Raw genomic sequence first — 72,089 nt, 5'->3', positions numbered from 1 at the left:
GACCCAACTGCTTCAGATTTCTCTGGAGATGATGTGGGAAACCTGAGAAAACAGGTTGCCAGATGTGATGATTCAGACTTTTGAAAATGGAGGAATAAGGAAGGCCTATAAAGACAGTGGAAATAGCTGGATACTGTTAAGTGCACTGATACCCTGCAGCAGGGTAATGAGAAATGGATGACCGTTAATAAGTAGAGTATATGTGAGAGCCAGAGGGCCTCCAGGAGCTTCCAAAGAGGCCCTCAGTTCCTGCAGTGGAGGAGTGGATGCAGTAGAGCAACAAAGAAGCCGTAAGAGTTGCAGAACTCCAGGGAGATTACTCAATATTTAACATATGGCAGGTCGGCTTTGCTGCAGTCAGGGCCACATGACTTCATATGGTTGGAAAATCCTTGGGACCCTGAAACATGGGGTAGGAAGATCTGGTTAGACTCGCCTGAAGGTGGTGGCTCTGGAGACATCCCCACCGAGCTCTCAGTATGCAAAGGGGGCCATTCTTTCCAAACAAGGGCTCGCACACCCTGTGCTGGAAGATGCTAGAGGCTGCTCCCCTCACCAGACACGCAGTGCCCCCTCACCCAGGAGCTGTGTCCAGCCTCTTTCCTGGTTACCAAACTGCTATCCAGGATTAAATTCCAGCATTACCTGGCTAGGGAAGTGCTAGGCCTACCAAAAAGCTGCAAGAATTAACTGGCAGGTACTGACAGGAGCCATGGGAACACTGGATTTGGTTTTCAGGGTGCTGTATCAAGAATCAGAAAAGCAAGAATTCAGACTTAGAACTCAGCATATAGGATTTAGAGGGCTTCCCAAGTGGCTCAGTGGTAAAAGAATCCGGCTGCAATGCAGGAGACACAGGAGATGCAGGTTCAATCCCTGGGTGGGGAAGATCCCCTGGAGAAGGGAACGGCAACCCACTCCAGTATTCTTGCCTGGAGAAGCCCACTGTCAGAGGAGCCTGGCGGGCCACAGTCTATAGGGCTGCAGACTCAGACACGACTGTAGCAACTGAGCACACGCACACACATACATACAGAATTTAACCCCCAGGCAAGAACTGCAGGGGCTGAGCAGCTTCCACTGAGGTGGCTCACAGAGGACTGGAGAAAGTGCTGGCCACCACTAAGCAAAGTAGAAACACCTGAGCTGTCCTGGCAAAGGACCAAGAAGGAATGAAGAGGCCAAGGGGAGTAGGTATCCTGGAGAGGAGATTACATGAGGTAAGAAACCTCACCCGGAGAAGGCAATGGCACCCAATTCCAGTACTCTTGCCTGGAGAATCCCATGGATGGAGGAGCCTGGTGGGCTGCAGTCCATGGGGTCGCTAAGAGTCAAACACGACTGAGCGACTTCTCTTTCACTTTTCATTTTCATGCATTGGAGAAGGAAATGGCAACCCACTCCAGTTTTCTTGCCTGGAGAATCCCAGGGACAGGGCAGCCTGGTGGGCTGCCGTCTATGGGGTCGCACAGAGTCGGACATGACTGAAGCGACTTTGCAGCAGCAGCAGCAGCAAGAAACCTCACCAGAGGGTAGTATTCCATAGCAGGGTCCAGAGGATATCCCACTCACCGAGGCAGACACTGGTGAGAGGGGCACCAGTGTCATTAGGTTCAGAGGTGGCCTCCTCTGCAGGCCAGGGATGGCAGTAAGAGATCATCACAGAGCTGGGGCCCCACAGTAATAAAAACATAGGAAGTGCCAAAGATTTGATGCTTTTGAACTGTGGTGGTGGAGAAGACTCTTGAGAGTCCCCTGGACTGCAAGATCAAACCAGTCAATCCTAAAGGAAATCAATTCTGAATAGTATTGGAAAGACTGATGCTGAAGCTGAGGCTCCAATACTGTGGCCACCTGATGCAAAGAGCTGACTCATTAGAAAAGCTCCTTGATGGTGGGAAAGATCGACAGCAGGAGAAGGGGGCAACAGAGGATGAGATGGTTGGATGGCATCACTGACTCGATGGACATGAGTTTGAGCAAGCTCCAGTGGTGATGGACAGGGAAGCTTGGTGTGCTTCAGTCCACGGGGTTGCAAAGAGTCAGACATGACTGAGTAACTGAACTGAACTGAACTGAGCGGTGCTTATCCACCAGAAGCCAGGAAGACACAAATACTAAAGCGAACCTCAAGGTCAGAAGGGCAGCCTACAGGCTTCACCCACATGGACTCATGGAAATGGTGCAAATGGACCATGGTGTCCTTAGAAGCAATTCAGAGAGCCACCAAGGGTTATCACTCAAGGTCTACAAGCTGAAAAAGGCAAAAGTGGAGAAACAGGGGGCCGAGGGAGGTTCTCCCCAATCAAAAGTCCAAATTACTTGCTCAATTTCCAGACATCAGCCCATCTTCAGATCTAGAAGAGGTAGCTGGGCCTCTAGAAGGAAGGACAATGCCATGTAATGCTTCTCCCAGCACTAACTAATGAAGGGACCTAAAGCCATTCATTTGGGTGTATGTACACTGGGGCAAGAATAGCCAGACATTTGAATACTGGATGCAAAATATATATGGCATATGCAGATATATATATATACATACATATATGTATACCCTGTTTCTCTGAAAAAGCCCTAATTGATACATAAATCAAATACATATTCCATGGAGATGCAGTAGGTCAGCACTGCTATTAAACACCTGAATGATGCAGACAGTGGTAGGCTCTCTGGTAACTCTGCACCTCTGGCCATATGGGGATGACCAGCTGAAGGAGGAAACAGCTTGAGCCTGGTTTACAGATGGGCCAGCACTCAATATCTAAGTACAAAACGAAAATGGGTGGTATCTATATAACTGCAGATACGTTCATGGGGGAAAAGGAACATTTTTCCAGTGGATGGAACAACAAGCAGGGCACTTGACTTGGTGTGGAAAAAGTGGCCCAAAGTGAGACCGTTTATTGAATACATAAGACTCCTGGAAGTGGCCAATGGCCTGACCATCCAATTGGAAGCCTAGAAGGAAAAGGGCTGGAAGATCAGAGACAAGGCAATCTGATGCAAAGGCCATGGACTGACACATGGGAGCATGCAAAGTGTGAAGATTTCTGCATCATATGTTAACCACTACCAGAAAACATCTGTTATGGAAGAGGCACTGAACCACCAGGCAGACACGACTCAGCCAGGTGCAGGGGCCTTCGTTAGTTACTACACAACTGGTATGATGGACACGAGCAGAGTGGTCACAGTGGCTGACGGAGGTCCAGCAGCAAGGATGCCTATTTACCAAGGCTCATCCACTGGGACTCCTCTGACAGGTGACTCTTGATCAAGGGCTCACCACTGGTCTTGCTGAAATAGTCTTAGAGCTCCACTGCAGTCTTAAGACTTTTCCTATGTAACTTCCTTCTGTCCCTCCCTTTCTTCTCCAGAAGTTAGACACACGTCATAGTCTGACAGCTTTCCCAATCTCCACCAGCTCCCTCCCCACTCTCCTTTATGGACATCCCAACCACCAATCTAGGTGCACATCTCATCTAGGACCCATACAAACACACCAGTTGATTTAACTTAGCACATTCACTATTAAAGCTCTAGTCCTCTGTTTTACAGTGTCAGAAATCCTATTTTAATAATTCAGCAGAGGTATTAAAGTTTTGTGGACTGTTCCTATCAAATTCATAAAGGATTGATTAAATAAATAAGTAGAATAAAATAAATAAATAAAAAGAAAACTCAAAATGAGAAAGAACTACCCATCAGAACACACAGATATGCAATGGAGCTGACAAAGTGTTCCCACCTCACCAAGAGCAGCTACTCGAAAAGCAGACTAAGCACAGAAGCAGGTTGGTATACCTGGCTAGCCAAAAGGTAGAAACAACCCACACGTCTATCCATTCAGGAGTGGCAAACAAAACATGGAATATCCATCCATACAATCGGACATTATCGATAAAAACGAATGAGGTGTCTGGAGAAGGGAATGGCTACCCACTCCAATATTCTTGCCTGGAGAATTCCATGGACAGAGGAGCCTGGAAGGCTAAAGTCCATGGGATCACAGAGTTGGACATGACTAACATTTTCACTGATACAATATGGATGCACCTCAAAAATATTATACTAAGTGAAAGGCACCAAACACAAAAGGCCACATGTACAATTCCACTACATGAAATGTCCAGAATAGGTAAATCTACAGGAACTGAAAGCAGATTGGTAGTTGCCAGGGACAAGGAGGACGAGGGGATGGGGAGGAGCTGCTTAATGGGTATACAGGGTTTCATTTTGGTGTGATGAAAATATTTTGGAACTAGATAGGGTTGGTGGTTTTATAACACTGTCAATGTACCAAACTGCACTGAATGTTCCCTTTAAAATGGTTAATTTCAAGATAAATATTGTATACTAACACGTATATACAGAATCTAGAAAGATGGTACTGATGAATTTGCAAGGCAGACATGGAAAAACATAGAAAACAGACTTATGGACACAGCGAGAGGGGAGGAGAGGGTGAGATGTATGGAGAGTAATATGGAAACTTTCAATAACATATGTAAAATAGATAACCATTGGGAATTTACTGTTATGTCTCAGGGAACTCAGAGGGGCTCTGTATCAACCTAGAGGGGTGGGATGGGGAGGGAGATGGGAGGCTCAAGAGGGAGGGGACATATGTACACCTATGGCTGATTCATGCTGTTTGACAGAAAACAGAATTCTGTAAAGCAATTACCCTTAAATTAAAAAATAAATATTTTTTAAATGGTTAATTTCATGTGAATTTCTTCTCAATAAAATAAATAAGTTATAAGGAAAAAATGTAGACATATCAACCAAAACAAAAACAGCAGAATTGAAAAAAAAAGATGTCTACAGTTTCAAAAAACAGGAGGCAGGTAGGCAAAAATAAGGAAGGAGCAGGCTGATGTTAAGAATCCTTATCACATTCATAGCAACCTGTCTGAACCTAGTTAAGCCACACTTCTCTGCTCAGTGGTTATAGCTGCCAACTGGAAAGGTTCTTAGCATGTTGCACAAAGACTAGAATTCTAGAACTGTCTGATATTTCCCCTTCCTGGCCATTTCATCATATATTGGGGTCATGAATTCAATGGCCATATTTATGAACCCAGATTTAGGTACATGCTCTGGGAAGTATCAAAAGTATCAAGTATATTCCCAAGGACAATGGATTCTGCTCAAAAATCCAGGACATTTAGCTGTTAAAAACTACAGCTCTCTTGATGATGATTATACTCAAGGGATCAAAAGAATTCATTCTCAGACTTTACATGTAAATACAGTAAAAGAATAACTGAATTTCATTGTATTTGAAAAATACAGTTCATTTTTAATTCTACCGTGCTGAATAGCTGAACAGGCTGCAGCATCAGTGATGCCTGCGCTCCCTGGGATTAGAGGATTCCCAGTCTCGGGAGTGCTGGGACCTTCTGTGCCGGTGGGATTTATCTCGGCTCCTACTTCTACTCCTGTGACTACGCCCCTCAGAGTGCCCGTCATGCCGTCTGGAATGTATGTCTGAGCTTCGACCCATCTCTCTCCCTGTGCCCGTCTTCTCTCTCTTCCCTCCTGCTTGATGACTTGTGTTCATGCTTGGACTTCTCCTTTCTTGGCTCCCTCTCTCAGTCCTCCGTTCCACCACGGCAGGTCGTCCTGACCTCAGGGGAACTGGGGTGGGACTTCCGCACCTCCCTGGACTCTGACTTCTGACCCTTCTCTGCCTTCTCTGAGTGCTTGCCACTGTGTATTTTAGAGCCAGTGTCATCCTTTTTCTTTATCATCTTGCTTCTGGGCAGTGAAGAGGAGGCTGGCTGCTTTGCCTGTACCTCCCAGCCAGTCTTCTTTTTTTCTTTTTTTCCTTCTTGTCTGGAGGAAAAGAGGGGCACAATCAGTAAGAAAAAGAAGATGGAAAAGATGGAGGATATACAAAAGGAAAGCATGCTTAGCAGCAGCATGAAACACTCACAGTCTCTACTTCTAGAAAAGTGCCTCCAAGAATCCAAGCTGGATGTCTGTCACCCTTAATATGTCAGGTTGCTGTATAAGGCAACTCCAGCTCTTAATTCTCTCTCTAAAGACCCTACCTCCAAACAGTCACATTGTTAGGTACCAGAGGGTTAGGACTTCAATATATGCATTTTGGTGGCCAGAATTTAGCCCACAGCATTAGTCTTCTGCTGATACTTCTTCTTTCCCAGTTAAAGTATGGTTGCCCACACCTGCCCCCTTCACACTTGAGAACTGACTATCAACTCTCAGTGAAGGCTAAGAAGAGCAAACATTAAGTCTACCCAGAATCTTCTCATAGGCCTTAACCATTTACCTTTTTTGTGTTTTTTGGTGGGTTTGTCATCTTCAGAGCCCTCAGATGAACTTGGTGGAGGAGTATGAGTCCCACAGCCCCTCCCCTGCAGCTCTCTGGTCACCTCATCCATCTCTTCTGAGTCCTCAGGAAATCGATAGTTAGATACATGATCCACTCAGATAGTTCTTCCTTTGATCTAAGACAGACAGGCAATGCTTTAGCAGATAGCTATTTGCTACCAAACACAGCCTTCTATCTATTTGAACCCAGCTGCAGAAATCCATGGTTTGAACCGTTCCCATTACCCTCTTGCTAATTCTGTTTCTCAGAAAATCTCCAAAGCAGACCTGCTCCATTGATGTGTCACAGCACACATCCCTACACATTCGCTCAGCCCTGGGGGCCATCAGGTAGAGCCTGGGGCAGCTGGAGACCCTGGGAGCCTCATCAGTTTATCCCAGAGTTCTATATAAATAGCTCCATGTTATAAGTGTGCCATGAAGTGAAAAGAGCCTGGGAAGTACTGCCCCAAAGCATAAGCAGCATGGAAAACTCCAAGAGTTTAGATGCACAAACATGAATTACCTTCCATCTGTAACATTAATTTACAGTGAAACACACTGTGAAAAAGCCTGGAAGCTAAAGGGAATTCCTAAAATTCAGCTCAATGCTACAGCTGCTTTCTCAACACAACTGGATGAGGCCAAAGCAGAACAATAGCTGGGAGGGGGTAAGGAATCTAGAAAGGACTACTTTCTTTTCTCTTAAGCCCTCACTCTGCCGGGAGCCAGCACGGGAGATCCCACCCATGACAAAGGTCATGAGGAAGAGGCCTGACAGGCAAAGGCAAGTCAGGACTCGAGGGACCCCCTGGACCTGCTCGAGCATCTATCCCAAAACCAGAATTTGCCTGTCCTGCTATTTTTCACCAACTCCACTGTTACCAACGGGGGGCTGTCCCCGACCACCTTTCTCTGAAGAAAATTAACTTAGAGCTCTAGTTAGTAAGTCTCCTAGGTGTAATTGGAGTGTTTCAATTCAAACTCCTCTGATAGCTTTCTAACTTGCCTGACAGCTTTATCCAGACTTTTACAACTACGCATGTGATTGTTTACAGCCTCCCAACTGCAAGAGGCACGGGAAACTTAAAGCATTCTAGGCATGTAGAGCCTTTCGAGGAGTTAAAAATTATTAGAATAGTATTGGTGAAGGATTTCATTGTTGAACCAATACTTGCTGCCAAGTTTTCATATCCTTTATTTGTTGTGTACCCAGGAGTGCATTAATTAATATAGTTGGTATATAGAAAAAACAAGTAGCAACATTAGATCTTTGAGTTAAGTACTTTCTTTGTTTTAACCCACTGCACCTTTGTTCTACAGGAATGTCACTTTATTTAGTACTTTGAGGGTGATGCAGATTAAAGAAAAAACACTTCAAGGGAAAATGAGTTTTCTGGTTGATTAACATTTATCAAGGAAAAGAGCCATAAAATGTTAACAGGCCTCCTGGCCGGAAGATAATGTAAATCACCTGAGACCTTTTGTATACGAAAAGGTATGCAGAAAGAAAGCCTGGTATCGATAAGGGTCAGGACTGCTGCCCCTGAATGACTCTGCATCTTCCATTATGTACAACTTAGGGTATATAAGCTCCTTTTAAAAATAAAGTTATGGGTCTTGCACAAGCTTGGCCTCCCCATGTCGTTCTTCCTTTCTCTTTCAGGCTAATTCCCTGGAGCACAGGGGCCCTCTGAGTTCACTTCTCTGCCCGGGCTTCTAAGACCCACGTGAGAGGGTGCCCAAGGCGGGGCACCTTCCACTATTCAAGAGGGCACCTGTGGCCTACATGAACAGTGCAAGTCCCTTGTCTGGGGCTTTATTGGCTTTCTGCATAAACCAAGGAATATCAGCCTCTTTCTCTCCTCTATTTTCTTAACTGCAACATTTTTTTTATCTCTCTCTATATCTATATATCTCTCTCACCACGCTGTCACCCTGAGGATACCCTGGATCCAACCGGGGCTGGACCCCGGTATCACTCCTTGCTCCACCCCCACCATACTGGAACCACTGGCTCATGCTGATACTATCACTGCGAATCACAACTCTCCAGGTGAACAACAAAAAATTAAACCTTCACTTAAAACAAAAACATTTGGGCAGATACAGACTTATTCTATAGGCAATGCCATCAGAACTGTGAAATGCCTGGCTTTTACTGTTCCATTCAAGAGCAAGTTTTTACTCTTACCCCTAAGCCTGAGTACTTTCACCTATCCCATTCCACCATAAAAGGTGGAATAAAGTCACCTTTTATGGTGACTTCCTTTCACTGCTGGTGCAATCAGTGACAAATTCTCCAAGTCAAGAGTCGCACCTCCAGCCTGTGACAATGCTCATTCAATGGCAATGCTTTTCCTAAATGAGCACAGGGAGCATGTGGGGCACAGATAGCCCTGACTTGCCCCATCCCCTTTTCATGTCTCACTCTCATGTCATCACTCACCCTGTCTCACTTACAAGGGTGGAGGAGACAGAATAGAGGATAGAAACCTTCAGAATGAGTTACTTTCATAGACTTTGTCATCAGATTTTAACTAGAGAATTTTCAGGGCCCAGTACTGCTAAGTCAATGGAGACATATGAGACAGACATATGAGACATACATGGCTAGGTCCTCAGCCACAAAACCATGATAGAACCCCAAATTCCCTGATACAGGACCACATGAAACAGCAGTGTTTGCTAGTCTCCTTGCTCTTCAATACAGAATAAATGAGAGTGGAGTGTGAGGAAGAAAAGGTGAAAAACAGATGCCTGGTTGGGTGTAAGATGAAGGGAAGTGGGGGGTCATGGTACCTATGCTCCTGAGGACATAGCTTGCTAAGAGATGGGGAAAAGAAATGCATGTTGACAGGGTCATGAGCCAATGAATTATTTCCTGGGGTCATTTCCCAGTCAGTATGTCCCCACGGCTCTGCAACCCAGCTGACCAGTACTGCTCTTGAGCCTGTAGTCATCAGCTGGGAAATGAAACTGAAACCCTACACAATGGAAAAATTCTGCTCAGTAAGCATACTCACCTTGATCCCATTAAAACTGTCAACAGCCAGAACTGTGCTCCTCTGGTCTTCATAGCAGAGGAAACAGAATCCTTTGAATTTCCCAGTCTTCTTGTCCTGTACCAGATTAATGTTAACAATCTCCCCATATCTATTTAATTTATAAAAGAGTAAGATACTATTGATTTAAAATGTAAAAATTTTCAGATTGGATGATAAAACAAAATTCAAATAATATAATCTGTACAGGAGACACACTGAGAACAAGATGACAAAGAAAGGTTAAAAATTAAAAGTCAGAAAAAGATATATCAAGAACACCTAATTTAAAAAATGGGTGGTAGTATTAAGATCAAAGATGAATTCAAGGCCAACCAAAAAAAAATTTAAATGTGAATAAGAGGGCTCTTTTACACAGAAAAAGGTCCTAATACATAAGTCATGAAATTTTATACATAAATTAACACATCCAAAATTTTGATTAAAAATACAAAGAGCAACTAAGAGTGAAAGTTATTAGAGATTTTAACACGCCACTTTGAGTTCACAACACATAAAATTGAGAAAAATAAGTCAGAGGAATTAATAAAAAATTATATAACTACAAATAAACATATACTTAATAATATAACAATTACATTGTTAAAATTAATAACATCAGACTAGTAGATATACCGGAGAAGGCAATGGCACCCCATTCCAGTACTCTTGCCTGGAAAATCCCATGGACGGAGGAGCCTGGTAGGCTGTAGTCCATGGGGTCGCGAAGAGTCGGACACGACTGAGCGACTTTCCTTTCACTTTTCACTTTCATGCATTGGAGAAGGAAATGGCAACCCACTCCAGTGTTCTTGCCTGGAGAATCCCAAGGACGGGGGAGCCTAGTGGGCTTCTGTCTATGGGGTCGCACAGAGTCGGACAAGACTGAAGCGACTTAGCAGCAGCAGCAGCAGTAGATATACAGATATATTCGATTGTACAAAAAAGAGTTTCTTCTCAAGAATCCATGAAACACATATCAAAACTGACGGTAGACTAGATCTCAAAGTAAACCTCAATCATCTCCAAAAACAGCACAGACCATATTCTCTAATCATAATGTGAAACAGCTGGGAACAATAATTTCAAAACAAAAAATGCCCTAACTAGAACTTGAAACCTATTCTCCAGGCTAACTACTGGATGAAAGAGAAAGTGAAATAAAATAAAGAAATTATGGTACACTATTTAGAAAACAAAAATGGGAATATATACCAAAACTTAGTGTTTGTGTGTGTTAATTGCTCAGTCTTGTCTGACTCTTTGCAACCCCATGCACTATAGTCCGCCAGGCTCCTCTGTCCATGGAATTCTCAATGCAAGAATACTGGAGTGGGTTGCCATTTCCTTCTCCAGGGGATCTTCCTGAACCAGGGATTGAACCCAGGTCTTCTGCATTGCAGGCAGATCCTTTATCGTCTGAGCTACTAGGGAAGCCCACCAAAACTTACAGGATGTGGCTAAAACCACACTCAGGAAAATCTGTGACATTAAAGAATTTTATTGTTAAAAAAGGGAAAAAAAAAAAAAAAAAAGAAAAGGGGAATTCCCTGGCAGTCACAGTGGTCAGGACTTGGTGCTTTCACTGCCAGAGTCCAGGTTCAAACCCTGGTCAGGGAACTAAGATTACACAAGCCACGGGGGAGTAGGGGAGAGTAAATCTAAGGAAGGTAGGTGGAAGTTAATAAAGACATAATTTAATGAAAAAGAAAATAGAAAAAATTCTACCTTACTCATTACATAAAAATTAATTCCAGAAAAGTTAAAGCTTCATAAATTTAAAACTACAGTCATAAAAATACAATAGTAACTGATGGACATGTTATAATATGATCATACATATACCTCAGCCCAAAATCTAGCATCTTACTTAAAAGAAAACACTAGAAATGATTCAACTATGGTATTCAATTTAATATTGTTGGCATTCAATTTAATATTGTTGGTATTGGCCCATGCAATTAGACAGGAGAAAACAGATAAAAAAAGAGTAAATATATGTGTATGTATAACTGACTCATTTTGCTGCACAGCAGAAACTAATACAACACTGTAAATCAACTATACTCTAATTTTTAAAATTAATTAAAAAATGAAAAAGTAAAGCTATCTCTGTATGAAGATTATATATGATGATATATATAGAAAACCCAAGAGAAGCAATGATAAACAATGATAAAAACAAACAATATAACATATCTGTAGGATAACAGGATATAAAGACAACAAAAATAAACTACCCTCTTACAAACAATAATCATAAGATATAAGGAAAGAGGAGCCCCATTTGCAACAGCAACAACAAAAAGATAAAATACTTAGAAATAAATTTAACAACAAGCAATGTACAGGGTCTATGCAAAGAAAACTCTTAAAAACTACTGAAAGACACAAACAGTTTTCAATAAATATAAAGACACCTCTTTTTCTTGCATAAGATGACTCAACATTATAAAGATATCAAAATCACCTCCCAAGTTAATACTTCTGTATAAGGGTGACACTCCAATTTGCTGGGGGAAAATATGGAGTTTTAAATAAATGCTGTTGGGACAACTAGATAGCCATTTGAAAAAATATGAAATTGGGTCCATATCTCACACTACACATCAGAATAACTCTAAATGGATCAGAGATTTCAATGCATAAAATTGAAACCATACAAGTATTAGAAGAGAACGTGGATGGGTGGGGAGAAATACTTTCAATTATGACTCAAATCCAGAAGCAATAAAAGACTGATAAATTTGACCACCGCTGCTGCTAAGTTGCTTCAGTCATGTCCGACTCTGTGCGACCTCATAGACGGCAGCCCACCAGGCTCCGCCGTCCCTGGGATTATCCAGGCAAGAACACTGGAGTGGGTTGCCATTTCCTTCTCCAATGCACGAAAGTGAAAAGTGAAATAAAGTCACTCAGTCGTGTCTGACTCTCAGCGATTCCATGGACTGCAGCCTACCAGGCTCTGCCGTCCCTGGGATTCTCCAGGCAAGAGTACTGGAGTGGGGTGCCATTGCCTTCTCCAGCAATTAGAGGACAGACTATACAGGGACAGCATGAAGGAGTTAGGGGGATGATGGAATTGTCCTTCATCCTAATTGTGAGGGTGATTACACAAATCTACAAGTATTAAAAAAAAATCTCATAGGACTGTACATCCCCTAAAAAGTCAATGTTACCATAAGATCATTTAAACATATGAATAAATGAACACATAAATATTTAAAAATAATAATTTTGCAAAGAAAAAAAAATCACTGCCATTCTCCCAAATCATCCCACCCTTTCCCTCTTTCACAGAGTTCCAAAGCAATAACATATATGAAACGAATCGCCAGTCCAGGTTCGATGCATGATACTGGATGCTTGGGGCTGGTGCACTGGGTCGACCCAGAGGGATACTATGGGGAGGGAGGAGGGTGGAGGGTTCAGAATGGGGAACAAGTGTATACCTGAGGTGGATTCATGTTGATGTATGGCAAAATCAATACAATATTGTAAAGTAACTAACCTCCAATTAAAATAAATAAATTTATATTTAAAAAAAGAAAAGAAAAAAATCACAATAAACAAAGTCAAATGACAAACTAGGAGAAAGTGTCTGCAATTTACATCACAGATTAAGGCTAGAAAGCCATTTTTTTTCCTTTTGCTATAAAGGACATTATCAGGACAACCGGAAGTCAAATAAAAGTCTATAGATTAGATAACAGTGTAACAGTGTTGATTTCCTGAATTTGATCACTATCCTGAAGTTAAATGTCCCAGTATTTTGGGAAATACACACTGAAGAATTTAGAGGTAAATGTGCATCATGTCTGCAATTGACCCCCAAATGGTTCAGAAAAAAAAAATAATATGCATATAGGTGGAGAGAAATAATAAAGCAAATGTGATAAAATGCTAACATCTGGGGACCAGTAAAGGGGATATAGGTATTCTTCATTCTATTTCACAACTTTCCTGTTTTAACCCAGAAATTATTTCAAGTATTTCAAAATAAAAAGTAAAAGAAAAAAGAATACAGGAGCTGGCTTGACAGGATAACTACAGACCAAACTGGGACAGTTTGAGCATCAAGAAATAATAATAATGGCAATGTAGTATAACACATCAAATTAAAAAAATAAGTCCACAGCAATACAATACATGATAAAGTGTTAAAAACAATAAGTTAATATCCTTACTACATGAAGGGCTCTTGTAAAATCAGTAAGAAAATGAGGAACACACTAACAGGGAAAAAACAGGCAAATGATCTTAATAGACAATTTACAAAGAAAAAGATAAATCTATGAAAAGATGTTCAACCTCTCTGATGATGAAATAAAGGCAAAGTAAAATAATAATGAGAAGTCATATGGCAGTATTTTCTAAATAACCATTATTCAGGAAAATGAGCATTCCAGTCAGAGTGAAACCTGATACAACCTTTTCAGAGTAATTTAACAATGTTTATAAATTAATTTCATGAAGGAAACCATCAGGGAGGCATACAAAGATGTATATATCACAATGTACACTGAAGTATAATTCATAACAGCAAAATATTGGAAATAATGCCCAACACTGAAAAGAAGACAATAAATACACAAAGATGTTAACATTTTTTCCTTAAAGTACATTCTTATTTTATTCTCCATACTTTTTTCTTTTTCCCAAATGTTCTACAACTATACATTACTCTGATAATCAGAAAACAAAATATTTTTTGAAAGTCACTGTTATCAGTGACACAGGCAATCTTCATGGAGAACAATGTGTAGAGCCAAAACAAAGAACTGGAATAAACACACACACTAGTGATCATCACTCAATGCAAATAAGACAAAAACAGCTCCCAGGTGGAAGACTGGACTAGGCAGAGCTACCACAAAGGCGTGGAAGTTATAGGCTGTACCTACTGTGAACTTCCCAATACCCAAGAGTTGGAAAAAGTAGCCTTAGGCCCTGCCAGGGCCCTCTACCATGGCCTTTTTCTTGCCCAATTTCTTTCCCACGGCCTTCTGTCCTATATATGGCCCAACCAATCAGCCAGGGACCTCTGCCCACTGGATGGTCCAACCATTCCCTGCCATGGCAATGCCTCTGCCAGGGTGTGCCAGCCACTGTCTGCTTGCCCAACCTCTTTTATCATGGTTCTCTGCCTGAGAACTCCACAGTCCAGGGGTCATGGCTCTCTGCTGCTCTGAGCTGCCAAGGCCTTCTGCCACCTAATTACTCTGTGTAGCTTTGGGGTTGTACCCAACCCCTCTCCTACCAGCTGCCACTACTAGTGTGAGCTGCCAAGACTCTCTCCCACCTAGTGCTGCTGCTATCATCCCGTAGCAGAATGAAGAATATAAGATTCTCCTATTCATTCTTATCCCTCATCAGCCAGTGATTCTCAGTCTCCAGTTAAAAAGACTAGTTCTGCTCACTAACCTTACACTCAACTAGAAACAAACAACAACAACGAAAAAAACTACTGCCTAAACCTCTTGCTTTTTTCCCAGTTCCTCTGTGCTTTGCCCTAATCCTACAGTGCCACACAGGTGTGGGCCCAGAATGGCCCCATGATCATGAGTTACCCCTAGTTTATAAGAGGCCAAGGAGATGGGCTAACAGAGTACCTTCCTAGGAGTTCCAGCCTGTTCCAGTGTAGGCTTCAGTGAAAAGACAATAAAAATAGACCAGAATCTCCAAGACAGGCTCCTATATCAACCAACTTCTTGGATTTGGCACATTGGAGAGTTCCAGAACCATGTCCTGGGACTGATCTAGACCAGAACAGAAGCTTCAGGCATCCCCATCAGGGAGGCCAGTCAGTCTAGAGTTAAAATAAATGGGCTTTTGTGATGCCATAAAATGCATTATGAAAGCAAACTACTCTGATGACCCAGAAGGTAAGAAATAAAAAAATGACTTACTAAAAAGAAGAAAAAAAGGTGACTTACTGTGAGAACACACAAATGATGTCCCCTTCAGTCAGTTCATAAGGAAGTCACCCTCAAAAAGAAAAACACATTTCAGTTCAGCAAACACTTACCAAGTGTCTACTATGTACCACGCCATGCACTAGGCCAGGCACTGGGATGCAAATCAGAATAATCAACAGGGCCTTCCCTCAAAGAACCTAGTCTAATGCAATGACAGACGCACACAGAAAATGCAGCAGTAATACAGAAAAAGGAGTGATTAACTTTGAGTGGAAAAGCTGGGGTCACCTCTAACCAAACTAATCCCCCTCACACCCAAAATCTTCTGGACAAAGCAGATAGTTTTCAGCACAAAACTTGGCTTCCAAAAACATATCTTGAACTCATGTGCTCTCTATCTGCAAATTCTCAGCTAAGGTCCAAAATCAGTTTAAATATGCAAATATTAACCCCACCTCACAAAGACTAAGGATTATAAAGTCAATTGTTAAGCATTTCATAGGAAATAAATTTCCCTGCAAATGTTTCCTTCCTCATCAATAGAATGGGGATATTACAGTTCTAACTTCACAGAATTGTTATAATAGTTAAATAAATGGAAATAAAATGCTTAACACAATGTCTGGTGCAATAATCTCTTTGAATAAATTGTCAAATTACCGTATATGACACAAAGTGAATATAGAGATGGTGATACAGCCACGGATAGAAGGCAGGAGATAATTAGATGAGGGAAATAAACTCTGAGGGAAGGAGAATGAAAAGGGGAGGGAGTTGGGAGTAATATGAGATAGGGGCTAAGACCATGAGTTTCAGAGTGCCATAGTTCTGGCTGTTCCACTTCCTAAACTATGTGACCTGAAGTCATTAACTTCTCTGCACCTGTTTCTTTAGTTGTGTAAATGGGGAGGGACGGGGGGATGATAGTAACGGTCTCTGAGAAACCAAGTGGCACGATTCTCAGCACAGTGAACGGCTGGCAATACCTATTATGAGCACTGACTTGGCAGAGAGAGCAAACTAGAAATGGGGAGAAAACAGACAAGGAAAACGTATTTACAGAGAGACAGCGGAAGGGAATAAATGTGGGTGGTGAATGTCGGGAGGAATGAAAGGCGGGAACGCTGAAATGTTAGGAAGCAGGGCAGGAGAGGAGGAGGAGCCCTACGAGAGGAAAACGTGGGCCTCACCCAGGAAGATCCAAGCGCTGTCCTTGTACTCGTTGTGCCAAGACACCGTCTCCGCCACCCCCAGTTGGACCTCACGCTCACTCAGCTCATTAATCAGCTTCACTTTAGTTAAAGGGCTAAACCGGAAGGAAACGCGGACATGTAAGCGCGCCCCGGCCTGAGGGAAAACAACAAAACCGAGAGACTAATTTTCTAGACTCCCCGCCTCTCCCGCCCGTCAGCCCCGCAGATGCTCTACCACCTCAGCCCCGGTGGGCTGCCCCCAGACACCAGTTCCTCCGACCTGTCTCAGAGGACAGTTGAAGCCTTACTTCATCTCCGCGGCTGCAGACTCAGAACCTAGGAAGCAACTTCCCGGAGAAGCCGCAAGACGCGTGCGCGGTCCCGGCGCCTCGCGCCCATTGGTTGCCGCGGAGCTTGCGCCGCGCCGGAAGAGCGCTGGAGCGCCGGGGGCGTAGCGCCTGAGCACTAGAGCTGGAAGCGGCTTTCCTTGTTCGGCGGTACTGACTCTTTAATCACAGAATTTTTCTCTGGTCCATTCGTACGTTCCTCCGAAAAATTGGGCAAGGTTGCGAGCCTGGTCTGTTACAGGACTCCTAGCTCCTGGACGACACCTGGCATTGATTAGCTTAGCTGCGAATTAAGACTGAAAAAGTGCCTGATACGGCGACTTAAGTCGTAGCCTTCGCTCTCAGTCAGTAACTCACACGCGCACCCCCAACAAAGCATCCTTGTTCAAGAGTGACGGCGGAAGAGTAAAGAAGATATCTGAGAGGGTGAATCTTTTTATTTTTTCTCTCAAATCCCAATGCGTAGGCAACTGACAAGTATATCGCCGTAGGCTGAATTGCATACCCAGATTTGTGTGAAAAGCTGCTACCCCTTTTCCAGTCTCCTACGGGAGGTAGAAGTAAGTATTGTTAAATTAATAGCTAACAGTTGAGCAGACAATACTAAATTGTGTGCTAATCAATTTATATGCATTGGCTTTCTATCCTCACAACAGCCCTGTGATGTCTGTGATACAATTATTCTCTCCATTTTATAGAAGAAACTGAGGTTCAAAGGGAGTTGAATATTAATGGTTTGAAAGGTACTCTGTCTACCCGTCAGGTCTGGTTGATTTATGAATCCATACTGAGCATCTATATATGTTCTGTACAGCAAGTCTGTAGACAGAATTGTAAGGTTGGGTTCTTTGCCTTAAAAGAGCTGATAATATCATTGAGCATACAGGATATATCTGCTTTATAAATTTCACTCCAGAAATAATCAGGAACCTATAGAAGAGGTGGTGACATATAATGTGTAAATAAACCATATTGAGGATTTAAATCCATCTTGCACATGTTCACATCAGTATCTGGTCTTAGACCATGCATGGTCTAAAAGTGAAATTCCAGAGCTGTGTAGTTCTCTGTGTAGGCCTAGCTCAGAACCCCTGAAACTAGGCACTTTGTAAAAGTACTTTGATGATGATGGTGATGATGACAACTGTGCCCTCAATGGTTCACCATGTACCCAATGTCTTGCTAAGAAGCAGAACAGAATCTGCCCATAAATGACAGTTTGTCTTCATTCATTCTGTGTCTCTTCCCTTCCCCCACTCCAACCCAGCTATTCATTAACTTGGTAGAATTACATTGGCAATGACAACTAAACAGTGACAGATTGCATAGGGGTTTTATCTGCTCCTAGAAACCTTAGGTTGCCTAGTTGTAGGATTGAAGTAGTCACTGCAAAGTGGTTAACTAGCTTGCAGCATTATCTGGCTGAATTCTTTCAGCAACTATGAAATGAGAGAATTGGAGCAATACCTAGGCCTTGGTCGTCAGAGTTCAAAAGGAAGCTGAAGCAAAAGAGGAGAGTAAGACCAACCAAATAATAGACACCTGGGATGGCAAACTCTGGTCCTCCTCTTAGACATTAAATTCAGAGGGTCCTCTGGATTCTCATCCCCTTTCCACTCAGACTTATGGAAACCTCTAGGCATCATCTTACCTACCAATTCCTACCAATTGGAAGTACATCCATGGAGATGTCCCAGGCAAACTGGGAAGGTTTTCAGCTCTCCCAGCTTCTACTCCTTTCTTCACCAATAACATTCATTTAGCACCCATTGTATGCAGAGCTCATTTCTAGGTTCAGTGGGTAATGCTAAGGAAATTGACAGCAGTCCCCACATTCAAGGAAAGGCTCAACAATATGGCTAGTCAAATTCATCTCTCCACTTCTGACCACCACAAAATACATCTGCAAACACTTTCCCTCCTGACTTCTCTGTTTCAGGGAATGTTATCACCATTTTCCTGGTTGCCTATGTTCAAAAACAGGGATGTCATGCTTGTATTCCCTATTCCTATTTACCCAAAGATATCTATCCAATCACCAATTCCTAATACTTGTGCCACTTCCGTGTCGGTCAAACATCCTGTCTACTCAGTGATGTTCTGAGTCATCATCACATGCCTCCTAGCTCTTTCAGTACTCTTATAACTGCCCCAGCCCCTATTCTTCAGTCTTTTCTCCAACTGCTCCCCTGCCCCATGAAGCCTCAGTTTCAGCCAGGTTCCACTTCTACCTGTTATCTCAAGGGTCCCTTTCATTATCCAACCTAGATACCTCTTCTGAGAGATCCATATATCCCTGGGCCACTCACCCCTCTCTGACTGAAACTTGCCTGAGCTCCAAACTCCAATCAAGGCATTTCTCCTTCAGGAAACTTTTCCTGACCTTACCAGCCTGCAGTGATGGCCCCTGCTTCTGAACTCTGCAGTTCCTCACAGCTCTTTTATGTTCTCCCCCTAGAAAGACTGTGAGGTCCTAGAAGGTAAAGACTTCTTTAAGCTCTCAGTACCTCAAACCTCAAACACATAGCAAGTACACAATATAATTATTGGTTAATGAAACTGAAAATACAGCTATGGTTACCTTTATGGAAACAGATGAGAGTAAAGGGAAAGAGGCTTTTATTTTCCCTTTGTCCCTTTCTACACCATTATCATTTTCTTACCTTTATCCAGGTATCTTTTCTTTATCACATTTTTATTGCCCTCTTACCTTGGCAGAAAGAGCATGACCTTAAAGAGCATGACTGATGCCACACTGTTAGCAATGGCTGTTTCCAGATGGTAGACACAGAGGGAATTTTTCTGTGGTGTTCTGTTTTCCAAACGTCTTATGTTGAATATGCATTAACTTCTGTAATCAGAAAGAAGTTATTAAAAGAATATTTAAATGTAGAAGCAAAAAAGTTATCAGATTGTACAGTATAACAGAGGTTCTAAGTCTAAATTGTAGGGTTTCCATCTTCAATCTTGTAGCAACCATCTAGCCCTTCTCTCCCTGGGTGTACCTGTTTTCAGATTAAACATCTCCTCCCTCTTTTTCCTGTTTTCTTCTTATCTGTGGTAGGTTAAGAACCATATCATTAAGCCTATAAATAATTTAAAATAAGAAACAATTGGTAAAGACCTGAAAGTTAAATCAGAGAAAATCACTGAATATGACTCAAATTTTTACACCCAATTCTGTAACCTTCATATCCACTCAATTTCATGTCATACCTAAAAAAAACGGCAAAAACTTTAACCTGGCATTCAGAGATCTTCATATTTTAGCCAAAGACCTACCTCATTTCTAATCTTTCTCACTTCCACCAAACTTCACACACCCTACATAAGCCTAACTGAACTCCATGTGCTTCCTTCTACATTCATAAACCCAAATACTACCATTCTTCAAGTCCTGGCTCAAATGCTATCTCCTCCATTAAGCCCTCCTGATTGCTCTCACTCCCTTCCCATAGGTGAATGAATTCTCCCTTCTTTGAGCTCTCAGTAACCCTTTATCTTCACCTCCATAGTAAGACTTAAGCACTGTCTACCTTGTAGTATGACCATGTACCTGTCATCCTCTGTACGAGGACCACATCTGATTCATTCACTCATTCACTCAGCAAATATTTATGGAGCATCTACTACTACATGCTCACAACTATTCCAGGCATGGATGATGCAAGAGTAAACAATCAGAGAATAATCCTTGACCTTATTGAGTTTGTTTTTTTAGTGAGGGGGTTTCTCTTAGTCAGGTCTTGAGTGAAAGTCACTCAGTTGTGTCCAACTCTTTGCGACCCCATGGATTATACAGTCCATGGAATTCTCCAGGCCAGAATACTGGAGTGGGTAGCCTTTCCCTTCTCCAAGGGATCTTCCCAACCCAGGGATACCATCTGAGCCACAAGGGAAGCCCAAGAATACTGGAGTGGGTAGCCTATCCCTTTTCCAGTGGATATTCCCAACCCAGGAATCGAACTGAGGTCTCCTGCATTGCAAGCAGATTCTTTACCAACTGAGCTATCAGGGAAGCCCAGGTTGGTCAGGTCAGCCCAGGTTGGCAGGTCAGGTTGCCATAATATTGATAAGATACCATAGACTGGGTGGCTTAACCAATACAAATATGTTTCTCACAGTTCTGAAGGTTGGAAAGTGCAAGATCGAGGTGCTGACTGATTCATTTCCCCAATGAGGAGTTTCTTCCTGGCTTGCAAATATCAATCATCTGACTGAGTCCCCACACGGGAGAACAGGAGAGGAAGTGGGGAGAATCAGACTCTTTGGTGTCTATTCTTGTAAGGAGACTAATCCATCACAAAGACCCCACCCTCATGACCGCAGCTAAACCTAATTACTTCCCAAAGTCCTCATCCCCAAATACTATCACGTGGGGGTTCGGGCTTCAGCATATAAATTTTCAGGGATACAATTCAGCCCATAGCAGGAAGTAAGTAAATTATATAGTATATGAGAAGGTACTAAGTGCTAGGGGGAAAGGTAAAGAAGGGAAAGAGAACAGGGAATATTGGTGGGAGTATTAAACTTTAAATAGAATGAACACTTGAGAAAACATCATTCAAGCAAAGACTTCTCTTAAAGATAAAGAAATGAGTTATGTGGATGACTGCTACTACATTGATGATGGAAACCCTACAATTTAGACTTAGAACTTGTGTTACTGTATAATCTGATAACTTTTTTATGCAAGTGCAAGGATCCTGAGGCAAGAGCTTACCTGAAGTAGTCAAGGAGCAGCAAGGAACACACTATACCAGGAGTGAAGGTGAAAGGAAAGATGAGCTGAGAAAGATAACAGGGCCCAGATCCTGTAGGCCAATATAGGCTACTATAAGGACTCTGGAGTTCATTCTGAGTGAAAAATGCAACCATCACAGGATTCTGAGCAGAGGAGAAACATAACTGACATTTTCAAAGGCTCACTCTGGACGCTAAGTGGAGAGTAGAGTGTAAGTGGTAAGGGAGGAAATAGGGAGACCAAGTGGAGGCTATTGCAGTTATCCCAGCAAGAAACAAACAAAGGTAGTTTTGAACCATGTAGTAATGTGAAATGGAAAGATTCCAGGAATATTTTGAAGATATAAAATAAATGAATATAGGACATAACGGAAAGAGAGGAATAAGGAATTAAGCTTCTTGGGGTAAGCAACTGGAATTTACTGCAACGAGGGAGATTGTGGAGGAGTAGATTTGAGAAGGAAGATCAGATTTGGATGTGTTTACTTTGAGATGCCTTTCTCTCTTTAAGGTAGAGATCTCAAGAAGGCAGGTGGACAAAGGAACTTGAAGGTCAAAAGAAGTTCAAGATGAGGGTATACAATCGAAATTGTCACCAGCTTTTAGATGGCATTTAAAGTCTTGAAATTAAATGAGATCACCAATGAAATGACCAAGACCAAGAGAACTCTAAGGTTAAAAAGTCAGAAATATTAAAAAAAAAAAAAAGTCAGCAAGTGATACTGAAAAGGAGCATTGAAAACCAAGGGAGTGTAGCACCCTAGAAGCCAAGTGAAGAAAGCATATGAATAAAGAAAGAGTGAATGCTTCAAAACACTGCTGAGGAGTCGAGTAATATGAGAACTGACCACTGGATCTAGCAATGAGAAGGGCACCAGTGACCTTGCAGTTTCAGTAGGCATGGGTACAAAAGCCTGACTGAAGGGGGTTTAGGAAAGAATGAAAAGATGGGGCTGAAGCTGAAGGGAAAATTCAAGTCAAGAGAGGATTTTTACAGATAGAAAAATGACAATATTATTGCCTGCTGCTGCTGAGAATAATCAAGAAGATAGGGGAAATGGTCGATAAATGAGCTTGCAAAAGGTACAAAGTAAACTAGAGAGAAGGAAGGAAGAAATAAAAGGAGAAAAGTAGAAGGGAGGCAGCAAAAGTGAGAGCCAGAGAGAATTAAACTTTTAAAGTTGGTTGTAGAAAAAGGTAATCATGTTCATGAGCCTCTTTATCTTGCTTGGGGGTGACTCTAGGGCACTTGAACTGGCTTAGGCAAAGGAGATTTAGAGAAATGCTACAAGGATTTATGTTATAATATCAAGAGGATAGAATCTGACTGCAAGGATACAAGTCCTAACTTCGTGACCTTGGGCAAGCTATTGAATCTACTAAAAACAAATTTTAACACATATATGTGGACTCCAGATGATCTTACTTGCAAAGCAGAAATAGACGTAGAGAACAAACGTATGGACACCAAGGGAGGGAAGGGAGGATGGGATGAATTCGGAGACTGAGATGGGCATATATACATTATTGATACTATATACAAAATAGATAACTAATGAAAAACTATATAGCTCAGGGAACTCTACTTAGTGCTCTGTGGTGATGTGAATGGGAAGGAAATCTGAAAACGATCTGCACAGTTATATGTATGGCTGATTCACTGCTGTACAGCAGAAACTAACACAACATTGCAAAGCAACTGTACTCCAATAAAAATTTTAAAAAATCTATCCAATCTCCCCATGCCTTAATTTCTTCATCTGTAAAATGGGGATGGTAACATCATCTTCCTCACAGGGTTTTTATAAGGCTCAAATAAATTACTTCCAGTGCTTGGAGCATGATGTACATGTGAACTATCATCATCACTCTCTCAGGGAATAAAGGCCAGGAATCCCCCTGGGCCTTACAAACAACTGAACTTGAGCCATAGGATTAGCCTTTCATCTGCATGTCCCCTCTCTCTACTCCTATCTGCAGCATGACTTCATTCTTTCCTCTCACTACTATCCCCAGTGACTCCAGAGCATCACATTTTAACAAAGCCAGCTACCCAGAAGAGGGATAACTGAACTACTCTCTGATCTTAAATACAGAAACTCTGTAGAAAGGACTCAATGGCCAACTTGATTCAAGTGCCCAGACCAGGCAGCCATGGGACTAGTGTCATGTAATAAAATGGACACTCCTCAGGGAACCATGAAAATGGATTGGAATCTTGCTTGGTGCCAAAGAGAATTGAAGGTGGCTGGAGAGCTGGGGAAGGGAGAGAAACTGGAGAATATGGGAAAGGAAAGTGCTAGTCAGTTAGAACAATAATTGCCATACCCTCCTCTCCCCATATTTCCCCTTAATGCTACCATCAAAGAAAGGTGAGCACAGGGAACATATGAGGATTACCCATGGAGATTCTGCTAATAAGCAGAGGGTTCTCTGATAAAAACTGCAACCTGGGTGTTAGAAGCAATGAACCTGCCATTATAGGGAGTCGCCAGGAGGCCTGCATGCTAGTCACATCCTTGATAAGTTGCAGCCTGGGTACTGGACCCCCACTCATATCCTAAGCCACTACATTTCAGCCAGACAATCCACCTGAGGACTGATGGCTATTTCCACCCAACTGAAGCTGATGTGTGTTCTGCACTCCTTTCCTGACCTCCCTAACTTAGGCAGTCTCTGTTACTTGCTTGAGCCCCCAAAATTCTAAAATCACAGTCTTGCCAAGACGCAAGATCATTAGAATGCCAATACATCACAGAATCACAGAGAAAGACCAGCTGGGAGCCATGGAGTCAAGCAGAAGGCTATTAAAGTTTGCTAGGCATAAGGAGATCAGGGCTTGGGATAGAGTTATAGAAACAGGACTGAGAAAAAGAGAAAGATTTGAGAGATAGTCCACAAAAACAGTAAATGAAAAAGTGGTCTCAGAAGTATAACTTAGTTATGCTTTTCAGTATAACTTAGTGTTCTAAAAGAAAAGTGCAAGAGAATGTTTCACATTGGCTGTTGTGTCATTAGTCTCAAGCAAACAAGAATGAAAATATATACTTTGAAAATTACCAAGAATTGCATACCTAGCCTCTCACACTTGATAATTTCTTCCATATCTTGTCCCATTGGTTATGAAAGAATGTTGAGAAAGGTAGAGAGAATGAGGGATTGCACAGTCATTATAAGAATACATACAAAATATTATTCAGGGGTCTCCAGAGAAGCAGAACCAAGAGAAGACATAAAGAGATTTATTACAAGGAATTAGTTCATGTAACCATGGAGGCTGAGAAGTCCCACAGTCTGTGGTCAGCAAGCTGGAGAGCCAAGGGAGCCGGTAGTGTAGTTCCAGTCTGAAAACTAACAGGCTTAAGACCCAGAAAGAGCTAATGTTTCCATCTGAGTCCAAAGTCAGGAGGAAAAATCCAATGTCCCAGTTCAAAGGCAGTCAGGCAGGATGAATTGTCTCTTACTTGCAGGAGAGTCAGCCTTTTTTTGTATTCAAGCCTTTAACTGATTAGATGGGCCCCATTCATGTTAGGGAGGGTAATCTGCTTTACTCAGTCTGCTAATTCAAATGTTAATCTCACTCAGAAACACTCTCACAGACACACCCAGAATTAATGTTTAACCAAATATCTGGGCACTCTGTGGCCCAATAAAAGGGACATATAAATAACCCCCAAAATAAATAATTTAAAAACAAACAAAAAAGACAGAGACAGGGATTCAAGTCCTGCAAGCCACAAGCCAAGGATACCACGCAGCATCCACAGTCACTGGAAGCAAGGAATGGATTCTACCTTGGAGCCTCCAAAAGGGATCACCCCTGTTGATACCTCCATTTCAGCCTTCTGGCTTACAGCCCCGTGACCATAAGTTTATGCTGCTGTAAGCCACTGTTTGTGGTGATTCATGACAGGGCCCCTAGGACACAAATGCACCAAGTGATAGAGCTGCTTTCAGGCACATGCAAATATATTCAGTAGCTACATGGATGTTACTGGAATACTCGAGGTCATTGGGCAATTTTGCCAAATTAAACACAAAAGCCATCATTTGGAGCATCCCGTTGAGAGGCATCAGATCCCTCTTTCCCCTCAAAGTTCTGAGAATAAAGTCCCTGGTTCTTATTGGATTCGTACCTAGATTCCTTTTCACCAGATTCTGTGCCCAAGTCCAGCCTTGGAAAATCAGCTCCCTCTGAAATACTTAGGGAGTTCCTTAATGAGCTTGATTTTCAGCTGTTAAACTTCATGGAACTCACAGAAATGTGAAAAAAATCGACCGTGACAGCCCTGACAGGAGACGGGAACACTCTTAGCAGCCCCTATTAGCAGTGAATGAGCGCTGGAACATACCTGATCTCTCCAGGCAGCAAAAGCAGTGATTTCACTGAAAACACAATCACAAAGACAGGTTGGGGCAAAGATAAAAGGAGGGGGCTTTATTTTCCTTTGCTCATTACATTGCCACTTTTCTTAGCACTAAGATCCACTCATTATACAGTCACATCTGGATAAGAACACACAAAGAAAGAGCAAAATGATCTTCAAACATTATTTGCTTCTCCAGGCATCTACAGATAAGAATATTAACTCTAATACTACTCCTGTGATGGTTCTGTCATCATGGCTGCAATCCGTGGGAAATTCTAATTTTGAAATCCCACCTCTGAGGCTTATTATTGAGGAAAAAAAAGATTAAAAAACTGCTAATGCCAGTGTTAGGAATTTGGTTTTGAATCTAAAAAAAAATCCATGAAAATACCATATTTGATTGGAATTGCAACATATCAAAGCTGGAGGGACCCTTAAAGATGATCTCATCCAAGTCTGTCTTTTGACAAGTGAGGAAACTGAGGCGCACAGAGGGAAAATGGCCTGACCATGATCTCAATGTGAGAGAATCCAGAACTGGAATAATCTCTGTCTCCCACTCACAGCTCAGTACTCTTTCTTTTCACTACATTTGAGCGTATACTAACGGAAAACAAATTAAAGCAGAAGATTGCAAAAAGGTTAGAAAACTGAAAATTGCTCGTAAAGGATTGTTATTTTCTCAACTGGTTTTCTACAGTACCAGAAATTCTAGCTGAAGTAATCCAGGCAGCAAAACAAAGTGGATGACAGTCAAATACTAATCACTATTTTCGTTGGAAAGCATTGCATTCACAGCCTTTTTTTTTTCTTCACAGGGAGAGACTCCACCTATGTAAAAACTGAATTTAATGCCATTGAAAGTTTGGTGTAATGAGTGTGGAAAATCACAGGTGATTCGTGGTCCCTCCAGCATACCTGTTATGCCAGTAAACAACTAAAATACCTCACCAGCAAGGCTGGAACCCAAGGGTCAGTCCTCTGAGATGGACCTGGCAAATAATCACTGATGACATCAGATAGGAATTTGTATGAACAAGGACAGGGAAAGACAGGGCTAAGGAGACTGATTCTGTGTGCGTATGTACGGGGCCAAGTGTGTGGAACTAAATACCACTTTTTCACCAATTCCACAGGGAAGCGTGGACCCCCTGAAGTGTGCGATCGCTAATAGCTCCACTGGGAGCTGAGGGAGCACTGACAGCCTCTTGCGTTGACGATGCAGATAGAAAAAGTGAAGTAGTAGTGTGCTTCCTTGCATGCCTTTTCCCTCATGTATTCTCTACATGCATTTTAAGCATAATAATTTTAAAAAGCGTTTTCCCAATTAAGTTTCTCTCCTCACTTTGTTAAAGTTAGGAAACAGCAGCCACTGAAACCAGGAGAAAATCATTTGAAGAAAGTGGTCTTTGTCTTTGTCAGGATAACCCAGGATTAAATTAGGGGGCTCGTTTCTTGCCTTTCCCTGACTCTTACTTTTCGGATCACTTTTGGCCTCGAATTAGAGAATACTGGCTTCCTATTAGCCTCCAATCTGTGGAGAGAATCAAAAATTTGGGTGGAGTTGCCATAGCAGTCTTTCCATAGAAGTCCTTCCTCTGTCGACAAGAACAAAGGCAACAGAAAAAAGGCAATTCTAAAAGTAAAAAGTATCTTTGTAACTTTAAATTGACACTCTAATGAGTGAAAAATGGTAAAATAAGGGAAGGAATCATCTATGTGCTTTGCATTGTGAGAGCAGAAGGAGATAGTTTTCATGCTCACACAGCCACTATTCCAGCCAAGGAGACAAGACACACATTCAGTAATAGAAACAATATAAGAAAATACAGAGGAGGCAGTCCTAAGATGGCTGAGGAATAGGACAGGGAGACCACTTTCTCCCCAACAAATTCATCAAAAGAACATTGAAGCACTGAGTAAATTCCACAAAACAACTTCTGAATGCTGGCAGAGGACATCAGGCACCCAAAAAAGACAATCTCTTTAACAAGTGGTGCTGGGAAAACTGGTCAACCACTTGTAAAGGAATGAAACTAGAACACTTTCTAACACCATACACAAAAATAAACTCAAAATCGCTTAAAGATCTAAACGTAAGACCAGAAACTATAAAGCTCTTAAAGGAAAACATAGGCAAAACACTCTCCCACATAAATCACAGCAGGATCCCCTATGACCCACCTCCCAGAATATTGGAAATATAAGCAAAAATAAACAAATGGGACCTAATTAAAATTAAAAGCTTCTGCACAATGAAGGAAACTATAAGCAAGGTGAAAAGACAGCCTTCAGAATGGGAGAAAATAATAGCCAATGAAGCAACTGACAAAGAATTAATCTCAAAAATATACAAGCAACTCCTGCAGCTCAATTCCAGAAAAATAAACTACCCGATCAAAAAATGGGCCAAAAAACCAAACAGACATTCCTCCGAAGAAGACATACAGATGGCTAACAAACACATGAAGAGATGCTCAACATCACTCATTATCAGAGAAATGCAAATCAAGACCACAATGAGGTACCACTTCACACCAGTCAGAATGGCTGCGATCCAAAAGTCTACAAGCAATAAATGCTGGAGAGGGTGTGGAGAAAAGGGAACGCTCTTACACTGTTGGTGGGAATGCAAACTAGTACAGCCACTATGGAGAAGAGTGTGGAGATTCCTTAAAAAATTGCAAATAGAACTGCTATATGACTCAGCAATCCCACTGCTGGGCATACACACCGAGGAGACCAGAATTGAAAGAGACACGTGTACCTCAATGTTCATCGCAGCACTGTTTATAATAGCCAGGACATGGAAGAAACCTAGATGTCCATCAGCAGATGAATGGATAAGAAAGCAGTGGTACATATACACAATGGAATATTACTCTGCTATTAAAAAGAATACATTTGAATCAGTTCTAATGAAGTGGATGAAACTGGAGCCGATTATACAGAGTGAAGTAAGCCAGAAAGAAAAACACCAATACAGTATACTAACGCATATATATGGAATTTAGAAAGGTGGTAATGATAACCCTGTATGCGAGAGAGCAAAAGAGACACAGATGTATAGAACAGTCTTTTGGACTCTGTGGGAGAGGGTGAGGGTGGGATGACTGGGAGAATGTCATTGAAATATGTATATTATCGTATGTGAAAAGGATCACCAGTCCAGGTCGGATGCATGAGACAGGGTGCTCGGGGCTGGTGCACTGGGATGACCCAGAGAGATGGAATGGGGAGGGAGGTGGGAGGGGGTTTCAGGATAAGGAACACATGTACACCCGTGGCAGATTCATGTTGATGTATGGCAAAACCACTACAATATTGTAAAGTAATTGGCCTCCAATTAAAATAAATAAATTTATATTAAAAATACTAAAAAAAATTTTGTTTCTATAAAATATTTCTATATTTTGAAATCCATGAGTTCACACCAATACCTCAAATTCCAACCCATAGCACAGGGTTCATTCTAGCTTTTCCCTTTTGTCTTGAATTCAGCTATTGAGTTATAATTTACATGCCTCTATCATCTGGAAAATTAAGTGAGATATAATTAGAGAATTGGGAGTTCCAGAAGTGTGGGGACTTTCTCCAAAGAGTCCTTGTTTTAGACTGAATTGTTGCCCCCAAATTCACATGTTGAAACTCTAACCCTCGAAGTGACTATAATCAGCAATAGAGCCTTTAAGGAGGTAATGAAGGTTAAATAATCTCATGAGAGGTCTTCCCAGGTGCTGCTAGTGGTAAAGAATCTGCCTGTCAACACAGGAAATGTAAGAGATGTAGGTTCGGGTTTGATCCCTGGAGGAGGGCATGGCACCCCACTCCAGTACAATTGCCTGGAGAATCCCATGGACAGAGGAGCCTGGCAGGCTTCGGTCCATAGGGTTACAAAGAGTCAGACACAACTGAAGAGACTTAGCATGCACCCACAGCCAATTAACAATGTTGTAATAGTTTCAGGTGAACAGTGAAGGGACCCAGCCACACATATACCTGTATCCATTCTCGCCCAGACTCCCCTCCCATCCAGGCTGCCACATAACATTGAGCAGAATTCCATGTGCTAAACAGTAGGTCTTTGTTGGTTATTCGTTTTAAATATAGCAGTGTGTACATGTCCATCCCAAACTCCCTAACTATCCCTTCCCTCCTTCCTTCCCCTCTGGCAACCATAAGTTTGTTCTCTAAGTCTGTGAGTCTCTTTCTGTTTTGTAAGTTCATTTGTTTCATGTCTTCTAAAATTTCACAGATAAAGGATGTCATACGATATTTTGCCTTCTCTGACTTACTTCACTCAATATTACTATGTAAGTCATTAATAAAAATGTTATACAAGAGAAGGCGAAGGTCAGAGCTCAGTGACACACCACTAGAAACCTCCCTGCAGGTTGACATTTATCCATCAGGCAGCATTCTACATTTCTCTGTCTTGTTCACAGACATATCAAATGCCTTGCTGATATCCAGATACAGAGTGCTTACATTTTTACTAATCTGTCAAGCCAATAATCATAATCAAAAATAGAAATGAAATGAGGTTTGTCTAACGACTTGTTCTTACAGAATTTATGCTGACTTCTGATGCTTACTACTTTTTTCTAAGTGCTTACAAATCCTCCTTTTAATAGCCTGTTTTAGGATTTTGCACTCAATCAGCATGATGTCCCTTGTCTAACCTAAGGAGCCCATGTGCTTTGTGTCCCTTTTCAAAACCAAAGCTCATATTAGGGTCTTTAGTCTTCTGACACATGTCACCCATACCACAATCCCAAAACGTTAACAACTATGACTAGGCCATCTAATCCACAAGACCTCTCACAACTCTAGAATATAATTTCAATTCATTTAGAACAGTTGAGTGCCCTCTTCTGGGCACCTTGCCTATATTAGGTTTCAATCTATAGTCATGATATTGGTTACCCTTTTAGGTTAGAATCATTCTTTTTCACAAAAAAGATAAGATCATTCATTGAATACCATTCCATGAGTTGTATGTCTATCCTATCCTTGCTCTTCTTGTTCTAAACATATTTTTAAAAAACTGTTCTGTTATCTGTAGCAGGTTTTTTCAATCTTTAGGGTCATTTCAGGTATGATTCTTTATGGCATTTTTTTTTACCACATCCTCTTATATTCATTTATCCTTGATTTTTATGCCTTCATTTCAATACATGTTCTTTAGAAATATAGGATGGAGAGCACCCAGTAGAGGCACACTGGTTTCAATTGCCAGCAGATCTCCCCAGCTCTTTATTCATCTCCTTTTTTTTCACTGTCTCTGGGCATGTAAGCAGTGTAGAAAACCACTTTCCTAAAGTCTACGATTTTGCGTTATAGAGTACTTATGGACTTTCAGCTAAAATGGTTGCTTTCTCTAAAAGTTTCTGTCACCTTCACTTTACCAATTTCTCTTTTTCAGTCAGTGAGAGAAGCAAGTCTCCCTATCATTTTCTCTACCTTCTAGGAGGTGGAGTTGTCAACAATGGAGGTTGAAAACTTGTCAGATATTGGCCTTCAGTTAAATGATATGTCTAGCAGATGTCTGTGGAGCTGAAATCACTCGGGCTTACTACATTTGCTCTTAGAACAAAAAGCCTGGCAGGCTATAGTCCATGGGGTCACAAAGAGTTGGACACAAGTGAAGGACTTTCACTTTCACTACTAAGTAAATCCACCATGTTTATTTCTTATTAAATCACAATTAAATTAGATTTACCAGGCAATCCATTGCAATGGCTACTGCAACTAAGATGTGTGGATTGGTGAGAGTATCTATTGAAATGATTTACCATGAGACTTTGAAAATGCAGAAATATCAGGCTAAATGCAGCAAGTGCAGAAGGGTGGGTTCAAGATGAGGAGATAGCAAACACTGTAACTTTGTTCTGACTTCGGTCATGAACTGGACATTATGGGACTTCAGATAAATATGTTAAAATCTCTTCCTCCACTTACTCCATCTGTGCCATATCATGGACCACCTCAGGAAGGTAGAATATTATTTATTTAATTGCTCAGTCGTGTCCGACTCTTTGCGACCCCATGGACACCAGGCTCCCCCGTCCATGGGATTTTCTAGGCAAGAGTACTGGAGTGGGTTGCCATTTCCTTCTCCAGGGAACTTCCTGACCCAGGGATCAAACCCAGGCCTCCCACATTGTAGACAGATGCTTTACCATCTGAGCCACCAGGAAGGGTAGAGTAGGAATTCATAAATAGGCATTCAAGTGAAAGATGTCACATAACAACTGTAACGCACAAGATGACTTTTAAATGGCTTTCTGTGGTTGAAGTAAAAAAGTATTGTATTTCAAAATAGTAAACCATTTCACCCTCAACTCTTGCTGAGTCTGTAAGAGCCATTGGGTTTTTTTTCCACCCCCTTGCAGTTGCTGTGTAACCCAAGTAAGATCTTTCACTGAAACTATTTACTGTTTCTGTTTGCCGTGCAGATTCCTTTCTGCTATTTCATTTTACTCTATTATCCATTATATATAATCTTTAGATACTAATGCCTGTAGGCTGTGCTGCCCCCAATCCAGGAGGGGAAATCACATCAATGTCAATGGGACATCAATAGTTGTTCTGTGCATTATGACTCTGTAAGTGGTCATTGAAAAGCAGTAGAAATCCAGCAAGTGAACAGTCAGAGCTGGATTGTTCGGGCAAACAGCCCCATCCCCAGTTCTACCCACTATACCTTTTGGGTCAGCAAAAAAGATAACTTCCTTGAATAAGTTTTGAGGTCATAAAATTCAGTGAAAGGAGGCATGGGAAGATACTGATTATATGAAGATGTTATGGAATGGCGATTGCCATCACTTACCCATAAATCTGTAATATTTTCCATCTGAATCAAAAAAAAATGTCCTTATGCTTCGTCCTCTGATATTTTGGCATCAGTGATGTATCAGTGCCAGTCAGAAGCACATTTGCTTGAATTTACAAATAAGTCATATGAGGTCATAGTCAGGAAGACAGACGACCATATAAGAGGAGGTGAGGTTAAGGTACTTCATGAATGGTTTTAAAGGGCACAAACTCAGCTTCTCTGGTAATATTTGATGTTTTGATCAAGTTTCTTCACAGTCAGCAGTTTGTACATAAGAGGCAGTAGAAACTCACAGGCAATAGAAATTCACAAGAATACGTTGTGTTTGGGGTCAGATGGGCTGTTGCGTTAAATGAGCTAGGGAGTAGGGATTTCTGGCTCTCAAACTAAATATGATCAGTTAATGATATCGATGCTGCTTTTCTTTTACCATGAAATTAGTAGTGATTCCTACCACCTTCAGGGGATGCAAGTAGTGTTCAAACTCTACAGATAAAATAAGTTAAGTCCATAAATCTCTTTGCCATGACATACTGTATACTCCACATATAGAAAGTTGACCAGTTCAGTTCAGTCACTCAGTCGTGTCCGACTCTTTGCAACCCCATGGACTGCAGCATGCCAGGCTTCCCTGTCCATCACCAGCTCCAAGAGCTTGCTCAAACTCATGTCCATCGAGTTGGGGATGCCATCCAACCATCTCGTCCTCTGTTGTCCCCTTCTCCTCCCGCCTTCAATCTTTCTCAGCATCAATGTCTTTTCCAATGAGTCAGTTCTTCCCATCAGGGGGCCAAAGTATTGGAGCTTCAGCTTCAGCATCAGTCCTTCCAATGAATATTCAGGACTGGTCTCCTTTAGGATGGACTGGTTGGATCTCCTTGCAGTCCAAGGGACTCTCAAGAGTTTTCTCCAACACCACAGTTCAAAAGCATCAATTCTTTGGTGCTCAGCTTTCTTTATAATCCAACTCCATACATGACTACTGGGAAAACCATAGCTTTGACTAGACAGTCCTTTGTCAGCAAAGTTGACCAGAATGATTATTAACACAGAATTAGGAGAGAAAGAATATTGAGCCCAATTCTGTGATCAAAACTTTAAGAATGGAACTATTCAAGAGGGCAGAGTGCCTACTTCACTTACTCTCTGCACAAAAATTGAGTAACAGTGAGTTCAGGGCTTTCCTCTGCTCCCTTTATTATAGTCTAAGTTAACCTCCTCTCTAGGGCTGTGATTATGATGGAAGAATAACATGCTGAAAGTGACAGAATGAGAGGAGTAGAGTGTGCTTATTTTGCCTACGTGACAAAAAAGTGCTAATAATTTAAAATATAGGGAAGAAATAGAGTAAGACAAATTTTGATCTTGGAAAATTCAGAAACTTAAGTTTTGTTTTGTTTTTTAATAGAGCGAATTGAAATGAGTTTTTCTTTCCCCAACAATCTAGCTAGACAATGCCTGTTCCCACAAGCTTTACTAGGTATAGATAAATATACTCACCAAAAAGCATCTCTTTCAATTATTAGTTAACTTCATTAATGCCTCTGTGCCTCACTTTCCTCATCTATAAAATAGGAATGTTGATAACATCATCCTCATAGATTTTCTTTTTAATTAAATGAAGCAGAACATGTAAAACACTGAGGAATTTTCTTAGTAGACCTAAGAAACATACTTAATTTTGTTTTTTTTTTAAACAATATTGAAATCGAGTTTTTTTGCCCTAACAATCTAGATAGACAAACCCCTTTCCCACAAGTTTCCTAGGTATAGGTAAATACTCTCACAAAAAAAAAAAAAAAAAAAAAAAACATTTTTTTCACTTACCTGTTTTTTTTTTCAAATACAAAGTTCTATTTATTTTCAACAATGAAATCAACACAACAAAGAGGAACTAATCCTCTTATTTTTAAATCTAACACAATTCTTAGCACAAAATGATCTTCAGTAAATAAAAACACATTACTAGTAAACAAGTAAGACTTTTCTTGAGACTCTCTTGTAGTGTGTGTCTGAAACAAAACTGTATGATAGGTAAAGAAACACATGCTACAGACTCGAAGAAAAGAACAGCCAAGGAACAGGGTTCCCAAATATTAAGCTGGCAAAAGAAACACGGGCTTTTCAAAGCAGCCCAGAAATCAGAGCTCACTGAGGGATACAAGAGTTTGGGACAGTCCATGTTCAAGGCCTTGTAATTAAATTATTCCATATTTCTAGATTCTTGATTTGGAATCTATCACAATCTAGAGGAGCTTCTGCCAAAAGACAGGAGGCTCTTTATTCACGGTCTCACAAGGCCCATCTAATTTTCCTTCTTTGACTTCATGACTAGCTCCTATCACCAATATAGCAGGGATTCCACTCCAGAAAACGATCACTACTATGTAAACCAATCTCTCCGTTCTCAATTTTCCTTTCATAAATACACTGATACTGCCAGAAAGAGCTCGAAACATACCCCATTTCTTTTATTTCCATCCTCTTACACAACTCTGCATGGCGTGCTGCAGTCCATGGGGTTGCAAGGAGTCGAACACAAGTGAGCGACTGAACTGAACACAACTCTGCTTGGGTACAAAATCTAGGACTCACAGTGCAACAAAACTGGTCAAAAGATTAGTGTCGGTTCCAATGCAAAAATTTCTGAAGTCCAATGGTCACACAAAAAAACTTAATGTCTTATCTGCCCAACTTTTTTTTCCATTATCTTGCCAATTATTTCTTTCAGAATTCAATCCTCCGAGCTACATTCTGAGCACCAAATTTTTTGACCAATGCATCTCGAGTAGCCTCATCATCTTTTTGCAAATCTAAGTCATCCTGTCGGGACCAAATGGGATACCCATCAGCCCTCTGACCAGACTCTAAAAAGGAGGAAGTAGCCTCCAGCTCACCACTATTTTTTAGGAAGGCCTGTGTAACTGTTGATAGATCCAAGTTAAACTTTTCCATCAACTGCTGGATGATCTTAATGGCAGCTCCCACCTCTGGTGCAGAGACTTTTTCTTCTTCTTCTTCTTCCTCATCAGGCTGTGTTTCTGAGTCTTCCTCAGGTGTGGGTGGATCATCATCACACATTGTTATGTGTATTTCAAAATCAGGACTCTCGTCCACCACAGTCTCCTCAAACTCTCGGGAAGCTTCTACAAGCATCTTTTTGACTGCTGCTTCATTCTCCTTCATCTCTTCTTTTTCAAATTCTTCTTCAGGCAAGTCTGGAGTTCTCTTAGTCTGTGGTTCCCCGCTATCAGCAGCCTCCGGGTCTTGCTCAGCCTTCCTCTTGAGTTTCTGCGAGGAGGGGCTCACGGGGGCCTCCCCCAGCAGGTACTTGTGCTCCTGGCCCCGCAGGCGCTTCAGGCAGCGGTCCTTCTTGGACTGCCAGGAGTGCTGGGTGAGCGAGCTCCTCTCCATCGTTTTCCACAAGGCGTTACCGGTGACGGTGACGGAGCTGGCCGAGCGGGCATGTTTCTTCACGTAGGTTAAGATGGCCACGTCGTCCGCGTCCGTGAAGACCATCTGCCCCGCCAGCGACTGCGGCGGCGGCGGCGCCCCGGGCCTGGACCCCGGGCTTCGTCTCTGGGGCCTGGTCGGCCGCCGGAGCCGGGCCCAGACGGTAGGCCTCCAGCTCGAGCTTCTCGTTGTGCTCCACGCAGTCCAAAATGTACTGCGTGGAGATAAAGTCGCCCGAGGCCTCGGCCGCCGCCTCCCCGGGCTGGGCCAACAGCATGGCCCCGGGCTCCTGAACGCGACACGGAGTGCCGCCGCCATGCAGGATGAGCGTCGAGAGCCGGCGCTTTGCCGGGCTGGGACGCACGTAGAAGAACATGGAGCTGCCATCCTCCCTCACGAACAGAGTCGAGGAGAGCCGGCGCTTTGCCGGGCTGGGACGCACGTAGAAGGACATGGAGCTGCCATCCTCCCTCACGAACAGAGTCGAGGAGTGAGTGGGCCCATTGGGATCTTTGCCCAAATCCATCGCCTCCGCCGTGGCTCTCCCCGGGCACCCGAAAAAGCTGCCCCCCCGCGAGCGCCCGACGAACAAGGAGCTGCAGGGATTCAGGTAAAACTTTTTCACTTACTTGTAACTTTATAAATGCCTCTGTACCTCAGTTTCCTCATCTATAAAATGGGAACATTGATAACACTGTCCTCGTGGATTTTCAATTTAATTAAATGAAGCAGAGCATGAAAAACACCCAGGAAATCCCTTAGTAGATCTAAGTAACATACTTGTTTTTTTTTTTAATAGATAGAATTGAAATCAAGTCCCCCCCCTTCAATAATCTAGATAGACGATGCCCTTTCCCAAAAAGTTTACCGTCGATAAATACACTAACAAAAAACTTTCCTTTACTAGTGACTTCATTAAGTCTCTGTGCCTCAGTTTCCTCATCTATAAAATGGGAATATTGACAACACCTTCCTCGTAGATTTTCTTTTTAATTAAGTGAAGTTTAACATGTAAAACACCCACCATTGCTTAGGAGATCTAACTAACATACATAATGTTGGGTTTTTTTAAGAGTGTTAAAATCTTTATTTTTACCCCACAGACTTGTAGATTTTCTTTTACCTTACTGATTTTTATTTTTCATTAAGTGAAACAGCATGTAAAATACCCAGGACATGCTTAGTAGAGTTGTAACATACTTAATTTTTAAATAGAATTGAAATTGAGTTTTTCTCCCCAAAAATCTAATAGACAGTGCCCTTACCAACAAAGTTCATTAAGTATCGATAAATATGCTCACCAATACACCATCTTTCACTTACTAATTACTTTCTTAAAGCCTCTGGGCCTCAGTTTCCTCATATATAAAATGGGAATGTTGATAACACCTTACTTGTAGATTTTCTTTTTGATTAAATGAAGAAGAGAGTGCAAAACAACCAGGACATTGCTTAGAAGATCTAAGCAACACATTTAATTTTTTTTAATAGAGAGAATTGAAATTGGGTTTTTTTCCCCCAACGGTCTAGCCAGACAGTGCCCTTTCCCACAAAGTTTACTAAATAGATAAATACGCTCACTCAGAAGCATGTATTTCCCTAACTAGTAATGCCATTAATGTCTCTGTGTCTCAGTTTCCTCATCTATAAAATGGGAATGTTGATAACACCTTCCTTATACATTTTATTTGGAATTAAATGAAGCAGAGCATGTAAAACACTGAGGACATGCTTAGTAGAGTTAAATAACATACTTAATTTTGTTTTTTTTAAAAAATAGAATTGAAATCAAGTTTTTTTCCCCAAACATTCTAGATAGACGATGCCCTTTCCCACAAAGGTTACTAAGTATAGATAAATACGGTTAGCAAAAGCATCTCTCTTTCACTTACTAGCAACTTCATTAATGCCTCAGTTTCCTGAAGTATAAATGGGAATGTTGATAACAATTTCCTCTTAGATTTTGTTTTCAATTAAATGAAGCAAACCCTGTAAGACACCGAGGACATTGCTTAGTAATCTAAGTAACATACTTACTTTTGGTTTTTTTTTTGATAGAGATAACTGAAATTGATTTTCCCCCCACAACATTCTAGATAGACAATGTACCTTCCACAAAGTTTCCTGAGTGTAGATAAATATGCTCTCCCAAAAAAGGATCTCTTTCACTCACTAGTAACTTCATTGATGCCTCTGGACCTCAGTTTCCTCATCTATAAAGTGGGAATGCTGATAACATATTCCTCATAGATTTTCTTTTTAATTAAATGAAGAGCATGTAAAAAAAACCCAGATATTGCTTAGTAGATCTAAGTAACATACTTAATTTTGTTTTTTTTTTAAATAGAGAGAATTGAAATCTAGATTTATTTCCTCACAATCTAGATAGTCAAAGCCCATTCTCATGAATTTTGCAAAGTGTCAATAAATACTTCACCAAAATGCATCTCTTTCACTCACTAATAACTTCATTAATGCCTCTACTCTGTTTCCCCATCTGTAAAATGGGAATGTTGCTAACACCCTCCTTGTAGATTTTATTTTTAATTAAATGAAGCAGAGCATGTAAAACACCCAGGACATTGCTTAGTAGATCTAAGTAACATACTTAATTTTCTTTACTTTTTTAATAGATGGAATTGAAAACAAGTATTTTCCCCCAACAATGGATAGTCTTCTCCCAAAAAGTTTACTAACTATAGATAAATATGCTCACCAAAAAGCATCTCTTTCACTTACTAGTAACTTCATTAATACCTCTGTGCTTCAGTGTCATCATGTATAAAATGCGAATGTTGATAAAACCTTCCTTGTAGACTTTTTAAAGTAAATTAAGCAAAGCATGAAAAACACCCAGGAGATTGATTTGTAGATCAAAGTAATATACTTATTTCTGTTTTTTTTTTTATAGACAGATTGGAAATCGAGTTTTTTTCCTGACAATCTAGACAGACTTTGACCTTTCCACAAACTTTACTAAGTATACATAAAAATCGCTGAACAAAAAGAATCTCTTTCACTTATTAACTTTTTAATCTTTCTGTGCCTCAGGTTCCTCATCTATAAAATGGGAATGTTGATAACACATTCCTCGTAGATTTTGGTTTTAATTAGATGGAGTTAATCATGTATAACACCAAGGACAATGCATAGTAGGTCTAAGTAACATACTTAATTCGGTTTTATTTTTTTAAGACAGAATTGAAATTGAGTTTTATTTGCCAACAATCTAGATAGCCAGCGACCTTTTGTGAAAATTTTACTAAATGTCCATAAATACGTTCACCAAATAACATCTCTTCCACTTACTAGTTAAATCATTAATGCCCACTTGCCTCACTTTCCTCATCTATAAGTTGCTAGCATTGATAACACCTTCCTAGTTGATTTTTTTTAATTAAATGAAACAGTGCATGTAAAACACACAGGACATTGCTTAGTAGATCTAAATAACATATTTAATACTTTTTAATAGGTAGATTTGAAAGTGGGTTCCCCTCCAACAATCTAGATAGAAAAACCCCTTTTCAAAGAAGTTTTCTAATTATAGATAAATACACTCACCAAAAAGCATATTTCACTTACTATTATGATCACTAATGCCTCTGTGTCTGTTTCCTCATGTTTAAATTGGGAATGTTGAAAACACCTTCCTTGTAGATTTATTTTTTTAATTAAATGAAGGAGATTCTATAAAAGAACAAGGACATGCTTATAAATGTAAGTAACATACTTAATTTTGTTTTGTTTTGTTTTAGAAGAAAGAGTTGAAATTGAGCTTTTCCCCCCATAATCTGGACCGACAATGCACTTTCCCACAAAGTTTGCTAAGTATAAATCTGTACACTCACCAGAAAGCATCTCTTTCACTTTCTAGTAACTTCACTAATACCTCTGGGCCTCAGTTTCCTCATCTATAAAATGGGAACGTTGATTACACCTTATGTGTAGTTTTTCTTTTTAATTAGATGCAGGCAAGCAGGTAAAACAAGACAGACTTTGCTTGGTAGATCTAAATATCATACTTAACTTTGGTTTTTTTCTAATAGGTGGAGTTGACATTGAGCTTTTTTCACCAACAATCTAGAGACTGTGCCATTTTTGCAAATTTTACTGTGTCCATAAATACGCTCACCATAAAGCATCTCTTTAGTAACTTCATTAATGCCTCTGTGCCTCAGTTTTACTCATCTATAAAATGGGAATGTTGATAACACCTTCCTCTTTTATTTTTTTTAATTAAATGAAACAGAGCATATGACACATCCAGGATGTTACTTAGTAGATCTAAGTACAATACTTAATTTCTTTTTTTTTTAATAAGAGAGTTGAAATTGAGTTTTTTTCTCCAACAATCTAGATAGACAATGCCCTTTTCTACAAAGTTTATTGAGTGTAGATAAATACACTCTCAAAGAAATCATCCGTTTCACTTCTTGTAACTTCATTACTGCCTCTGTGGCTCAGTTTCCTCATCTGTAAAATGGGAAAAGTGACAACACCTTCCTCATAGATTTTTTTTTAATTAAATGAAGCTTAACATGTAAAACACCCACCATTGCTTAGGAGATCTAACATACATAATATTGGTTTTTCTTTAAGAGTGTTAAAATCTTTATTTTTACCCCACAGCCTTGTAGATTTTCTTTTACCTTACTGATTTTTATTTTTCATTAAATGAAACAGAGCATGTAAAATACCCAGGACATGCTTAGTAGAGTTAAGTAACATACTTAATTTTTTTTAAGAGAATTGAAATTGAGTTTTTTTCCCAAAAAATCTAATAGACAGTGCCCTTATCAACAAAGTTTATTAAGTATAGATAAATAGGCTCACCAATACATCATCTTTCACCTACTAATTACTTTCTTAAAGCCTCTGGGCCTCAGTTTCCTCATCTATAAAATGGGAATGTTGATAACACCTTACTTGTAGATTTACTTTTTGATTAAACGAAGAAGAGCATGCAAAACAACCAGGACATTGCTTAGAAGATCTAAGCAACTCACTGAATTTTTTTCTTAAATAGAGAGAATTGAAATTGGGTTTTTTCCCCAATGGTCTAGCAGACAATGCCCTTTCCCACAAAGTTTACTAAATAGCTAAATATGCTCAACGAAAAGCATGTATTTCCCTAACTAGTAACAAGTAATGTCTCTGTGTCTCAGTTTACTCATCTATAGAATGGGAGTGCTTATAACACCTTCCTCTTTGATTTTTTTTTTAAATTGAAGCAGAGCATATGACACATTCAGGATGTTACTTAGTAGGTCTAAGTAAAATACTTCTTTTTCTTTTTATAAGAGAGTTGAAATTGAACTTTTTTCTCCAACAATCTAGATATACAATGCCCTTTTCCACAAAGTTTGTTGAGTGTAGATAAATACACTCTCAAGAAATCATCCATGTCACTTCTTGTAACTTCATTACTGCCTCTGTGGCTCAGTTTCCTCATCTGTAAACTGGGAATGTTGATAACACTTTCCTTGTACATTTTCTTTTTGATTTAATGAAGCAGAGCATGTAAAACACCCAGGACATTTCTTAGTAGATCTAAGTAGCACACTTAATTTTTTTTAAATAGAATTGAAATAGAGTAATTTTCCCCAAAAAATCCAGGTAGACAATGCCCTTTCACACAACGTTTACTAAGTATAGATAAATACGTTCACCAATATCATTGGTTTCACTTACTGCTGCTGCTGCTAAGTTGCTTCAGTCGTGTCCGACTCTGTGCGACCCCATCAATGGCAGCACACCAGGCTCTCCCGTCCCTGGGATTCTCCAGACAAGAACACTGGAGCGCGTTGCTATTTCCTTCTCCAATGCATGAAATACTAGTAAATTTAATAAAGTCTCTGAACCTGTTTCCTCATCTATAAAATGGGAATGTTGATAACACCTTCCTCGTAGATTTTCTTTTTGATTTAATGAAGAAGAGCATGTAAAACACCCAGGATATAGCCTAGCAGATCTAAGTAACATACTTAATTTTTTGTTTTAATAGAGAAAATTCAAATCTAGATTTATTTCCTCACAATCTAGATAGTCAAAGCCCATTCTCATGAATTTTGCAAAGTGTCAATAAATACCTCACCAAAATGTATCTCTTTCACTCACTAATAACTTCATTAATGCCTCTAGCCTGTTTCCCCCAACAATCTAGACACACTTGCCCTTTCATAGCTAAATACGCTCACTAAAAGCAAGTATTCTTGTCATCTCCTGTTTGACCACTTCCAGTTTGCAGACTTTATTTTTGGGGGCTCCAAAATAACTGCAGATGGTGACTACAGCCATGAAATTAGAAGACGCTTACTCCTTGGCAGGAAAGTTAGGACCAAACTAGACAGCATATTAGAAAGCAGAGACATTACTTTGCCAACAAAGGTCTGTCTAGTCAAGGCTATGGTTTTTCCAGTAGTCATGTATGGATGTGAGAGTTGGACTATAAAGAAAGCTGAGTGCCAAAGAATTGATGATGTTGAACTATGGTGTTGGAGAAGACTCTTGAGAGTCCATGGGGTCACAAAGAGTTGGCCATGACTCAATGAGTGAACTGAACATACTTCATTTTTGTTAATAGATGAAACTGAAAATGAGTTTTTTTCCCCAACAATTTGGATAAAGAATACCCTTTCCCACAAAGTTTACTAAGTATAGATAAATAGGCTCACAAAAAAAGCATCTCTTCAAATTGTAGTAACTTCATTAATGCCTCTGTGCCTCACTTTCCTCATCTATAAAATGGGGATGTTGATAATACATTCCTGGTAGATTTTCTTTCTTTTTTTTTTTTTTCTAAAAGCACAAGCAACTTTATTTTTTCAATCTTTTTTCTTTTTTTTTCTTTCTTTCTTTTATTTTTTTATTTTTTATTTTTCTTTTTTAATTTTAAAATCTTTAATTCTTACATGTGTTCCCAAACATGAAACCCCCTCCCACCTCCCTCCCCATAACATCTCTGTATAATTAAGTAAAGCAGAGCATGTAAAACACCCAGGACATTGATTAGTAAAACTAAGCAAGATGCTAATTTTGCTTTTTTAAATAGAGAGTGTAGAAGTAAATTTCCCCCTTTTCAACAGTCTAGATAGATAATGCTTTTCCTTCAATGTTTACTTGTATATATGAATTTGCTGACCAAAATGTATCTCTTTCACTTACTTGTGACTTCATTTATGCATCTGTGCCTCAGTGTCTACATCTATAAAATGGGAATGTTGATATACACCTCCCTTGTAGTATTTTTCAAACTAAATTAAGCAGAGCATGCAAAACACCCAGGACATTGTTTCATAGATCTAAGTAACATACTTAATTCGGTTTTTTTTAATTGATAAGTTGGAAATCGAGTTTTTTTTTCCTCCAACAATGTAGATAGACAATGCCCTTTCCACAAGCTTTACTAAGTATACATAAATTCTCTGACCAAAAAGAATCTCTTTCACTTATGATTACCTTTTTAATCCCTCTGTGCCTCAGTTTTTTAATCTATAAAATGGGAATGTTGATAACACCTTCCTAGTTGAATTTTTTTAATTAAATGAACCAGAGCATGTGAAACACCTAAGACATTTCTTAGTAGACCTAAATAACATATTTAATTTTTAATAGATAGCACTGAAATAGAAAATCCTGTAAAAAAAATTATCCTTCAATTAAAAAACTAAAAAACAAAAAAAAAAACAACAGGAAACAGAGTTAAGTCAGTGTGCACAGCAAGGCTTAAGATGGCAAGGGGGCTTAGTGTGTCTGAAGTATAGTAAAGAAGCCAGCTTAGGCTGAAGGGAACGAAGAAATAGTAGATAAAATCAGAGGGTTAGCTAGGACCAAAAAAAAAAAAAAAAAAAAGGAATTGAAAATGGGTTATTTTCCCCAACAATCTAGATAGAAAATGCTCTTTCTAATAAAGTTTTCTAAGTATAGATAAATACGCTCACCAAAAAGCATCTTATTCACTTGCTATTAACTTCATTAATGCCTCTGCACCTCAGTTTCCTCATCTTTAAAATGGGAATGTTGAAACCTCCTTACTCGCAGATTTTTTTTTTTCATTTAAATGAAGCAGAGCATGTAGAACACCCAGGACATTGCTTCTTAGATCTAACTAATATACTTATTTTTTTTTTAAACAGAGAAAATTGAAACCAGGATTTATTTTGCTCACAATATAGATAGTCAAAGCCCTTCTCACGAATACTTAGGAACCAGAGATCAAATTGCCAACATCCGCTGGATCATCAAAAAGGCAAGAGAGTTTCAGAAAAGCATCTACTTCTGCTTTATTGAGTATGCCAAAGCCTTTGGCTATGTGGATCACAATAAACTGTGGAAAATTCTGAAAGAGATGGGAATACAAGACCACCTGACCTGCCTCTTGAGAAATCTGTATGCAGGTCAGGAAGCAACAGTTAGAACTGGACATGGAACAACAGACTGGTTCCAAATAGGAAAAGGAGTATGTCAAGGCTGTATATTGTCACCCTGCTTATTTAACTTATGTGCAGAGTACATCATGAGAAACGCTGGGTTGGATGAAGCACAAGCTGGAATCAAGATTGCTGGGAGAAATATCAGTAACCTCAGATATGCAGATGACACCACCCTTATGGCAGAAAGTGAAGAGGAACTAAAGAGCCTCTTGATGAAAGTGAAAGAGGAGTGTAAAAATGTTGGCCTAAAGCTCAAGACTCAGAAAACAGATTATGGCATCTGTCCCATCACTTCATGGCAAATAGATGGAGAAACAGTGGAAACAGTGGCAGACTTTCTTTTCGGAGGCTCCAAAATCACTGCAGATGATGACTGTAGCCATGTAAGAAAAAGACACTTACTCCTTGGAAGAAAAGTTGTGACCAACCTAGACAGCATATTAAAATGCAGAGACATTACTTTGCCAACAAAGGTCCATCTAGTCAAGGCTATGGTTTTTCCAGTAGTCATGTATGGATGTCAGAGCTGGACTATAAAGAAAGTTGAGTGGCGAAGAATTGACGCTTTTGAACTTTGATCCTGGAGAAGACTGTTGAGAGTCCCTTGGACTGCAAGGAGAGCCAACCAGACCATCCTAAAGGAAACCAGTCCTGAATGTTCATTGAAAAGACTGATGTTGAAGCTGACACTCCAATACTTTGGCCACCTGATACGAAGAGCTGACTCATTTGAAAAGACCCTGATGCTGGGAAAGATTGAAGGCAGGAGGAGAAAGGGACGACAGAGGATGAGATGGTTGGATGGCATCATCGACTCAGTGGACATGAGTTTGAGTAAACTCCAGGAGTTGGTAATGCACAGGGAAGCCTGGCGTGCTTCAGTCCATGGGATTGCAGATTTGGGTAGGACTGACCCCTGAACTGAAGTGATTGGTAAAAACGCTCACCAAAAAGCATCTCTTTCCCTTAGTAGTAACTTCATTAAGGCCTCTAGCCTCAGTTTCCCTGTCTATAAAATGGGAATGTTGACAACACCTTCCTAGTGGATTTTTCTTTTTTGATTAAAGAAGCAGAGCATGTAAAAACCCAGGACATTGCTTAGTAGATCTAAATAAATATTTATTTCTTCAAATAGATAGATATGAAAGTAGGTTTATTCCCCCAATAATCTAGATAGAAAATGCCCTTTCCCACAAAGTTTTCTACATATAGACACATGCGCTCAACAAAAAGCATCTCTTTCACTTGCTATTAACTTCATTAATGCCCCTGTGCCTCAGTTTTCTCTTCTTTAAATTGGGAATGCTGATAACACCTTCCTCGTTTATTTTCTGTTCGATTAACTGAAGCAGAACATGTAAAACACCCAGGACATTGTTTAGGGGATCTAAGTAACATACTTAATTTTGTTTTCTTTTTTTAAAGAGTGAATTGAAATCAAGTTTTATATCGCCCTCAATCTAGATAGTTAATTCCCTTTACCACAAATTTACAAAGTTTTGATAAATATGCTTACCTAAAAGCTTCTCGGAGAAGGCAATGGCACCCCACTCCAGTACTCTTGCATGGCAAATCCCATGGATGGAGGCGCCTGGTAGGCTGCAGTCCATGGGGTCGCTAGGAGTCAGACACAACTGAGAGACTTCACTTTCACTTTTCACTTTCATGCACTGGAGAAGGAAATGGCAACCCACTCCAGTGTTCTTGCCTGGAGAATCCCAGGGATGGGGGGAGCCTGGTGGGCTGCCGTCTCTGGGGTTGCACAGAGTCAGACATGACTGAAGCGACTTAGCAGCAGCAGCTGCAAAAGCTTCTCATTCACTTTGGTAACTTCATTAATGCCTCTGTGTCTCAGTTTCCTCATCTATGAAATGGGAATGTTGATAGTACCTTCCTTGTCGATATTTAATTAAATGAAGCAAAGCACATGAAACATCCAGGGCATTGCTTCATAAATCTAAGTAACATACTGAATTTTTCTTTTTTTTTTTTCATATAGAATTGAAATCAAGTGTATTTACCCAACAGTCTAGATTGACAGTGCTCTTTCCTACAAAGTTTACTAAGTATAGATAAATACACTCACCAAGAAGCATCTCTGGCAGTTACTAGGAAATCATTAATGCCTCTGTGCCTCAGTTTCCTCATCTATAAAATGGGAATGTTGATAACACATTCTTCATAGATTTTTTAAAAAAATAAATGTAGCATAGCATCCAACCAGTCCATCCTAAAGGAAGTCAGTGCTGAATATTCATTGGAAGGACTGATGCTGAAGTTGAAACTACGATACTTTGGCCACCTGATGCGAAGAAATGTCTCTTTGGAAAAGACCCTGATGCCGGGAAAGATTGATGGCAGGAGGAGAAGGGGACCATAGAGGATGAGATGGTTGGATAGTATCACCAACTCGATGGGACATGAATTTGAGCAAGCTCTGGGAGTTGATGATGGACAGGGAGGCCTGGCGTGCTGCAGTCCATGGGGTTGCAAAGAATTGGACACGACTGAGCATTTGAACTGAACTGAGCATATAAAATACCCAGGGCATTGCTTACTAGATCTAAATGAATTGCTTTTTCTTTTTATTAGATAAAATTGAAATTGAGCATTTTTCCCCAACAATCTAAATGAACAATGGTTTTTCCTACAAAGTTTACTAAGTATAGATAAATATGCTCACCAAGAAGCATGTCTGTCACTTACTAGTGAATTCACTAATGCCTCTGTGCCTCAGTTTCCTCATCTCTAAAATGGGAATGTTTATAACACCTTCAAGTAGATATTTTTTTAAATTAAACGGAGCAGAACATGTAAAACACCCAGGGTAAGCTTAGTAGATATAAGTAACATACTTAGTTTTGATTTTTTAAAAATATAGACCTGAAATCAAGTAATTTTCCACCAACAAACTAGACACACAATGCCCTTTCCCACAAAGTTTACTAAGTATAAATACGTTCACCAAAAAGCATCTCTTTCAGTTACTAGTAATTTCATTTATGCCCCTATGCTTAGTTTCCTCATCCATAAATGAGAATGTGGATTTTCTTTTAAATTAAATGAAGATGAGCATGTAAAACACCTGGACATTGCTTAGATCTAGGTAACATATATACTTTTTTTTGTACAAAGAATTGAAAGCAAGTTCCCCCCCCCCAATAACCTAGATAGATAGTGCCCTTTCCCACAAAATTTACTGAGTATAGACAAATACACTGTCCAAAAAGCATCTTTCAGTAACTTGTAACTTTAATAATGTCTCTGTGCCTCAGTTTCCTCATTTATAAAATAGGAATGTTGATCAAGACTTCCCGGTAGATTTTCCTTTTTTTTTTTTTTTCCTGGGAATTTTAATGTTTCTTTTATTTATACGTGCATGCAAACATGCACACCCACACACACATTTTAATGGTTTGTGTGCCTCTTATTTTAGTCCCCAGGTCACCTATTTCCCCCTCCCTACATGCAGTCACTGCTGCCACCTTCCAGACATACTCTCCCCATGTACCAGTGTTTATTAATGTATTTATGTGTTTATGTTTTCATATGCAAGTGGAAGCATAGCTCAATACTTTTGTGGACCTCCTTCCTTTTTTTCTTTTCTTTTTTACTTTACAATATTGTATTGGTTTTGCCATACAATGACATCAATCCGCCCCAGGTGTACATGTGTTCCCCATCCTGAACCCCTCTCCCACCTCCCTTTCCATACCATCCTTCTGGGTCATCCCAGTGCACCAGCCCCGAGCACCCTGTCTCATGCGTCCGACCTGGACTGGCGATTGGTTTCACATATGATAATATACATGTTTCAATGCCATTCTCCCAAACCATCCCACCCTCTCCCTCTCCCACAGAGTCCAAAAGACTGTTCTATACATCTGTGTCTCTTTTGCTCTCTCGCATACAGGGTTATCGTTACCATCTTTCTAAATTCCATATATATGCGTTAGTATACTGTACTGGTGTTTTTCTTTCTGGCTTACTTCACTCTGTATAATCGGCTCCAGTTTCATCCACTTCATTAGAACTGATTCAAATGTATTCTTTTTAATGGCTGAGTAATATCCCATTGTGTATATGTACCACAGCTTTCTTATCCATTCATCTGCTGATGGACATCTAGGTTGCTTCCATGTCCTGGCTATTATAAACAGTGCTGCGATGAACATTGAGGTACATGTGTCTCTTTCAGTTCTGGTTTCTTCAGTGTGTATGCCCAGCAGCAGGCTTGCTGGGTCATATGGCAGTTTTATTTCCAGTTTTTTAAGGAATCTCCACACTCTTCTCCAGAGTGGCTGTACTAGTTTGCATTCCCACCAACAGTGTAGGAGGGTTCCCTTTTCTCCACACCCTCTCCAGCATTTATTACTTGTAGACTTTTGGATCGCAGCCATTCTGACTGGTGTGAAGTGGTACCTCATTGTGGTTTTGATTTGCATTTCTCTGATAATGAGTGACGGTTGAGCATCTTTTCATGTGTTTGTTAGCCATCTGTATGTCTTCTTTGGGGAAATGTCTGTTTAGTTCTTTGGCCCATTTTTTGATCAGGTTATTTTTCTGGAATTGAGCTGCAGGAGTTGCTTGTATATTTTTGAGATTAATTCTTTGTCAGTTGCTTCATTGGCTATTATTTTCTCCCATTCTGAAGGCTGTCTTTTCACCTTGCTTATAGTTTCCTTCACTGTGCAGAAGCTTTTAATTTTAATTAGGTCCCATTTGTTTATTTTTGCTTTTATTTCCAATATTCTGGGAGGTGGGTCATAGGGGATCCTGCTGTGATTTATGTCAGAGAGTGTTTGCCTATGTTCTCCACTAGGAGTTTTATAGTTTTTGGTCTTACATTTAGATCTTTAATCGATTTTGAGTTTATTTTTGTGTATGGTGTTAGAAAGTGTTCTAGTTTCATTCCTTTACAAGTGGTTGACCAGTTTTCCCAGCACCACTTGTTAAAGACATTGTCTTTTCTCCATTGTATATTCTTGCCTCCTTTGTCAAAGATAAGGTGTCCATAGGTGCGTGGATTTATCTCTGGGCTTTCTATTTTGTTCCATTGATCTATATCTCTGTCTTTGTGCCAGTACCATACTCTCTTTATGACTGTGGCTTTGTAGAGCCTGAAGTCAGGCAGGTTGATTCCTCCAGTTCCATTCTTATTTCTCAAGATTGCTTTGGCTATTCGAGGTTTTTGGTATTTCCATATAAATTGTGAAATTATTTTTTCTAGCTCTGTGAAAAATACCATTGGTAGCTTGATAGGGATTGAACTGAATCTATAGATTGCTTTGGATAGTACACTCATTTTGACTATATTGATTCTTCTGATCCATGAACACGGTATATTTCTCCATCTATTAGTGTCTTCTTTGATTTCTTTCATCAGTGTTTTATAGTTTTCTATATATAGGTTTTTAGTTTCTTTAGGTAGATATATTCCTAAGTATTTTATTCTTTTTGTTGCAAGGGTGAATGGAATTGTTTCCTTAATTTCTCTGTTTTCTCATTATTAGTGTAGAGGAATGCAAGGGATTTCTGTGTGTTGATTTTATATCCTGCAATGTTACTATATTCATTGATTAGCTCTAGTAATTTTCTGGTGGAGTCTTTAGGGTTTTCTATGCAGAGGATCATGTCATCTGCAAACAGTGAGAATTTTGCTTCTTCTTTTCCAATTTGGATTCCTTTTATTTCTTTTTCTGCTCTGATTGCGCTGGCCAAAACTTTCAAAACTATGTTGAATACTAGTAGTGAAAGTGGGCCCCTTGTCTTGTTCCTGACTTTAGGGAAAATGCTTTCAATTTTTCACCATTGAGGATAATGCTTCCTGTGGGTTTGTCATATATAGCTTTTATTATGTTGAGGTATGTTCCTTCTATTCCTGCTTTCTGGAGAGTTTCTATCATAAATGGATATTGAATTTTTCAAAGGCTTTCTCTGCATCTATTGACATATATGGCTTTTGTTTTTCAATTTGTTAATGTGGTGTATTACATTGATTTGCAGATATTGAAGAATCCTTGCATCCCTGGGATAAAGCCCACTTGATCATGATGTATGATCTTTTTAATATGTTGTTGGATTCTGATTGCTAGAATTTTGTTAAAGATTTTTGCATCTATATTTATCAGTTATATTGGCCTGTAGTTTTCTTTATTTGTGACATCTTTGTCAGGTTTTGGTATTAAGCTGATGGTGGCCTCATAGAATGAGTTTGGAAGTTGACCTTCCTGTGCAATTTTCTGGAAGAGTTTGAGTGGGATAGGTGTTAGCTCTTCTCTAAATTTTTGGTAGAATCAGCTGTGAAGCCATCTGGACCTGGGCTTTTGTTTGCTGCAAGATTTCTGATTACAGTTTCAATTTCCGTGCTTGTGATGGGTCTGTTAAGATTTTCTATTTCTTCCTGGTGCAGTTTTGGAAAGTTGTACTTTTCTAAGAATTTGTCCATTTCTTCCACGTTGTCCATTTTATTGGCATATAATTGCTGATAGCAGTCTCTTATGATCCTTTGTATTTCTGTGTTGTCTGTTGGGATCTCTCCATTTTCATTTCTAAGTTTATTGATTTGATTTTCTCCCTTTGTTTCTTGATGAGTCTGGCTAATGGTTTGTCAGTTTTATTTATCCTTTCAAAGAACCAGTTTTTGGCTTTGTTGATTTTTGCTATGGTCTCTTTTGTTTCTTTTACATTGATTTCTGCCCTCATTTTTAAGATTTCTTTCCTTCTACTAACCCTGGGGTTCTTCGTTTCTTCCTTTTCTAGTTGTTTTAGGTGTAGACTTAGGTTATTTATTTGACTTTTTTCTTGTTTCTTGAGGTATGCCTGTATTGCTATGAAACTTCCCCTTAGCACTGCTTTTACAGTGTCCCACAGGTTTCGAGATGTTGTGTTTTCATTTTCACTCATTTCTATGCATATTTTGATTTCTTTTTTGATTTCTTCTGTGATTTGTTGGTTATTCAGCAGTGTGTTGTTCAGCTTCCATATGTTGGGATTTTTAGTAGTTTTTCTTCTGTAATTGAGATCTAATCTTACTGCATTATGGTCAGAAAAGAAGCTTGGAGTGATTTAAATTTTTTTGAATTTACCAAGGCTAGATTTATGGCCCAGGATGTGATCTATCCTGGAGAAGGTTCCGTGTGCACTTGAGAAAAAGCCAAAATTCATTGTTTTGTGGTGAAATGTCTTATAGATATCAATTAGGTCTAACTGGTCTGTCATCATTTAACGTTTGTGTTTCCTTGTTAATTTTCTGTTTAGTTGATCTATCCATAGTTGTGAGTGGGGTATTAAAGTCTCCCACTATTATTGTGTTATTGTTAATTTCCCTTTCATGCTTATTAGCATTTGTCTTACATATTGCAGTGCTCCTATGTTGGGTGCATATATATTTATAATTGTTATATCTTCTTCTTGGATTGATCCTGTCATCATTATATAGTGTCCTTCTTTGTCTCTTTTCACAGCCTTTGTTTTAAAGTCTATTTTATCTGATATGAGTATTGCTACTCCTGCTTTCTTTTGGTCTCTATTTGCATGGAATATCTTTTTCCAGCCCTTGAACTTTCAGTCTATATGTGTCCCCTGTTTTGAGGTGGGTCTCTTGTAGACAACATATATAGGCGTCTTGCTTTTGTATCCATTCAGCCAGTCTTTGTCTTTTGGTTCGGGCATTCAACTCATTTATGTTTAAGGTAATTATTGATAAGTATGATCCCGTTGCCATTTACTTTATTGTTTTGGGTTCGAGTTTATACACCCTTTTTGTGTTTCCTGTCTAGAGATGACCCTTTAGCATTTGTTGGAGAGTGCTGAATTGGTGGTGCTGAATTCTCTCGGCTTTTGCTTGTCTGTAAAGCTTTTGATTTCTCCTTCATATTTGAAAGAGATCCTTGCGGGGTACAGTAATCTGGGCTGTAGGTTATTTTCTTTCATCACTTTAAGTATGTCCTGCCATTCCCTCTTGGCCTGAAGAGTTTATACTGAAAGGTCAGCTGTTATCTTTATGGGAATCCCCTTGTATGTTATTTGTTGTTTTTCCCTTGCTGCTTTTAATATTTGTTCTTTGTGTTTGATCCTTGTTAATTTGATTAATATGTGTCTTGGGGAGTTTCTCCTTGGGTTTATCTTATTTGGGACTCTCTCGGTTTCTTGGACTTGGGTGATTATTTCCTTCCCCATTTTAGGGAGGTTTTCAATTATTATCTCCTCAAGTATTTTCTCATGGTCTTTCTTTTTGTCTTCTTCTTCTAGGATTCCGATTATTTGAGTTGGGGTGTTTAACACTGTCCTAGAGCAGAAAGTGAAGAGGAACTGAAAAGCCTCTTGATGAAAGTGAAAGTAGAGAGTGAAAAAGTTGGCTTAAAGCTCAACATTAAGAAAACGAAGATCATGGTATCTGGTCCCATCACTTCATGGCAAATAAATGGGGAAACAGTGGAAACAGTGTCAGACTTTTTTGGGGGGGGCTCCAAAATCACTGCAGATGGTGACTGCAGCCATGAAATTAAAAGACGCTTACTCCTTGGAAGAAAAGTTATGACCAACCTAGATAGCATATTCAAAAGCAGAGACATTACTTGCCGACTAAGGTCTGTCTAGTCAAGGCTACGTTTTTTCCAGTGGTCATGTATGGATGTGAGAGTTGGACTGTGAAGAAGGCTGAGTGCCAAAGAATTGATGCTTTTGAACTGTGGTATTGGAGAAGACTGTTGAGAGTCCGTTGGACTGCAAGGAGATCCAACCAGTCCATTCTGAAGGAGATCAGCCCTGGGATTTCTTTGGAAGGAATGATGCTAAAGCTGAAACTCCAGTACTTTGGCCACTTCATGCGAAGAGTTGACTCATTGGAAAAGACTCTGATGCTGGGAGGGATTGGGGGTAGGAGGAGAAGGGGACGACAGAGGATGAGATGGCTGGATGGCATCACTGACTCGATGGACGTGAGTCTGAGTGGACTCCGGGAGTTGGTGATGGACAGGGAGGCCTGGCGTGCTGCGATTCATGGGGTCACAAAGAGTCAGACACGACTGAGCGACTGAACTGAACTGAACTGAACTGAGAGGTCTCTGAGATTGTCATTTCTTTTAATTCATTTTTCTTTTTTCCTCTCTGATTCATTTATCTCTACCATTCTATCTCCTACCTCACTAATCCTATCTTCTGCCTCCATTATTCTACTGTTTGTTCCCTTCAGAGTGTTTTTGATCTCATTTATTGCATTATTCATTATATATTGTCTCTTTTTTACTTCTTCTAGGTCCTTGTTAAACCTTTCTTGCATCTTTCAATCCTTGTCTCCAGGCTATTTATCTCTGATTCCAATTTGATTTCAAGATTTTGGATCATTTTCACTATCATTATTTGGAATTCTTTATCAGGTAGATTCCCTATCTCTTCCTCTTTTGTTTGGTTTGGTGGGCATTTATCCTGTTCCTTTGACTGACTGACTGACTAAGTGAAGTCGCTCAGTCGTGTCCAACTCTTTGCGACGCCATGGACTGTAGCCTACCAGGCTCCTCTGTCCATGGGATTCTCCAGGCAGTAGTACTGGAGTGGATTGCCATTTCCTTCTCCAGGGGATCTTCCCAACCTAGGGCTCGAACCCAGGTCTCCCGCATTGTAGACAGACGCTTTACCGTCTGAGCCACCTGCTGGGTATTCCTCTGTCTCTTCATCTTGTTTATATTGCTGCGTTTGGGGTGGCCTTTCTGTATTCTGGCAGTTTGTGGAGTTCTCTTTATTGTGGAGTTTCCTCAGTGTGGGTAGGGTTGTACAGGTGGCTTGTGAGGGTTTCCTGGATAGGGAAGCTTGTGTCGGTGTTCTGGTGGGTGGAGCTGGATTTCTTCTCTCTGGAGTCCAGTGAAGTGTCCAGGAATGAGTTATGAGATGTCAATGGGTTTGGAGTGACTTTGAGCAGCCTGTATATTGAAGCTCAGGGCTATGTTCCTGTGTTGCTGGAGAATTTGCGTGGTATGTCTTGTGCTGGAACTTGTTGGCCCTTGGGTGGTGCTTGGTTTCAGTGTAGGTATGTCGGTGTTTGATGAGTTCCTGTTGATTAATGTTCCCTGGAGTCGGGAGTTCTCTGGTGTTCTCAGGATTTGGACTTAAGCTTCCTGCTTCTGGTTTTCAGTCTTATTTTTACAGTAGCCTCAAGACTTCTCCATCTATACAGCACCATTGATAAAATATCTAGGTTAAAGATGAAAAGTTTCTCCACAGTGAGGGACACCCAGAGAGGTTCACAGAGTTACATGGATGAGAAGAGGGAGGAGAGAGAGAGAGGTGACCAGGAGGAGAGGTGGAATCAAAAGAGGAGAGAGCAAGCTAGCCAGTAATCACTTCCTTATGTGCACTCCACAGTCTGGACCGCTCAGAGATGTTCACGGAGTTGTACAGAGAATAGAAGAGGGAGGAAGGAGACAGGTGGCCAGGAGGATAAAAGGGGGAATCAAAAGGTGAGAGATCCAGCCAGTAAGCAGTTCCCTAAGTGTTCTCCACCATCTGGAACACACAAAGAGATTCACAGAGTTGGGTAGAGAAGCGAAGGGGGCGGGAGGAGATAAAGGCGGCCTGGTGGAGAAAAAGGAAAGTCCAAAGGGGGAGAGAGCAGTCAAGCCAGTAATCTCACTCCCAAGTAAAAATAGGTACTGAAGATTGGGTTCTTAAAGGTACTAAATTGATAACAAATACCAAAAAGCAACGATTAAAAGTCTAGAGTAGAAGTTGGATTTTCAAAAATACAATATTAACGAAAAAAAAAGCAAAGTCACAAAAATTAGGGTCTCTCTTTTTGCAAAGTCATAGTAGGTTATAAAAATGAAAATTAAAGGAGTAATAGAGGACTTAAAATTTAAAAAATAAAGAATGATAGTAAAAATACTAAAAATATATCTAGGACTTTCTCTGGTGGTGTTGTGGGCAGTGTGGGGTCAGTTCATTTTCAGATAGTTCCTTGATCTGGCTTATATTTCTCAAGATCTATAGGCCCCTTCCTATGTAGTTGGTACTAACGACAGGGTTTTAATCTATTGCACCTGTCACTTTCAAGGAGGTTCCGTCTGTTTTAGCTGCTTCTGGTTGCTGGTCTCTCCAGTGTCTAATTTCCGCCCGGACACAAGGGGGCAGTGGTGGACACTTTTTTAGGCTCACTTGTTCAGTCGTGCTGTGGGGAGGGAGGGACAGTGCAAACAAGTAACCTTGGCATATGTTCGCAGTGTGCAGTGTCTCGGCCACACTGGGTTTGCCCCCTCTCACGGCATGTGTGCTTTCCCTGTCTACACTGCTTAGGCTCTAGGTTGCTCTGCTGGGTACTGGCTGGGGTCAGCCCTGGGTCGTATGCACTTCCAAGGTCTAAGATGCTCAGGTTCAGGTGCCCGGGTAGTCCTCAGAGGCGCAGACTCGGTTGGGCCTGCATTTTGTGCCCTTCCCAGGTCTGAGCAGCTCAGGTGACCAGGTGTTTGGCGAGCACAGTTGCTGCAACTTATCGCTTTCCCCGTCCTTGCCACTCGGTTTTCTGGGTGTACAACCAGCGCACCTTCTCAGGCAGATGTTGACCATCCAGAACCCCAAGAAGTCTTGGTTAGCAATGAAGCTTGCTTGCAGTTTGGTAGATGATGCCTCTCTGGGGCCGTGATTGCCCCCTTCTGGCTCTGGCTGCCCTCGCCTGCCTGTCACCAGAGGGGGATGGGCCGGTCTGCAGCCAGCTAGCTCTGCTCAGTCCTTTGTTCTGTGAACGGGCCTGGTGGTGTCTTGCTGCTGCTGCTGCTGCTAAGTCGCATCAGTCGTGTCCGACTCTGTGCGACCCCATAGACGGCAGCCCACCAGGCTCCTCCTTCCCTGGGATTCTCCAAGCAAGAGCACAGAAGTAGGTTGCCATTTCCTTTTCCAGTGCATGAAAGTGAAAAGTGAAGTCGCTCAGTCGTGTCTGACTCTTAGTGACCCCATAAACTGCAGCCTACCAGGCTCCTCCGTCTATGGGATTTTCCAGGCAAGAGTACTAGAGTGGGTCGCCAGGTCAGGGCTTTTTGCGTGCTAGCGATCCCACAGTCTGGCTTGCTAGCCCAAGTTAGTTCCCTCAGATTGCCCTCGGGGCATTCAGACCCGGTCCTTAGTCTAAGCAATGCAGCCCATGTCTCCCTGCCCAGCCCCCGCTTGCTAGTGGCGGATGCAGGGTTCTGCGCTGCTTCTCTGCTGGGGCAGTTATATTGGGCACGTAATCTGTAGGTTTTAATTATTTATTTATTTTTCCTCCCGGTTATGTTGCCCTCTGTGGTTGCAAGGCTCGCCACAGACTCAGCAGTGAGAGTGTTTCCTGGTGTTTGGAAACTTCTCTCTTTCTTAAGACTCCCTTCCCAGGATGGAGCTCCATCCCTACCTCTTTTGTCTCTCTTTCTGTCTTTTATATTTTTTCCTACCTCCTGTCAAAGACAACGGGCTGCTTTTCTGGGTGCCTGATGTCCTCTGCCAGCATTCAGAAGTTGTTTTGTGGAATTTACTCAGCATTCAAATGTTTTGGTGAATTTGTGGGGGAGAAAGTGGTCTCCCCATCCTATTCCTCTGCCATCTTAGGACCTCCCCTTAACAGCCAAGAGTTTGGAACACTCACTGACTTAGCATCAGGGACCCTGCTAGGTGCCTGATATGCACTATTGCTGCTTAGTCAACACAGTCATTGTAGGACGCATCTTCGAGTTGGGGAGACAGAAGACCCGAGCAGGTTATAAGAACCGCCTGCACCCAAGGTCACACAGTTGGGATTCAGAGCTAAGCAGTGTGACTCCAGAGTGGTTGTGTGTAGCTGCACAAGGCCTGTGGCAGAGAACCAAGTTGGGGTCAGTCTGTGAGACATGTGGTGCCAAACCAGGCCATAGGGGGCTGCATCAGCCCAGTGGAGCGGCTCTTTTGTGAGATACTCACACTCAGTGGGCAGCTTTGTGCAATCCTCAAAGAAGCACAACATAGGGGACCCTTCAGGCCAGCAGCTGATTTCTGCAAGACACTTCCTGTGGGGCTGCATCACAACAAATCCCCTTTTTTGTGCCCTCCCCTGGCTAGTGATTGACAGAGGGTGCCTCCTCTAGGGACACATTACAGGCAGGCCCCCTTCCTCTGATGTCACCTTTCTTCCTCCCTGCTGGAAGACTGAGCTTTCCTGAAGCACAGATCTGAGCATGGCAGTCCCTGCTTAAAATCCTTCCAGAGCTCTCCTTGGCTTCAGGGTAAAGTCAGATCCCTGTTGATCGCTGGCTCTCTCATCACATGTACACCGTCGCTGTCCTGCAGCGTCCTGTGCGGCCTCAGAGTGACTTTCATCTCCTCATATTGCACGTTCTTTCTCCTGACTCTGCCATGTGGTACAGAGTCTGGCTGCCTACAGTCCAATCTCTCCTCACACAGAGCTTGGCCTACTGGCTGTGTAGATGGACGTGCATTACTCTTGTAATAAAGCTGACTTGAGGCAGAACTGGCTTCAGAGTCACCTCTTCATGGTTAACCATTCCTCAGCCACCCTCCCGAAATCAGCCTGATGGTGAGACTCCTCTGTGTGCCTAGATCACCCCCTCCCTCCCCACTTCCCTGTCACTCAGATCCTACTGACCCCCTTCCCTCTGTCTCCTCCACTAGACTGACGCATCCCCGCAAACACGCACATCACAAAGATACTCAAACATCCAGAAGTGAAGGGAGTAGTGTCATTAATGCCGTATACAGTGCTTGTCACTCACTCAGGTGTAACATCTGTTAGCATTTTGACATTTGCTTCAGATAGGGATTTTTTGTTGTCACTGAGCTATTCCAGGTAAAGTACACTAAGTATTTCTGTATGCAACTCATTAAAAAAGGAAGTTTTCTTAAATGCAATACCATTATCTCACCCAATAAGTTAATAATTCCTTATATCATCTAATACCCAGTATAACTGTAATTTCATGCTTCCAATGCCTACAACAGTTCATGATAAAAATGTCCCAAAGAATGAATCTATGTTATATAACAAATGGGACAGCAAAATCATGTCTACCTGGTCAAAGATATTGATGTTTTAGGGCTAAACATTTTATCAATTTTAATATGTTGATACAAAAGGAAGATACAAATGAAGATACAAAAGGAAGAGGGGGGAAAGCCCATCAAAAGGAAAGGAAACACAAATGACCAGGTTTTTTCTTCAATTTTTATTATGGAAAAGGTCAAATATATACACAAGTATAGAGAACAGTGTAATGATCTCTCATTTACATACCAACTTGAAGAATCATCAACTTATGGGAAGTTGCCACCACCCCCATTTATTTTGAAACAAAACCCAGATGTCATTTCATGTATAAACAAATTAGCATGTATCTCTAAAAGAGAGACATTCTTTTTTCAACATAACCATATTACCATTACTGTGCCCCCAAATTTGACAGTAATTCCTCAGTTCATTTTTCCTTTTGTTTGTAGCCTGACAGTTTCACATGAGGAGGACAACATGAAGAAAGCCAAGGTCTCATTGCTTCTTTTCAATGATCCATTCATCTGGAATATTAAGCAAGGCCTCCCTCTTGCTTCCAGCAACACTCAACGGAAAGGTATCCTTTTAGTGTTTAGTCATCAGGAACTGGGGTCCTCTCAAGGATTCTGAACGAGACAGAATACATTTGAAGGCATGATTGTAACTCCTGAGCCGGGGATGACAATAATATGGCTCCTGTGGTGGGGGCAGGGGAGAAAAGGGACAAGAGCCTTTCTGGACTTGACGGAGTCTCCTGTGTTTGCTTTGGGCCAGAATGGTTTGTTCGTCTCTATCCTCCACAAAAAGGGAGAGCAGTGAACAGAATTTAGAGCAGCTAGAACAAAAGTAGGGGAATGTTTGGATGCTGCCTTCCCAGAAAGCCCTATGAACAGTAGTTTCTTAGGAAGATTCCTTTAGAGTCCAGGCTTGTGCCTGAACTCCTCATCATGCATGGAGCTTGGCCATGTTTTGAGGCACATCGTTCTCTCTCTTGAGACTTTCCCCACCCCATCATACACCTGTATGTGCCTGAGAAGTGTAGGGCCCAGTGATAGTGACTCAGGATGTCACCTCATGAAAAGGGACCAGCTTGACATTCCTTACCAATTCTTTTTTTTTTTTTTTTTTTACACCAGTTTTATTTACTTTTGGCTGGGCTTGGTCTTTACTTCCCAAGGACTTTCTCTAGGTACAGCAGGCAGGGGCTACTCTAGTTGTGCTGTGGAGGCTTCTCATATGGTGGCTTCTCATTGTGGGGCACGGGCTCTAGGGCGTGCAGGCTTCAGTAGTTGCAGCCCTCAGGTTCGGTCGTTGCAGCACATGGGACTTGTTACTCTGTGACACGTGGGATCTTCCCAGACGAGGGATTAAACCCATGTTCCCTGCATTGGCAGGCCAATTCTTAACCATTGGGCCACCAGGGAAGCCCTCAGCAATTCTTATGCATACAGTACTAACCCCATTTCACATATAAAAACAAGTATACAGAAGAACTCACATCTTTCCTGAAAATACCCCCTAAACGCCCTATAAAAACAGTGTTCTATTTTCATTTTTTCAGTTCATCTATCAGGCATTCAGTGAAGTGCTCTTGCTGAGGTGCTATGAAAAATCTGAAACTGGCAGAAAAACACCTTAGAAAAACTGTCATAGGAAACAGGTCTTACAAGACAGGGGCTACAAAATGAATGCTGTAGACAGGGGCCCTTGCCAGGCCAAACCAAGCTAACACAAAGGAGGGCACAGGTGGAGGAGGCAAGGGTGGCGTGGGGGGCCTGGGTGTTTGGGGCTGCAGTGGCAGCAGAGGCAGCCAACTCCAGTTGGGCCTGAAAACAATGTGGCCCTTTGGGGTCCATACAGGATTATGACGAGAGGGTGACCCAAGGCCACAGGGGACATATGTCTGAGAATTACAGCCCTCTGATATCGCCAACACTTGGCCCTCACACTCGTAAGCCTTGGGCAATTAAGGTCTTAAGAGAAAAACACAACATGCAAATCTATATGCCACTGATGAAATGGAAGAAACTGTTTCATTGCTAAAATACTGTAGGAAGGTTAACGCTGCATCCCTCCCTCCAGCCGATCCTTAGGGATGGTTGACTGTATGTGCCAAGCTCTGGTCTAGGCTTACTGCTTTGCTCCTATCCTCTCACTTTTAGTGTTCTTGGATTATTTTCCACGACTTACATGTAAGCCTGCCGGCGAACAGTACCGTGTCCCTGCTGTCAACGCTTTGCCTGGTAACAGGATAAAGAAATGTTCGTGCTCTAACAGCAGTCCAGCTGCTGTGCCCCTCCTCACTAGGGACAGTGTCACCCTGGTCTTTGGAGCTGCGCATGATAAAAACTCAACCCCTTTCAAAGTCATAATGAGGGAAACAGCATCAATTTTAAAAGGCCATCTTCAGTCTGAACTAAATGATTAATAGGAAGGAACATGTTGGCTTTTTAGACAGAACGATGACTGAGGGGGGCTTTTATCCATCTAACCTCTTGTGAGTTAGAAAGGTGGTCTAGCAAGGGGGCTCAGGGTTCTTGTGAATTGTCTTACTGGGACATGAGAGTTGCTGAAGCTCTGGATACTGCTTTAATATTTTAGTCTTGAATGCTAAGGGAAGTTCACCTAACTAGGTTCAACTTCATTCTAACTCAGTTTCTGCCCAGCCAATAATTGGAGGGAAAGAGGCAGACCACCATCATTTCTGCATTCGCCAACCTGTCCCCACCCTCCAGCTTTTGTGGGCTCAGGACACTGTCAGCTGATTCGGTTCTACCCTCAGGTTCAGGATTCTAGATGGACGGTGATGTTGCCTGGAGTGGGGAAACACCATAGTCCTACCAGCCCTTCACCTCACCTAGGAGAGTGCAACACCATCAAGTGATCTAAGGCAGGAGAGTGGAACTAGGCATTTTAGAACAAGGTCAGCCGCAGTGTGGCACTCCCGTGTTCACTGCAGCATTACGTGCAACAGCCAGATAAGGAAACAACCTCACTGTCTATCCACAGATGCGTGGACAAAGAACACGTGTATACAGGCACAGCTCGGAGATACCAGGGGTTTGGTTCCAGACCACAGCAATGAAGCAGACAGCACCACAACGTCATCCACACGAATTTCTTGTTTTCCCGATATATATAAACATCATTTTACACTGTATTTGTAGTCTATTAAGTGTATAATAGCATTATGTCTTAGAAAACACCATAAATACCCTAATTTAAAAATACTGCTAAGAAATGTTAACCATCATCTGAGCGTTCAGCAAGTTGGATTATTTTTGCAGCAGTAACAGACCACTGATCACAGATCACCATAGCAAATATAACAATGATGAAAAAGCTTGAAATATTGCCAAAAGGACCAAAATGTGACAGAGGCAAGAAGTTAGCAAATGCTTTTGGATGAATGGCACCACTAGACTTGCTAGATGCAAGGTGGCCACAAACCTCAATGTGTAAACAAGAAACACAATATCTTCAAAGTGCATTAAAGTTAAGCACAATAAATGAGACATACCTGTATATACAATGGAATATTATTCACCCACAAAAAGGAAAATTTCAATTTGCTACATGGATGAATCTTGAGAGCACTATGCTAAGTGAAATAAATCATAAAGATAGATACTGTATGATGTCATTTTTACATGCTGCTGCTGCTGCTAAGTCACTTCAGTCATGTCCGACTCTGTGCGACCCCACAGATGGCAGCCCACCAGGCTCCTCTGTCCATGGGATTCTCTAGGCAAGAATACTGGAGTGGGTTGCCATTTCCTTCTCCTTTTACATGGAGGACTCTCAAAACAAACAACAATCTGCCAAAAACAATTTTTAAAAAACGCTCACACAACAGAATAGATTGGTGGCTCCCAGAGGTTCAAAAAATGGTGAAGGGATTCAAAGGTACAAACACTTCATAGGGGGATGTGTAATGTACAGGGTGGTAATTATAGTTACTAATATTTGTATTGTCTATTTGAAAGATGTTGAGTGGGTAGCTTTTAAAAATTACATTATAAGAAAAATTTTGATGTGGTGATGATGTTAACTAGACTTATTGTGGTTATTTCAGTGTATAAGATCACTGAATCACTATGTTATACACCAGAAACTAATACAATGTATGTCAGTTCTGTTCATTACAGTGCTCAGGCTTGTCTGACTTTTGCCACCCATAGACTGCAGCACGCCAGGTTTCCCTGTCTATCACCAACTCTTGAAGCTTGCTCAAAATCATGTCCATCGAGTTGCTGATGCATTCAACCATTTCATCCTCTGTTGTCTAGTTTTCCTCCTGCCTTCAATTTTTCCCATTATTAAGGTCTTTTCCAATGAGTCAGTTCTTCGAATCATATGGCCAAAGTATTGGAGCTTGAGCTTGAGCATCAGTCCTTCCAATGACTATTCAGGACTGATTTCCTTAGGATTGACTGGCTTGATCTCCTTACACTCCAAGGGACTCTAAAGAGTCTTCTCAAACACCACACTTCAAAAGCATGAATTTTTCAGCACTTGCTTTCTTTGCAGTCCAACTCTCACATCCACACATGACTCCTGGAAAAATCATAGCTTTGAGTAGACGGATCTTTGATGGCAAAGTAATGTCTCCACTTCTTAATATGCTGTCTAGGTTGGTCATAGTTTATCTTCCAAGGAGCAAGTGTCTTTTCATTTCATGGCTGCAGTCACCATCTGTAGCGATTTCGGAGCCCAAGAAAATAATGTATGTCAATTGTACCTCAATAAAAAAAAATTTTTTAACTGTGGAGGTGGGGCCACACAAAGTCTTTTCCCAGGATGTCTGGCAACTATTAACAAAACCATGTCAATTAAACCACACCGTCTGCTCAGCATCTTAGTTAATGGTATTTACACGGCATTTAATCATTTTGGAAGTTCCCAGACTACAAATTGTGACAGTGGAAACCTCCTCTCCTTGCCTGACTCCTCATTTTTGCTCTGTGATTTTAGGATTAAGGATCCTTTACATGAGTACATAAAGAAGACCAGTGTAGTAGAGCTCACTTTTAAAGTGAAAGTGTTAGTCACTAGGTCATGTCCAAACCTTTGCAATGCCGTGGACTATAGCCCACCAGAGTCCTCCGTCCATGGAATTTTTTAGGCAAGAATAGTGTGGTGGGGTGCCATTTCCTCCTCCAGGGCATCTTCCCAATGCAGGGATAGAACCCAGGACTCCTGCATTGCAGGCAGGTTCTTTATCATCTGAGCCAATAAGAAAGCGCAATAGAGCTCATTTCAGGAGGATTCAAATGGACCAGTGGTACAAACCAAAATGTACCAGAGCCCACAGTGGGGTATGTGGGCCAGCATTAGGTCTCTACTCCCAAGAGTGTTTACACAAAGCAAGTCGGTTATATTTGCAAAAGAGAAAGGGGAAAACATTAAGAGTTTCTTCTTGGGAGTTCCCTCGGGGTCTAGCGGTGGGGATTCTGAGCTTTCACTGCCATGACCCAAGTTCAATCCCTTGTCACGGAACTGAGATCCTGAAAAGCACAAGGTGTGGGCAAAAAAAGAAAAACAACAGCAGTAACAAAAATGAGTTTCTTCTCACCCCTAGAAAAATCATCTGTAGCTGTATGGTGATGGACCTTAACTACACTTGCGGTAATCATTTTGCAATGTATGCAGACAACAAATATTATGTTACACACCTGAAACTAATGTACATCAGCTATACCTCACTGGAAAAGAAGAAAGAGAAAAGGAGGTTCTTGGGTATTCATGCTGTGGTTTGGACACAGATGAGAACATTTTCTCTTTTCCCTTGTTTCTTGTTGCCCTTTCGCCCTTCAGACTCCTCCAAGAGACCACTGTGTAAAGCCAGGAGAAGCAAGTCACCAAAACGTCAGGTTTCCTTTCCCTGTGAGTTTTCTTGGCCTGTGTGACAGAGCAGAGGCCTGGGCCTCCCAAGGCCTGGCCAGACTGACTGTGAGCCCAGCCCCTGGCCTTAGGCTCCCAGCCCAGGTTTCCAGACCCGTCACTCCAACCCCTATCAGGTCTGCAGCCCAGGTCCATCACATCCCTCACTCAGGGGCTCTGCAGCAACGCTAATAATAAAACGTTCCTGATTTTTCCTCCTACTAGAGCTTCTTTGACACAACTTAAGGTTTTCTGTGGTCTCCAGTATTCACCTGCTGATCCCATGACCTAGAAATAAGTCATCACTACTTGAGGAAATGAAAAGGTACTTCAGATTAACACAGGTCCACATCTACCCTGAATTGACAGCTACCCCACCATCACCAAACAAATTCCACAAAACCCACTTGTTCCTAACTGTACCACAAAAAGTGGTTTAAAAAAAATCCTTAGATTAGAAATTCCTCGAGAGAATATTCACTTCTGCATTTGATAGTTTCATAACATTGAATCTGTGTGATATCTTCAAGGCATAAGTAGACTATATATTACAATTCTATTTTTTACCCTTTTTGGGTCACTGGAAATTTGTCCGTAATTGTTCATTTTTGGTTTTGTTTTCACTGACAAGTTTAGCGCTGCCACTCCCTACCTTGCATTACCAAACGCTGAAAAACAACGGCAGGAGAACGTGGACTTTAAGCTTTCAAGCCCGTCCATCTCGGTGCTACTAATGCATGCTAGTCACTCCTATAGTGTTTTCTCTGAACCAGTTACTCCCTTGTACCCGCACTGAAGTATTCAAGAATCACTCATTTTACCTCAGAGAGTATGCTTGGTTTTGAATATTTCAAATAGTACGGTTGAACCCTCTTATAACCCAGCTCCTCAGCGCATTAAGTACTTTCAGGTCATACTGAGTCCCAGTATGAACTACTCATAAGACGGAAGTATTGCGTTCAGGAGGGCTAACTTCCTCCCTAAAGGATATTTGTGTTAGGAGGACCTGCACTTTATTAGAAGAGACTGTATCTATATATATTTAGATAGATAGATGGCAGATAGGCAGGTACCACAGGTGTAGGAAAAGTGGCTCTATTATTTCCCTTTGGGAACTATGTTCTCACTGGTAATGGACTATTTCCGTGAGCTTGAATTTACTGATCCCATTTACTACCCCTTAGAGCCCCTAAGGGCTTCCCCGGTGGCTCAGCTGGTAAAGAATCTGCCTGCAATGTAGGAGCCCTGGGTTTGATCCCTGGGTTGGGAAGATCCCTAGAGAAGGGAATGGCTGCCCAGTACAGTATTCTGGCCTGGAGAATTCTATGGACTATATACTCCATGGGGTGTCAAAGAGTCAGACAGGACTGAGCAACTGCCACTTTCAGAGTCTGCAGATGGTGATTGCAGCCATGAAATTAAAAGACGCTTACTCCTTGGAAGGAAAGTTATGACCAACCTAGGCAGCATATTAAAAAGCAGAGACATTACTTTGTCAACAAAGGTCCATCTAGTCAAGGCTATGGTTTTTCCAGTATTCATGTATGGATGTGAGAGTTGGAATATAAAGCTGAGCACCGAAGAATTGATGCTTTTGAACTGTGGTGTTGGAGAAGACTCTTGAGAGTTCCTTGGAGTGCAAGGAGATCCAACCAGTCCATCCTAAAGGAGATAAGTCCTGGGTGTTCATTGGAAGGACTGATGGTGAAGATGAAACTCCAATACTTTGGCCACCTGATGTGAAGAGCTGACTCACTGGAAAAATCCAGATGCTGGGAAAGATTGAGGGCAGGAGGAGAAGGGGACGACAGAGGATGAGATGGTTGGATGGCATCACTGACTCAATGGACATGGGTTTGAGTGGACTCCGAAGGTTGGTAATGGACAGGGAGGCCTGGTGTGCTGCGGTTCATGAGGTTGCAAAGAGTCGGACACGACTGAGCGACTGAACTGAACTGAGAGTTCCAATCTTATTTTCCAATCATGGAAATGGCCATAAGCACAAATCAACATGACAATGTCCAGGACAAAAGTGTCCAAGCCCAGAAGCAGGTTTTGGGATGGCTGATCTGCCTAATTTTTTTTCAGGTTTCCTCACGTGCACTGTGACTGCAGCCTCATCCATGTGCTTTGCAAGCTCCTTCCTCAGAGAATGAAATGAAAATGTTCAGAATTTGGAGATGTGGATAAAATTAAATATATGGATGTTATTTCATGCTTGGTTTTAAAGTTTCCATCCCCTTCATGCCCCCTACCCCAGTACACGTTTCTGTAATACTCAGCTCCAGACTTGCTTTAGGAGGTGGTTTCCCTCCTGTGCAAAATGTTATTGTGGCATCAAATAAAATCAGTATTCAAGACAAAAATATTTTAATCCAGTATTTAGGAAATATAAAAATTAGTGCAAAAATATCACATGATGAAAATATTACTAAAATTTAAACATAGGTAAGTGTGACCCTGCACTTGCTCCACTGTACCTCATGCGTGGTTCCAACAAAACATTATTAACAAACAAGGTCAGTTGCCTACTTGATGGATTTAAATACCACAGGATGCCCAGTAGGTACTGCCTCTACCACAGAGTCCTGAGGGAGGTGTCCCTGTTGGCCTTGGGCTATCCAGGTAGCTTTTGGTTCTGAAGAGGGACTGCAGAAGAGAACCAGAGGAGCCCAGGGACAACCGAGCCCCCTGGAGAACTAGGCAGCTCCAGGTTAGCTGTGTACTCGGGAACCAGGCGAAGTATCTGGTGCGGTGGAAAAGGCTCTCCATCCTTGGGTTCAGAGGGTGAATTGATGTGGTGGAGGTGCCTCTGCAGGTTCCCTCGTTTCCCCTCCCGCACCCCCGCCTCATCCCCAGGCCCCAGGCGGGCAGCTCCAGCTGCTGCTGCTGTTGCTTCCTCCTGGGCTCCTGGCCGCCTCCTCGACCTCCCCCAGCTCCAGTTCAGACCACACTAGGCCTCCTCTCCTCCCACTACCATCGCTGATACCACGGGAGGCTTCATATCTGGAAAAGGAGCAAGGCCGAGAGAGAGGCTATAGGGAGACCAAGGGCTGTGACTGTGCAGCAGCTGAGTCCGGTCCACTGGCCTCTCCCACGGAAAGGCCTCTGGCCATGTGGTTCTTCCCGGTCTTCCAGGCTGCAATAGCATCACCCAGGCTGTGGCCCCACCCCACCTGCCCCCAGCGGAGGCTCCAGTCTTGAGCGCTGTGGATGAATCAGCCTCTATGCCCAGATCTGTGCAGATGTGCTAGTCCGGGATAGTCCTGGGGCTAACCGCCGGGTCAGTTCTCTTCTGGGCGCCTGGTCCCAGTTGTAGCTTGTGTTGCTGGTCCAGTGTGTGCTTGCTCCTGCTTAGGCGCCCTCCCTCCCTCGACAACCCCCTCCCTCCCTGGCCCCCCACTCCCTCCGGCCCTGCCCCTTGATCGAGGTAGGTGGGACCCTCTGGGGGCACTTGAGGCCAGGGCATGGCCATAAAGTGGAGGCGTGCCAACCTGCGGTGGGGATGGGCAGGGAAATGAGACCTCACTGGCCCCTGGAGCCAGAGCCCTGGAGAAACGTTAAGAGAACATCTCTCCAGGGATGCAGGCTCCTAACCCATAGTTCCCTTGGAGGGAGAGATGCAAAGATGGGGCTGGAGAAAGCCACAGCCCAGTGGTCCCCCTTGTCCTGTGGGCTCTGAGCACGTCTGCACCCTCCAACCCCCCTCCACCGCTCCAACTCTGTAACTAATGGATGGGGCTCTGGTTCTGTTTCATTCACCCCAAAGTCCACGAATGGGGCTAGTGATTCAGATGACATGATTAGCTAGGGGGCTGCTTGCTCTGGCTCCTGGGCGCTCTATTTCAGGGCACACAGTGTGTTCAGAAGCCAGCTGCAAGAAACCCAACCCTCCCCTTACGTAGCAACAAGTACTACCGATTTGTGCTAACCCACGTCAGAGTGCACGCGTAGACCCTGGCCAGTACTTAGTGCTCTCAGAAAGCTTACAGTGCAAGGGGCCCTTCCTTCGGGGCCCTTCCTTCAACTTGGCAGGTAACTGTGCAGCTCTGCATACAGGGCTGGACTCAGCTCCCCACCGCTGGCTGCAGGCACCCTGCAACACTTGCGCCCCTGTTCTAGATCAGGAAGAGTTTGTTTCCATCTCCCCCATCGCTGCCCTTCTCTCCTGCACCTCAGTTCCTTCCTTCCCCTCCACCCTCACCCTTTCCCAAGCCACCCTCCCCTCCCCTCCCCTCCCCCTCTGTCCCTCCTCTAACTTCTAGAATTCTGTTTCTGCAGTGAGAAGTGCAAATGAAAGCCAGGCCAGGCTGAGGGTTTATGCTTGTTCCAGAGGTATTTACAGGTGTCTTGGGGCGTGGGAATATCCTGAATATCAAGCGTAGCTTCTAACCGAGTCCCGTGCTTCACGTTGCACTTGATTTATGTTTCTACCTGCTCCCTCGTCATAATCCTCATCCCCCTTTAAAAGACATCAAACCAGAGTGCTATTGCTCAGTGTCAGTCACCGAGAAGCTCTGTGCTGCCCTGATCCACTCACTGCACTTTCACACGTGGCCCCTCTTCTACCAGTGGGTTGGAATAGAGAAGGAGGAGCAGGTAGACAGAGCTGGGGCTGCTGTGTTAGGCAACCTGCCTTTGAGGGGCACGGGGATTTGATCAGACAGCCTCTTAGGTACCTTTATCCTGGAGGACATTAATCATTTTTATCATTAATTAACTGTGTTGATAAATTCTTTAAACCTCTCTTTCTCTCTTTTTTCCCATGCCCCATGGCATGTGGGATCTCAGTTTCCCCCACCAGGGATTGAACCGGTCTTCCCTACAGTGGAAGCACAGAGTCTTAACCACTGGACTGCCATGTCATACATAATGACACTTTAGTGCAGGTGTGGAGGAGAGGAGGTGACATTTGTGCGCCCATCACTAATGTGCTCTTTGGAAGCTTATATTTAGGATGTTCCTTACATCCTGGGCAGTAACACTTTGGCATTGAAGATTTCCAATAAAACTTTACAGGTAACCACACACACCGATTTATGTTTACCACTTCAGTCACTTTCTCTTTATTCATTTATTCATGAGGGTCTGTGAGAAGGCAGATATTTATCCTCTGATGATTCTCAATGAGGGCAGAATGGTTTCCTGTGAAAATGACATCTGTCCCGCACATTTTTGTACCTGTGAGCGTCAGTAAGCCTATGTTGGGTGTGGTATAGAGGCCCTGTGGTGGGCGGTGTGGGAATGTCACAATACCCGACCCAGCCATTGTGCTGTGGGTTCTCAGTGTCTCCAGAGGAAGATCAGCCCACAGCAGAAAAAGAATCCACAGATTATGGAGGTGCGTTGCAGAGCCCCACTATCTCCTCACTCTGTGACCCTGGGCAAGTTGGCTGACCTCTCTCCGTGCCTCAACTGTCACGTCTATAGAATGGATCTCATGATGGTACCTGCTTACACTGTCGTGAGGTTTAAATAAAGTAATAAAGATAGGCCCGTGGTGAGCACTCAACCAGCATCAGCTGGTGCTGGAGTGAAGGGATCAAGAGTGTGGTCAGTCTGCATCCTCGTCCACACTGACACTGAAGATGTCAGGTGAGGAGTTATCGGGAAGAACAGCAAAATTTATATGTTGATAACACATAAAAAAAAAAAAAGAAAACACATAGAACAGTGCCTGGCACAGTAGGTAAGGGCTTGATCCATGCGAGTTATTGGTATTATTTGTATTACTATTGCTATTATCTATATTTTTACTTTGGTGTTATTGATGAAAACTATTTCTAATTCAGAGACTATGCCCTAAGTCATTTGCTGGGCGTGAGAACTGAACATGGAAAGAGGGGATGGTTAGGGATCCAACAGAGTACAGAGCTCAAGCAGAAAAGGCTTGAGCCAAGGGCCTAGGTTAGGAGCATGCAGCTATGTCCAGGAGATGGAGGAATTTCCAGGGATCCATAGACAGTGCATGTTGGAAGGGAATCTGGGGTATCACAGGATATAATGTTGAAAGGGAGGAAATCAAGATGTGGCAAAAAACTGTGCAAAACTGTTTGTATTCTATATGTAAGGGGGAACTAGGCTTCCGAGGTGGCTCTGTGGTAAAGAATCGGCCTGCCAGGCTGTAAAGTCTGGGAACCACAACTACTGAGCCCACGAGCTGCAACTATTGAAGCGCAAGCACCCAAGATTCCATGCTCCACAACAAGAGAAGTCACTGCAGCAAGAAGCACACGCAGTACAACTAGAGAGTAGCCCCCACTCGCCACAACTAGAGAAAGCTCACACGAAGCAACAGACCCAGTACAGTCAAAAATAAATAAATAAATACTTTTTAAAAAGAAAGCAAGGGTGGGACTTCTCTGGTGCTTCAATGGCTAAGACTGTACTCTCACTACAGGGGACCTGGGTTCAATGCCTGGTCAGGGAACTAAGATCCCACATGCCACAACAAAGACCCAGTGCAGCCAAATAGAGAAATAAATAAAAATATTAAAAAAGAAATAATCTACAATTAACAGTCAAAAGAGAAAGCAAGGGTAGTAGAGCCTTAGTAAATTGTCATGTACATATCTTTTTATTTTTTTGAGAAATGAAAAAATCTTTTGTCAGACACAGTAATCAAACCACCATGGTATTGGAACAAACACAGACATATAGATCAAAGGAACAGAATAGAGACCCCCCAAAATAAATCCACACTCCTACTGCCAATTAATCCATGATAAAAGAGGCAAAACTATACATTGGCTAAGACAGTCTCTTCAGCAAGCAGTGCTGGGAAAACTGGATGCTACACATGAAAGTGTGAACAGCACATTTCTTCACACCATACACACAAACTCAATTGGTTAAAAAACTTAAATGTAAAACAAGACACTGTTCAACTCCTAGAAAAAACACAGGCGAAACATTCTGTGACATAAATCATAGTGACATTTTCTTAGATCAATCACCCAAGGCAAAAGAAATATCAATCAAAGCAGAAGTAAGCAAATGAGATCGAATCAAACTGCAAAGCTTATTATGCACAACAAAGGAACCCATCAACAAAACTAACAGAAAACCTACTGAAGAGGAGAAAATATTTTCAAAGGGTGCAACTGAGAAGGGGTTAATATCCAAAATATAGGGAATTGCCTTGAAGTACAGTGGTTAGCACTCCTCACTCACTACTGAGGGCCCGAGTTCAATCCCTAATTTGCAGCTAAGATCCCACAAGCCATGCAGCATGGCCCCAGAAACACTGTGAAACAATTAAAGATTAAACTGAAAAAGTAAACCTAAGAAATCTAAACTACACAAACAGTTCATAATGACTCAATGCAGAAAAGATAAACAACCTAATCAAAAAATGGGCAGAAGACCTAAATAGGCATGCTCTAAAGCAGACATATAGGGCTTCCCTGGTGGCTCAGAGGGTAAAGCATCTGCCTGTGATGTGGAAGACCCAGGTTCGATCCCTGGGTCGGGAAGACCCCCTGGAGAAGGAAATGGCAACCCACTCCAGTATTCTTGCCTGGAGAA

The 72,089-nt window shown here is 41.6% G+C and overlaps 2 pseudogenes; both read right to left on the bottom strand.

Moving 5' to 3' along the window:
* Positions 1 to 5,344: 5,344 nt before the first annotated feature.
* On the bottom strand, positions 5,345 to 16,834 carry LOC138071378 (RNA-binding motif protein, X-linked 2-like; annotated as a pseudogene).
* Positions 16,835 to 35,510: 18,676 nt separating this feature from the next.
* LOC138071637 (telomeric repeat-binding factor 2-interacting protein 1 pseudogene) lies at positions 35,511 to 65,282 on the bottom strand (annotated as a pseudogene).
* Positions 65,283 to 72,089: the final 6,807 nt, after the last annotated feature.

The sequence above is a fragment of the Capricornis sumatraensis genome, chromosome X (genome assembly GCF_032405125.1).
Source record: "Capricornis sumatraensis isolate serow.1 chromosome X, serow.2, whole genome shotgun sequence".
Classification (NCBI taxonomy): domain Eukaryota; kingdom Metazoa; phylum Chordata; class Mammalia; order Artiodactyla; family Bovidae; genus Capricornis; species Capricornis sumatraensis.
The sequence above is the reverse complement of the archived record's forward strand: the minus strand, read 5'-3'. Positions and strand labels throughout refer to the sequence as shown.